The 72089-nt window shown below is 35.6% G+C and overlaps 4 protein-coding genes and 1 pseudogene across 4 annotated transcripts in view; 3 read left to right on the forward strand and 2 right to left on the reverse strand.

The window, feature by feature from the left end:
• Positions 1-301, reverse strand: part of LOC132171347 (sulfiredoxin, chloroplastic/mitochondrial) — a 3615-nt gene extending 3314 nt beyond the window's left edge. Inside the window, exon 1 of the mRNA XM_059582642.1 lies at positions 110-301. Coding sequence (XP_059438625.1) covers positions 110-176 — 67 coding nt within the window. The 5' untranslated portion in view covers positions 177-301. The remainder of the gene's footprint in view (positions 1-109) is intronic.
• A 16439-nt stretch (positions 302-16740) lies between these two features.
• LOC132172692 (probable arabinosyltransferase ARAD1) lies at positions 16741-19763 on the reverse strand. Its single transcript, XM_059584242.1, has 3 exons — positions 18755-19763; positions 17803-18168; positions 16741-17305 (listed from the first exon to the last, which is right to left on the reverse strand). The coding sequence occupies exons 1-3, from the start codon at positions 19685-19687 to the stop codon at positions 17117-17119; spliced, it is 1488 nt and encodes a 495-aa protein (XP_059440225.1). The 5' UTR covers positions 19688-19763; the 3' UTR covers positions 16741-17116.
• Positions 19764-30049: 10286 nt separating this feature from the next.
• Positions 30050-36892, forward strand: LOC132172526 (probable arabinosyltransferase ARAD1). The gene is made up of 3 exons (XM_059584041.1): positions 30050-30829; positions 35363-35728; positions 36586-36892. The coding sequence occupies exons 1-3, from the start codon at positions 30050-30052 to the stop codon at positions 36772-36774; spliced, it is 1335 nt and encodes a 444-aa protein (XP_059440024.1). The 3' UTR covers positions 36775-36892.
• A 2444-nt stretch (positions 36893-39336) lies between these two features.
• On the forward strand, positions 39337-48532 carry LOC132169673 (uncharacterized). Its single transcript, XM_059580668.1, has 5 exons — positions 39337-39439; positions 40770-41237; positions 41333-41479; positions 47386-47819; positions 47918-48532. The coding sequence occupies exons 1-5, from the start codon at positions 39337-39339 to the stop codon at positions 48530-48532; spliced, it is 1767 nt and encodes a 588-aa protein (XP_059436651.1).
• A 20079-nt stretch (positions 48533-68611) lies between these two features.
• On the forward strand, positions 68612-70200 carry LOC132172983 (glucan endo-1,3-beta-glucosidase 11-like; annotated as a pseudogene).
• The last annotated feature ends 1889 nt before the right edge of the window (positions 70201-72089 follow it).

A 72089-nucleotide genomic window follows, 5' to 3' on the forward strand; every position in this document is an offset into this window, starting at 1 on the left:
ACATTTCAGAAATATACAACAAAAACACAGAAAAACAGAGAATTTATACTACACCCACAAAATAAAAAGATTACCCAGAAAGCAAAAACGAATCATAATAGTAGTATACCGTTAGATGTCGCAGAAAGAGAGAAGCTTCTCAGGGTCTTTGGGACTTGCAGTACAAAATTCGCCATTTTCTTTTCCTTTTTCTTTCTGGGGTTCGATTGTGTTGGTGCTCTGTTCGAGAAATGTGAAGAGGTAGTAGAAATAGTATAGGGAAGAAGAGTGAATGAGGACAAACCAGGTGATATGATTAGCATATCGTGATTCATGCGTTAACATTAGGGATGATCGTAGCCACACCCAACGTTAAACGGTCCAGATGATAAGGTTACTGCTTCATCTTCATATGTGACTTTTTTTTTAAAAAAAAAAAAATTTATTAACCACGAAAATTATATTTATATTATGTGATACCTATTACCCAATGATAATTTATGTAGTTTTTAATTAATCCCATGATAATTTTAAAAATATGTGAGTTTATATATTTTTTGAAAATTAACTAGAATAATAAAGAAAAAAATCCAATATCAATTTTCTTTTATTAATAAAAGACACGTGTTCATCGTGTGCAATATATATATATTTTTTTAGAAATGATAAACTTTATTTTTTTTAACCATCTTTTAATTATGTCCATAGTGAATAAATGAATTTACTATTAAATTTATGCAAGGTTCACATGAGTCCACAAATTTAATAATTAATCTATTGAATTTATAAAAAAATATAGTTGAAACATAGTTTTTTTTTTTTTTTTTTTTTTTTTAGGGTTAATTACTTAATTACTTTTTTAGTGCCTAAGTTTTCACGTTTTTATTTTTTCTCATCTAAATTTTAATTCATATCACAGATGCTTCTTAACTTATGAGTAAATACTAGTTTAGCATCTCCCACCATTTCGTCAACCAAACTAATAGACTGCAATGTTGGTGGTTCCAGCCACCCCCTACAATTGGTCTAGGGGTGGTTCGACCACTCCCATGGCCTCTGGGGGTGGCCAGCCTTTGGGAGTGGTTTTGGCCACCTCTTTTTGGCCATTGGGAGTGGTTCGGCCACTCCCATGGGCCTTAGAAGTGGTTCGACCACCTTAAAATGGGCCATAGGGGATGGCCGAAACCACCCTATGGCAGTTTGTTAATTTAGCTGACGGAATGGTGACGAAGGTACTAAATTTGTATTTACCCATAAATCATGTATTATATTGTGATACGAATTGAAACCCAAGTGATAAAAAAATAAAAACATGAAAACTTAAGTACTAAAAAAGTAATTAACCTTTTTTTTTATTGAAAAACGCAAAAACAGAAATTATGTTTTTGGGCATATGTTAATATCGAAACTCAAATTTCTAATGTAATAAAATTAAGACACATGTTTCGAATATAAATAAAAGAGTAATACTATTTAGGGTGGCTTTTAATAGTATTCATCATCCTCTTTATTCTCCTTCATCCCTTTAAGTTGATGTGGTGTGGCTTGTAATAGTATTTTATGCATAAAAATTAATATTTTAATTGAGAAGACAAGGTTACACAGACTTTGAGGGATGAAAAGAGAATATAAAGTCATAAATTGAAGACCCCATTAAGTGGAATACAGATAGAAATCTCGCTCTCTGAGCTCCTCTAGAAACTTTGTTTCTTCTTCTTTCCTTTAACTTTTCAGTCTGATCCCAACCCTGCTCCCTCCTCCATTGATCTCCCACAAACAGAAATGGAATCTCTCATTGCCCAAATAGAAGCTTTATCTTGGGAGGACCTTTCCCCCCAGTTAGAAACTCTACCCTTTAAGCAAGTTACAGATGAATATCTTCCCCTTGTAGGGCATATCATTTCTCAGAAAACTCAACAATCAATCTGTCAATGCTTCTCTCATCAAAGCCTGGCCCTTTGCCGTTCCCTTCTCCTTTGCTGTGCTAGGACCAAACCTATTCCTTTTCAAATTTTCAAAACAGGAGCACATCACCAGGATATTCGACCAGACTACCTGGAATGTCAATGGTTTACTTCTTGCTCTTCAAATATAGTCTCCAACTGCTACCATAGGAGAACTTTCCCCGAAAGATGTCCCTTTCTGCATACAAGTGCATGGGCTGCCTCTGTGCAATATGACTTCCAAAAATGCTGTAGCCATTGGGAAAGGCTTGGGTCATCTCTTGAAAGTAGATGAGGTCAATGGTGCTTCCTCCACCTTTCATAGCTACCTCAGAATCCTGGTAGAGATTGATTCTTCGAAGCCTTTGAAGCCTGGCTTCTCTTTTGCTAGACCTGATAGTGAAGTTACATGGGTGAGCCTTAAGTATGAAAGGCTCGATGTTTATTGCACTGATTGTGGTTTGATTGGGCACAAACAATTCTTCTACCTAACTCCTCAAGCTGCTAAATTTCCTGCCAGGCACAAATCCTCCCTCAAAGTCAATATACTCTCCAATCTTCTACCCACTCAACCCTTTGATTATCGTACTGTAAACACACCCCAACCTGGTTCTTCTCACGAGTTAGACCGAGGCCATGAGTCCACCCAGCTCCAAATATCTAGCACCCCTCCCAATGCTAGCAAACCTAAACATTCCCTCAAACCTATCTCTAACCTGACATCCCAATACCCCAAGCCCTCCCCAAACACGCCAAAGTCAGCTCACCACCCCTCACAAACTGCTTATCCTACCAAACATGTCAGCAATCCCACCTCCCCTACCACCAAAAACATGGACACACCCCTCCACATTCCATTAAATGCTCTTTCACTTTTTCAGAAACCCATTCCCCTCCTTGCCAACAGCTTGTTGGATTCCAACCAACCACCTGATCCCTCCATAATGGATCTAACTCCTCTTAGGCCCATAATAGCCCACTTAGACTTCTCAGCCCAAAATCTTCAGCCCAAGCCTACTCAAAACTCCTCTCCTATCCCAATAGTTTTAACAGCCACAACACCTTTGGTCACTCCCGCCAAAAACTCATCTCTTCCTCCAGAAAAGCTTCCCGTTCCCTTAAAATACCCTCTCTCACCATCACTGATGAAACCCAGCTCTCTAACCCCAGTTTCCCCACTTCCTCCCCCAGCTCTCCCTCTTCCTCTCCAAAGAACAAGAAAAGAACGAGAACCTTTGACTTGCTCACCCCCTCAAAAAAAAGGTCCTGGGTTTCCTTCTGAGAAAGAAACTCTCACACCTCAACCAATAGACTTTTCTTTGCCCTTTGCTCCAGGTCTTTTTGGAAAGACCCCAACTAGAGCAATGTTCAAAGCAGCTCGAAAATGTAAAAATAAAATGGTTACAGCAGTGGAGGCTGCTGAAATTGATGTCAAGTTGAAGGGAGGCTATGCCAAGCCTCCCCAGCACCAATGAAGATCCTATCTTGGAACTACAGGGGGCTCTCCAGGCCTGCTGCAGTTCGAAGCTTGAGGGTGTTGATCCGTGATCACTCCCCAGATGTTCTCTTTCTTTCCAAAACCAAACCCAAGTCTCTGCTACTTTGAATAGACATGGATTCTTTCTTATGTCTCAAGTTGCTGCTTGTGGTGCTAGTGGTGGTCTAGTTGTTACCTGGTGGCCAGGTGTGGATCTTGATTGCTTCATCACAAACAAGAACAACATCTCAACATGGTGTTACTCAGATCCCCCACACTCTCCATGGATTCTCTCTTGTGTCTACGGTGCCCCAGACAGAAATGACAAACAGGCCTTTTGGGATTCTTTCACCTCTGTTGGTGAATTTTTTTAGGCCCCCTGGCTGTGTATAGGAGACTTCAACTCTATTTTGAATCAGTCAGAAAAACTTGGTGGTAGGCCTGTTGTTAATTCTGGTAATTGCTATTTCAGAAATTTTATTAATCAGTTTGGTTTGATTGATCTTGGGTTTGCTGGAAACCCCTACACCTGGTGTAACCATAGACAAGGACCTGCTATCATTAAAGAAAGACTAGACAGAGGCCTGGCCTCCCCAAATTGGATTCACTTACACCCTGAATACTCCCTCCTTCATATCCCTGCTTTCAACTCAGATCACAACCCCATTTCCCTAAACACAAACAACCACTCCTTTTTCCTCCCAAGACCTTTCAGGTTTGAGGAGTTTTGGGCCAAAGACCCCTCTTGTGGTAAAGTGATTGACACTGCTTGGAAATCTCCTGTTTACGGTAATCTAGCCAACTATCTTCCCAAAAAGCTCAAACATACCAAAAATGCTCTATTGAAATGGAATGTTTCTCACTTTGGAAACATTCAGAAAAACATAAAGGCATCTCTTCTTCAGCTTGATCTAATTCAGCAATCTCCTCCTTGTAAATTCTCTTTTGACAAGGAAAATCAATTGAAGCTTGAATTAGAGCAGCTTCTCAAGCATGAAGAGACTCTTTGGCGTTCAAAATCCAGGGACTCTTGGTTGACTTGTAAGGGTCTTAACACCAAATACTTCCACACCTCTACTCTCATCAGAAGGAGATCTAATGCTGTTAACTTTCTCAAGTTAGATTCTGGTGCCTGGGTGTCCTCAAGGGCAGATATTGGGAGAAATTTCACCAATCATTTCACCACTCCATTTTCCACCTCTAACCCCATTATTGAAGTAGAAATGCTAGACCTCTTTTCTCATGTTGTCACTGAGGAGGATAATTCTTCCACCTGGTCCATTCCCACTGAATTGGAAGTTATTCAAGCTCTGGCCAGCCTTGGATCCTCCAAAGCTCTAGGTCCTGATGGTTTCCCTGCTCTCTTCTACAAGAAATACTGGAGCTATGTCAAGGAAGATGTGCTGACTTTTATTTGGAACTTCTTCAAGAATAATCACCTTCCTAGGGAGCAAAATCACACTTTCTTAGCCCTCATTCCAAAGGTTAGTGGGTCTCACTCTGCTCATCAATTTAGACCCATTAGTCTTTGTAACATTGTCTACAAAATCATCTCAAAAATCCTGGCCAACAGATTAAAACCTCTTCTCCATAAATTTATATCCCCTACTCAATTGGCCTTTATCCTCAATAGGAATATTCAGGATAACACTATATTGGCTCATGAACTCCTTCATACTTTTAAGAGCAAGAAAGGTAGAGGGGGTTTTTTGTTTCTCAAAATGGACATGCCTTTGATAGAATGGAATGGAGTTTTCTTCTTGCTATCATGGAGAAACTTGGTTTCTGTTCTACCTGGATTAATTGGATAAGAGCCTGCATCTCATCTGCATCCTTCTCCATTCTCTTGAATGGCAGCCCCTTTGGTTTCTTATCCCCTGAGAGAGGTTTGAGACAAGGAAATCCTCTTTCTCCTTTCCTCTTTACCCTTGGCTTAGAGGTTTTCTCAAGACTGATGTTCAGAGAGGAAAGAGCTGGTTCTATAAGAGGCTTGAAGATATCTAGAAACAATGCTGCTATACACCATTTGCTTTTTGCTGACGACCTGCTTATTTTTGGTAGAGCTAACCTCTCTGAAGCCACATGCATAAATTCTTGCCTTGAGAAGTATTGTAGATGGTCTGGTCAGTTGATTAACACAACCAAGTCCTCCATCTGGTTTAGTAAAAATTCTAACCCCTCTACCATCTCCTCCATCTCAACCATCTTTCCATACACTTCCAACCCCACTAAATCTCTTTACCTTGGCCTACCTGTTCTGTTGGGAAACTCAAAAAGAAGTGCTTTCAATTATATCCTTGATAAGGTGTTAAGTAGGATGGAGGGCTGGAGAGCCAAAACCCTTTCCCAAGTAGGCAAATTGGTTCTTATTAAATCAGTTGCTGCTACCATTCCCTCCTATGCAATGAGTACCTTCTTGCTTCCCTCTTCTGCTCTCAGCTGGATAGAAGTTTCAAAATTTTTTGGTGGGGTTTCCCTCCTACAAAGTCCAGAAATCTCTCTCTAAAAGCATGGGATTCCTTATGCCTCCCTAAAGACTTGGGAGGATTGGGAATCAGGAAGATGAGAGAGGTCAATTTAGCCATTGTTTCAAAGCTTGGTTGGAAGCTCCTATGCAATGCAGACACGATGTGGGTGGCCCAGCTCAGAGGTAAGTATCTTCACTCTAACTCTCTCCTCACCACCTCATCCCTTTCTTCTTCCTCTTGGCTGTGGAAAGACATCACAAATTCCATCTCTATCATTTCAAAAGGTGCCTGTCTCAAAATTCACAGACAATCCTCTCTCCCCATCTAGAGCTCCCCTTGGATCCCCACTCTTTCTTCTTATATCTCCATTCCCTCTCCTCATTTGGTTCAGCCTCTCCCTAATCTATTGATCACTGACCTCTTTTCCTACACCCTTAATTCCTCTGAAGCCTCTTGGAACATTCCCTTGTTAAATTACCTTTTTGATTCCTCTAGTGCTAAGGAGATACAGAAAATCAGGATTTCTTATTCTTATTCTTATTCTGAAGATTACATATGGACTCCTTCCCCCTCTGGTTTGTTCACTTCTAAGTCTGCTTACAAGCTCATAACTACCCCTAGGATCTCCACAGCCTCCTCTCCTTTAACCCCCACCAATGGAAAGCCCTATGGAAGCTTAGGCTGATGGATAGACTAAAATTATTCCTCTGAAAAGTGGCTTGGGACATTGTCCCCTCTAAGACTAGGATCAATGTTGTGTTTCCATTCCCCAGGTAGACTTAATCTGCCCCTTATGCAAAGTGAAAGATGACTCCCTTCATCACCTCTTTTTCAGATGTTTTTTTGCTAGAATTTCTTGGAGATCTTCCCATTGGCCTCTTGATTCTATGAAATGGTCAGCTCTTACTTTGCCTAATTGGATCATCGGAATTCTATCTCCTAAAAAATCTTTTGGTATCCCTTTAGTTGACACTCATCTTTTTCAAATTTTTGCTACTGTGTTGTGTGATACTCTTTGGTTTTCCAGGAATCAAGCTATCCACAATGGAGTTTTCCCCAAAGCTTCTAAGTTTGCTGACAATATCATGAGGCTATCCTTAGATCACTATGCAGCTTGGAAAACCACTTCTCAACCTATGAGAGAAAGTTGGTCTCCCCCTCATCTAGGCAGCTTCAAGATCAACTTCGACACTGCTACAAGAGACCAATTTTCTGTCCAAGCTGCTGTATGCAGAGATGCTAATGGTTACATCACCAAGAGTTTGTATCAATTCAGCCCCCCTTGTGAGCCCGCCTATGGTGAAGCACAAGGAGCCCTGCTGACTGCAATTCTGGCTAACTCTTTGAAGCTAGGAAAATTTGTTTTAGAAGGAGTTTCTACCATTGTTATTTCCTCTTTACAGCAACCTTCCACTGTTTTGGATTGGCAAATAGATGGTGTAATTTTTGATGTTTTATCTCTTCTTCCTTCCTCTTCTCAATGGAAGGCTAGAAAAGTTAACAAAAGTGCTAACTTCTGCGCCCATTATGTGGCTTATTAGGCCGCGGCTAGAGTTTTCTCTGACTGCATTCCCACCTTTTTTTCTCCTCTTTCTCCCCCCATTTCCATCCCCATATGTAGTGGAAAAGATCCACCCCCCACCCTCCCCTCTTAGTGAGGGATGTGCTTTGTTATCTGTTCGTTTGTTCTTCTATGAAGCAGTTTGTTACCAAAAAAAAAAAAAGACCCCATTAAGCTTTTCGTCAAATTATTGACCAAAAATTGATCATTATAAACTTCACCATACAAAGGCCAAAAAGTTATAACCAAAAAGAACAACATCTAAGGATCGGTAATTTTTTATACGATTTGCAAATTTGATAAGAACTCAACACAAATTAACAGGTTATAATTAAGAGGTTTGATTGGTTTAATTATAGAGTAATATAAGAAGTAGGACTTTTGTGATTTTTAAAGGTCACATAATGTTTGAGGATTAAAAAGGGACGAAAATCTTACTTATAATATTACTCTTAATTAAATAAATCAAATTATGGTTAACTTATATAGTAATCAATTTTCTTTTTTCTTTGTTTGGATATGTCCGCACAAGAAGAGGGAAATGTAGATTCGAACTAGTGACTTCTGTTTCAGAGGGTATTGCCCTCAGCTGATTGAAGTAATTTGGGGATACAGTAACCAATATAATTTTTTTTTTTGTTGTGACATTCTCGCATGAAGGGAAGAGAGATTCGAATTAGTAACATCCACTTAATGAGCCATGATTTTTAGCCGATTGAACGTAGATATTATGTGATTTACATGAAAAGCTTTCCACCGATAATTACAGAAAACCTTAATAACTGCCCAAAATAAAAATAGGGTTAAATACCTAATACTCTATAGGGTTTAGGAACTTTATTTTTACCCCCCCTGGGGTTTCATTTTTATCATAGGACCCCCCTAGAGTTTCGATAAAGAACCAACTTAGTCCATCTGTTAGTTGACCGTTAAGACTGACACGTGAACCAATCAAATGTTGACATGTGGCACATATTTAATTTTTTTTTTTTAAATTAAAAAAAAAAAGAAAAAAGAAAAGGAAAAAAACTGGGGGTGGTTCAGCCACCCCCTTGGCCATTTGGGGGTGGCTCGGCCACTCCCTTTGGCCATAGGGGTGGCCTGGCCACCCCCATCTGGATTGGTCCACGTGTCAGTCTTAACGGTCAACTAACGGTCAACTAAGTTGGTCCTTTATCAAAACTTCAGGGGGTCCTATGATAAAAATGAAACTCCAGGAGGTAAAAATAAAGTTCCTAAACCCCATGGGTATTATGTATTTAACCCATAAAAATATTGATATTAATTTCATAAAATTGAGAATTTGTATGTTAATATTAAAAAAAAAAAAAAGTATCAAAATTGGAGACATAATAATTTTCCTTTGAAAAAAGAAAAAAGAAAAAAGGGGTTCCGTTTATTTAAGCGGGTAAAGATTTCTCTCGCTCATCAGTCCACATATCTTTTGTCCCTTCTTCAAAATCCATCATCCATGGCTGCGAATGCAATACCATCCTTTTCTCTACTGCGGTACTTTCTCTCTCTCTCTCTCTCTCGCAATTTTATTTCTAATGCAAAAAGCAATGTGATATATATGGGTTTGGTTTGGATGGTTGGAAGCACAGGAACTTTGCAGCAACCACTGCAAGAACTTTTCTGACGGTGAAGCCTCCCTCCACCGTCTCTTCCGCTTGCCTCCTTCCTCTTCGCTCTCGCAGGTATTTTCATTCATGCACTCTTCTCTTCTCATAAACGCATGTAGCATTTTTGTTCGTCTCATTCTCCAACTGGGTCTGCATTCTTTTGCAGTCGTTATTTCTAAATTGTAAATATGCACCCAAAGGAGCTCTCTTTTATATGATTCATACATATTCAACCCAGGTTTCGGCTTTCTTTTGGGGTCTGATTGCTTCAAGGAATTGAAGTTATGGAATAGAATAACTATTGTATCCCAATTCTGATGGGATTAGAGTTAGAGCATAATTATGATTCCCATCGTTTGGATGGGACAAAATCAGATTACGGAAGCGAAAATTTGATTCAATTCACATCCGGATTCTCTGAATGTGTATATTTCTCCTTTTTCTGGCTTGATTAATAAAGGAATTATTTGTACATAGCGATTCCCCAGATGAGAACCTTTCTTCTTCTGAAATATGTGTGCAATAAAAGAGCATATTTAGCTAGCAGTCCTGAAAAACCAACGATTTCTCCCCCTTCCAGGCATAATTGCCGTTTTGGAAGTTTGCATGTTTAAGAAATATCCCATACCCACAACCAAATTGCAATTTGTCCAACATGGGTGCACTTCTCATTTTGAAGTGTCTATGTTAAATAATGACAGTGCAACATGTTGCATTTCTGGACCATGGTTTGAATCAGACAACTTACTTTCTTGGTGTTTAAAGCATCTAACATTTTTCTCTATGAATGTTTAAATAGTTTCGTGAAAAGAGTTGTGTATTTCACATGTATGAAGGATTTGCTGGTTGATGCTGAGCTTATCCTACAGCTGAGCCATTCTAATCTAAAAATTCATTGTTCGCATTGATGTTGTAGTTGATGGTGTTGTGCATCATCTGAAAAGGAAACTATCTTCTCAATCTTTATTCCTGAACAAACCTTAAATGGAACTTGAAACTATTTTATATATATATAAAAAAAAAAAATAAAAAAAAAAATCCCTGACTGTGAGGAAGTTGTTGCACCCTGAAGAGCAGATCCTTCTAATTGTTGCAAAGACCCCTGAGTTGAGGATCTAGTCTGTGGGGGACAATCAAATGCTTCACATGACAGACAATTGCAATCCATCTGACATTTATAATCTTTAGATCAAATACCATGGATAACTCTTTTGGTTGGAGACCATTACTTGAGTTAAAGTACCTGTAATATGGATAGCTTTTTTAATTTTTAGTGCAATTCTGCTGAAATTACAGCAAGTACATCGAAACAGATACTTCTGCATTAGCTGCTCAAAATCCGAGTCTTCTATTGGTTTTATTACAATAAATGATAGTTTATTTCACTGGTCTAAAGCGGTGGAGATGACACCTGAATTGTCTAAGTGGGTAATCTTATCTTGAAGAGATGCTCTGAATTTGTGTTTGTAAATTAAATAGCTATTGCATATACTTCGAATGAGTCTAGAAATTTTATTCTTCCTGTGCTTCTAACAACTATTGTGATTGGTATAAATGTCTGTAAAATGTTGTTTACTTATTATTGGCCTATGTTTTCTAGATTGCAGTTTCATGCTAGTGCTACAAACAATGAAGAGGCTGCTGCCAGAGCAGCTGCAGCCAATGCTGACAGTGGAGCTCCAACCATGTACCATCCCTTGTGACATAGTAACACTGGTTTGATCTCACATTTAAGTCATAGCATGCCATTTCTGTCTTTTTCATGAATTTTGGTAATCAAGATTTGGACTGCGCGCGCATACACACAGATATATGTGTGCGCATGTGTATTTTGGAAATACTCAAAAGATTGAGATAGTTGTAGAATTTGCAGTGGGACTCTGTTCCAATGTACAAATAGATGGACAATTTTTTCCAGATATGTTATATAAATCATTTATGATGAAGAAAGTCTTCGAGGAAATAGTCCATGTACACAAGTATCTGTTAAGTTTGAAATGCCAATTTTTTTTTTTTAAAAATAATATTTAAACTTAGGATAATAATTGAGCATCCAAGAATATTTCACTTTAACTATAGAAAAACCACAGCATCTACTACGATAACATCAAGGACTTGGGAGCACCTACCACGATAAGATCAAAGACTTGGGATCAATACATAGTGTGTCTATTTACTTATGAAGTTCCTGAATTATGTCTTATATCAATTAAACCATGACTACATTGTTATTTTCATAAAAATCTGTTTACATGTCTTAGAAGTTATTAAAACGGTTCAAAGATATTAAATTTGGGTAAATTATCTACACTTGAATGAAGTCAATAAAGTCGGGCCAAAGAGAAAAAAATGAAGTTAATTAAGGCAATTGGCAGAATCTCATTTATACTGTAACTTGTAACACTGCTTATTGGATCATAATTAGTGCAAAATATGCAGGAGTATGACTTTCTTCCTTTCTTTCAGATTTGACAAGATCATAGCTAAGGAAATCCCTTCAAGCATTGTTTATGAGGATGATAAGGTCCTAGCATTTCGGGACATCAATCCAGAGGCTCCTGTTCATGTTTTAGTCATTCCAAAGTTTAGGGATGGATTGACACAGCTTGGAAAGGTCGTTGTTTTGTCTTTTTATTCTATTTCTACATTTGTGAGCATCAGCGACCTTCAGATGGGTGCAGTAAATCTTTCTTTCCTGAGATTTCTGTCTGGTTGTGTGTAATTGTACTCTCTGTGATATCACACTTAGATCTTCTGACATAATTTACCTTTCCAATACAGCCAAGGTTTCCTATTGAAATATCCAGACTACTGGTTTCATTCCATGTTATGCACCACCATCTTCGTTCCGAGTGTATATAACTATATATCTGTGTCTTAGGTATAGCTAATCATTGAAGTTTCAGTATGCTCCATTGCTTAATAGATAATATGACCTATCTATCTTAAGGATTGAATATTTTTGACCTTATATTAGCCAAGTGCCTATTAAGTCCTGCTCTGATGGTTAACCAATTTGACAATCCGAGAAGGGGTATTTATAGATTATTAGCTTATCTATAGGCTTCTGCTGCTGGATATTTATATAAAGACAAATTAGAACTATGATTTCTAAGCTTTTAGATCTGGTTTTATAAAGCAAGATTGTTGAATCCTGTCCTTTTTCTTCTCTTTAAGGAAAGAAAGATTATGACTAGATGCTCTTGCATCTTTTCATGTAAATAGTAAAAGAACTGTCTTTGCGTCTTTGAAACTGTAGTTCAATGTGTCAATACATGGGATTGTCACACCACTCATTGGACAAAATTTCCATGGTATTTGCTGATTATGTTGTAAAGAAATCGCAAATTATACTGAAGTTCAGACTGCATAAACTTGTCTACAGTCCAAAATAACTTGTGTTAAAGAAAATATGCTAATAATTGTAATTCCAAAATTAGTTGAATAAATTCTAGAATAAGTGCATATGCTTTCTTTTTGTGAGTATGCGTTTGAATATTTCTGTCAAAATTCCTTCTTCTATACATGTTTTCTTTGAAATGTTGTAATGGAGGCGGCTGCCCTATTGCCTTGTCCTTCTTTACCTCTATTGCATTTGTTGTCCGTCCATAAAAGGAGTCCATGGAATATCAACTAGGATTCAAATTTAATGTCATGAGGTATAGTGAAGAAGTCACTCCTATTTTCTTCTGAGTGCTATTTTTTTTTTTTTTTTATTTTATTTCTAATATATATTAGTTCATGTTGATTTCTAACTTGTCAGGCCGAAGCGAGGCATGGGGAGATTCTGGGGCAGCTTCTCTATGCTGCAAAAATAGTGGCGGAGAAAGAAGGTATCCTTGATGGGTTTCGCGTTGTCATAAACAGTGGTCCGGATGCCTGTAAGCTATAACCCCATTCTGTATAGTTTCTCTCTGGATCTCCTTTTATGTTGTGCAATGCATGATTATCTTTGTGCTCTCTCTCTCTCTCTCTCCAGGTCAATCTGTTTATCATCTCCACTTGCATGTTCTGGGTGGGAGAAAGATGAAATGGCCGCCTGGTTGAAGATTTTAAAAGCTTGCATGTTAAAACTTCAGATTCGTTCCATGCTTTTTCTGGGTGACCCCACAACCTTGGAAGATCTGAACCTAAGAGCTAGAAGAGTTAATAAATAGAGGGTTCTCATTGAGGACTATGTGTTGCTTATCTATATGCCCCTGATAGAATTGAATAGGAAAAAAAATGGTTGAATTGTTGGGACATGAGGCTTTGTTCAGTTGGATAAATTGTGTTTTAAAGCCTTTCTAAGTTTGTTGCCCAGATAAGTATAAGCGCAATAATAAAGGAATAGAGAGAGGAAGATTCAAACTCAGCAATTTATAGTGGCTCGGTCCTGACCTACGTCCACTCCCCAAGCACACCACTTGAGAGTTCCCACTATTACCCAAACTCCTTATAGGTAGAGTTCAAACCTTTACGGGGCAAGAGAACACAACTCTTCTCAAACTCTTTGTGGGTGGAGTTTAAACCTTTACGGAGCAAGAGTACACTACTCTTCCTTACAAGATGGAAGATCTTCTCACTTTACAAGGTCACACCGACCTTCTTAATAAGATTGATTGTGGATAGGATTTGAGATTCTCTCACAACTCTCGTTTTTTAGAGGGATATACAAATGAAGCTCTCAATTATATCTCTCACTAGAACCCTTGTATGAATTGAACTGGAAATGCTCAGATAAAAGATGAATGCATGAGAACAATGAATACTTCAATTTGGATGTGTGTGACCATATTTATAGTCTTTAGCAAGAATATAGCCGTTTAGGAATATATCCGTTTAACAACAATATAGTTAACATAGCCGTTTATATGAATGGTAGTTATCAGTTTTGAAAGAGTTAAATGGTAACAATAGTTGTTTAAGGGTATTTTGAAAATATTTGAATCTAATTTTGGACTCAAGAATGGTGTCTATCAGTTTTGGAGTTGATAAAGTTGAGCAGGAAATAGTTTCACGCTTGATAGACCAGCTTTCAAATTTCATTTAATTGTCCAGTTCAGCAGCTGTCCAGTTCATTTTCAAATTCAATTCAATGATCCAGTTCAGCAGCAGTCTTATCTCTATTGAAAAACATTTAAGTGTCTTTCAATGCCTTTGATTCTTTTGATCATTTGACAATGTGTGTTTGTAATTATCATACTTAAAATATACACATTTAGGGGTGTAAACGAGCCGAGCTTGAGCGAGCTTCCCTTGTTCAGGCTTGGCTCGTTTAAATTTGACTCGAGCTCGAGCTCGAGTCGAGCTTAAGGGCGAGCCAAAAAAATCGAGCTCGAGCTAATAATAAGTCGAGCCGAGCCAGCTCGCGAGCTGGCTCTTATATTTAATGTTTTTGTTTTCAATTTTTTTTTTTTAACTTCAAGTACTCTTAAACGGCTTAAGAAGTTAGTTTGCATATGAGCATTTGCTTAACCTGACTAGTCGAGTATGGAGCCTGAGTCAATACAGCAAGGCATTTGGTTTCAAAGAGAGAGGATATGCATCCTTTTATAGATAAGCAAACTTAGAGATTGATGTTTTCTTAACAGGTAGTGATAGTGTTTGGGTCTATTTGATTCTTCAATAGTTTATACCTTTCACAATCTCCCTCAATAGTTTCTGCTTGATTCTTCTTCCTTTCGTTTGGATATGTTCTAATTGAATCAAGGTCTTTTTAATGATTGCTCTCTCTCTTTGATCATGAAGGGTCTAGAATTTTCCATTCTCTAACGCTTAAATATAAATGCAATTTTAAGGTTTTAATAATTATGAGATTTATAATTAATTATGTATTACTTAGTTTATATATATATATATATATATAGACACACACACACACACACACTCGAGCTTATACGAGTTGTTCACGAGCTTAGCTGAGTCGAGCCGAGCTTGCTTCGTTTAATATTCGAGCTAGGATTTGTGTTCATGAAGTGTTTCATTTAATATTCGAGTCGAGCACGAGCCGAGCTTATGCGAGCCGAGCTTATGCGAGCCGAGCCCGAGCTTGCTCGCGAGACGCTTCGCTCACTTAACAGCCCTATACACATTAGAACGACATGATGAAATTTATTATCATCAAAACATTGGCAACAAGCTTGGATCGAAGGTATAAGGCTAACAAAGTTTGTTCTCTCGTGTAATTTACAGTCTAGAACTAAATTAATGGCCAACCATTGCCTTGTTGGTTGCTTAGTTTGTAGAGTGACCGTTAGTTGTCTCTTTGCTTCTTAAATTAATGTCCAATAACATTGGCATTCTAGGACAACCAACAATGATATCCTCCAGCTGCCTCACCTTGATGTGGATTATAATGAATTCAAGATGGGGGTGTAAACGAGCCGAGCTTGAGCGAGCTTCCCTTGTTCAGGCTTGGCTCGTTTAAATTTTACTCGAGCTCGAGCTCGAGTCGAGCTTAAGGGCGAGCCAAAATAATCGAGCTCGAGCTAATAATAAGTCGAGCCGAGCCAGCTCGCTAGCTGGCTCTTATATTTAATGTTTTTGGTTTAAATTTTTTTTTTAACTTCAAATACTCTTAAACGGCTTAAAAAGTTAGTTTGCATATGAGTATTTGCTTAACCTAGCTAGTCGAGTATGGAGCCTGAGTCAATACAGCAAGGCATTTGGTTTCAAAGAGAGATGATATATATCCTTTTATAGATAAGCAAACTTGGAGATTGATGTTTTCTTAAAAATGTGGGACAAGTTAACAGGTTGCATTCAGACTGCATTGGGACAACGCCCCCTACAAAAAAATATTTTTTTTAACGTCTCTCTCTCAATCCCCCTCACCAGTCACAACGGATCTTCCACCTGAACTCTCATTTCCCACTCTCTCACTCTCGCTCACCAGACAGGTAGTGATAGTGTTTGAGTCTGTTTGATTCTTCAATAGTTTATGCCTTTCGCAATCTCCCTCAATAGTTTCTGCTTGATTCTTCTTCCTTTCGTTTGGGTCTGCTCTAATTGAATCGAGGTCTTTTTAATGATTGTTCTCTTTTTTGATCTCGAAGGATCTAGAATTTTTCATTCTCTAACACTTAAATATAAATGCAATTTTAAAGTTTTAATAATTATGAGATTTATAATTAATTATGTATTACTTAGTTTATATATATATACACACACGAGCTTATACGAGCTTAGCCGAGTCGAGCCGAGCTTGCTTCGTTTAATATTCGAGGTAGGATTTGTGTTCATGAAGTGCTTCATTTAATATTCGAGTCGAGTACGAGCCGAGCTTATGCGAGCCGAGCCCGAGCTTGCTCGCGAGACGCTTCGTTCACTTAACAGCCCTAATTCAAGATACATGTTCCTCATCTCCGATTAGGGTTACAGAGTCAAAAACTCAATCTTTGTGCTAGAGAGTTGACAGATTCCATTGGTTTTGAGGATGATGAAACCTCCTAGAATGTAGATGCTGTATTGTGCTTTATTATTCTATTCTTTAGTTTGGTGAATTGAACCAAAACTATTAAAATACCCAAATTTGTTTTTTTTTTTTGGTTTTTTTGTTTTTTTTTTTAAAAAGCTATTCACCAAATAATAAAAACAGCTAATCATGAAAAGTCATTCCATTCCAGAAACTTATTCCGTGAACCAAACAGGTCCTACTTCAAGATACAAAATGAATGAAATAACTTGAAAAATAACTTCAGCTTAATCAGAGACGCAATAAAAATCAGTAGAGGTGGTATAAAAGAATAAATGATTACAGAGATCTTTTTATTCTCTACAATGTACAAATGAATTACAAATTCGAGTACTTACTATAATTTACTAGCTGCCGAGCCTCTTATTCAACAACAAAGAAAAAGAATCTACAACATCTGCTACAAAGCCCTAGTACCCCCGAAGGAAAAGGGGGGAAGGAAAGGTAGGGTACTATCACCTTTTCGATTCGAGCTAAACTTATGCTTCAAGTATTCCTCAGTCTTTAGTTTCTTGGAACAGCAGAATCCTCCAGGCTGGTAGGTATCTCAAGACAACTGCACCCATTCGTTTTCTATGTATATGTTCGAAAATCATGGACTAAAGTTGCTTCATAAGGTGGTGTCTGTCCCACTCTGGTTCGAACAAACGCAAGAGCAGTCCGGCTCAGTTAGGCCTCTCCTGACAAGCCGCTTGTCCCGATTAACCATCAATTTGATTAAGGGTAGCTTTTGTGAGACTTGGCGCCAGATTTCGTTCACCGTTCCATTTGGTTGTCCATATTCAAAGTAATGTTTCACCTGAATCACATATTTTAAATAAGAATATCTTGGTGAACTTACATTACCTGTTAATTTTGCTCACTCAACAGATGCAATGCTGCTTTAACACATCAAAACAAATAAAGTGAACCTAAAAATAGAATATCCCTATCCAACAAACATTGCGACAACAGAAGGTTCATGATAATACCATCTCTTTTACACAAACAACAGTAACCAAAAGCTTGTTTCCTTCTAATAAGATTATCAATATTCAGATATTCTGCAGCATAGTAGTCAAGCAAAGAGAGTAGAATGAAACCAAATCTTACTTGACATCCTCTAAACCAAATTATCCCCCCATGCAGGACAAAATCCAAAAACAAAAAAAGTTTAAAACAAAATCAAACACAAAAAAAGCTCAGGTTAAAACCAATGCATGGAGGAAGACTACATGCAATAAATAAAAAGGAAAAATGGAAAAGAAGAAAAAGAAGCAATATTGTACACATGAAAAATATGCAAATGGTACTAACCTCTTTCAGCTCTCTCTGATATTCCAGAATCCTCTCGGTGGTTATTGATCTCAGTGTCGAAATTAAGAATCCTGGTTTAAGAGCAGAGGCAGTATCTACAAATATTGCAATCTTTCTATAATCTATTACATCTTCAAAAGGCAATTCAATACTATCACTGATTATCACTGGAACGCACAAGCTAACTATAGAATCAAAGAGTCGGCAGGCTGATGGAGTATCACCAGCAGGGTTTAAACAGAATTTAGATGTATGCATCCCATGTGTGGCAGCACGCCGATTCTCTCTGGACTGTGTTCCATGTCTTACTACGACATCCTCTTCATTTTCAAGCAGTTGGAAAAGCAAATCACGAATTTTTCCTCCCTGCAAACGCAAAAGAAAAAAAGGCCCCCAAAGAAAACATTGGATCAGAAAGGGAAGTGTACTAAACAATGAGTCCCACCCATTAAAAACTCTTAACAACCTAGCATATTCATATATCTGCATCAAAACATATGCATATATAACATGTCCCAGAAATATAGATGGTTACAAATCAAGCCAATTATCCATATTACAGCCAGAAAACAGAGGTGAAAATAGTCAATACAGGGTTTTCTATACACTTGGCACTTATTGGAGTAGATAGGAGGAAATTTCCTCCAAACCGATTTGGAGGAAATTTCTGTCCCCTACATTTACCCTTTGAAAAATCAACAAAGAGCAAAACAGATTATACATTCAAATGTCTTACACTCCCATTGCTGCATCACTCACCAACTTATTACTTACTAGGCCACATCATCTCGAGCATAAGCTTATCAACTGAATGCAAAGTGCAAAAGAACATTCCAAACATACCCACAGCGAAACTATTTGCAAGCAACATTTCAAGCATACCACAAAATCAACAGCAACAACCATAACAAAGACTCTAACTAAAACAGTAACCTAATCAATTTTGCATTACCTCTTTGCGATATCGAGCGCCCATGAAGAACAACGTCGTCTTCCGTTTGTTGACTCCCAGATCGCCGTTATAAGTACTAATCCGGTGCGAGTACGGCAAGATCACGTCTTTGACCAGCGACGCCTGGTCCATCTTCAACCGCCCGAAATCCGAAACCAGCAAAATGCTGTTCTTAATCCTATCGATCACTCTGTACAAAGCGTTTGGGTCCTGAGCTATGATCACGTGGTCCCGCCCATAGTTGCTCTTCCAATACTCCTGCTCCTCCAGCCACTCCACTAAGGCGTCCTGATTCTCCTCGTCGCTGTACAGTGCCCGGGCCCGGTCCTGAGCTGCCCGGGCCGGGTTCACGATCAGGCTCAAGGACGAGAAGTACGGCACGTAGAACAGGTCCGCTTCGTCAGGATCAAGAACTCTGACGACGGGCGATCCGACACGCTCCGGTTCGGGTCGGATCAGATCCGAGAACAAGTACCACTCCGCCATGTGCTGGTGGCCCGGGTACTTGAGCAGCGTCACGTCGTTAACGGGTCGCCCACCACGGGCCATGGAATGGTGCTCAATGACGCCGTGCGTGAACCTCCTGGGCAGATCGTATAGGTAAACTTTCAAACGCGGAGCCGAATTTCCGGGAAAGCTTTGCATATTATCCCGAGAAAACTCATTGATGGAAGCAGAATTAACGTAGGACAAGGGGAGAGTGTTCTCGAGCCTGGAGGATCCGGAGGAGAAAGAGTTGGCGGGACTGAGGAAGGTGTTGAGCAAGGCGTAGACGACGAGGATGATGAGGATCGTGGCTAGGGTTTGCTTCAGCAGCGACGATTTCCGCCCCATTGCGGAAATTAGGGTTTGCGTTCTGTTCTGGAAGGCATTGGAAGAGAGAGGAGGTGGTGAGGTGGGTTTGGATCGCTTGACATGGGCTCGTCCGCTCATGGTTCCGGGTGCACGATACTAACGTGCGCCTTTAGTGCACCGTACTAACGTGCGCTTGGGGTGGAAGGTTTATGGTTGAAATTAGGAAACTTATATAATAAAGATTATAAAGAATTGAATGAAGAAAGAATGAAAACGTAGGGGGAATTGTCAGATTCAAATGAATTGCCTTTAATTGTTTGATTGATGTTGGTGGGGATAGAGACATTTTGAGAAATAAAGAATGAGATAACGACGATATTAATTGCAATTAATTGCAGAGAAATTAAAGTTTGATGGTAATTTAGTTAATTTTATAGAAAAGGAAGCTTACACACAATTTGAAACTATTGCACAAAATGTGTGCAGGTGCAGGGAGTTTTTATTTTTTATTTTTTTGTTTAAAAAAAAGGTTAAATACCTCTTTAATATATGTGGTTTTTAACTAATATATTTTTGTCCACTTCGGTTGAAATTGGTCTCTGTTTGAGATGTTCTAAGTAACCAGTAATACTATTTAGTAAAATATTATATAGTTGTCATACAATTCGATAATTTATACTGTCATGTCATTCTAATTATATAACAGTTTACTTAATTATATTACTTATAAGTAATAATTAAAAAGATGGGTAATGCTACTTTTTACCCTCATTTTACGATAGCTGACATAACGTGTTTTAAGTAACTTCTCATGTTAGTCACCTTAATCAAAAAAAAAAAAGTTTACTTAAAACATGTCGCGTCAATTGATGTAAAATATGTATAACAAATGAGTATGAAGAATAGCGTTACTTTGAAAAAAATACCTAGCCGATTGCTTCAGGATTAGGACATGTGAATTATATGGCTTGGTTCTATCTTGCTTGACTTCCCAGGCATCGACCCACCTAGACTCTCAAAATTGAATCAATAAGTGATCTTATATCATTGGAACAAAAACATATGACAGTCCCATGGAATATCTCTATGGTATCACCTTGCCTGACATGGTGCCACAAAAATGGCCTATTGGCATCCATAACATTCTACTCATAAATGAAAAAATAACCCTCCTGCAGAAGATGAAAATGTAGCCTTTGCTCACTTCTACAGCTCCTTCCTCAGCTCCCCAATTATTCGACATATTCAAGTCGATCGAAATTGACGTAGAGAAAGCGATAGATGTGGAAGAGAAACTGTGTTCTCAATACACAAATGGAATTCACATGTTCAAATAAATTTTGGATTGTCTAACTACCTATTTGGGCAAGTGGGCTATATGAGTTTTCTAGCAATTTAGGCAGGTAATTGTTGTGGATCAAAATGCATATACTACACCTTCATCCCACTGGATTAATGTAGTAATGCCCATCAACCGTACCATTGACCTTTTTTTTTTTTTTTTTTAAACAAAAAAAATAAAAATAAAAACCTGATTTGGATTTAGTCATTGAATTTCATAATTTCAAGAATAAAGTTCTTACTTCTTAGGTTTTGTCCAAATTTCAAATAGATCCCCTTATCACTTTATTGTCAAAAAGTTAACCATTTATTATAAGTTTTGTAAATCTTATTTGACACTTCAACGTCCATGTTAGCACCCAACACCAGTGCCACATCAGCAAGTACCATGTCATGTATAGTAAAAAAAAAAAGAAGGAGAAAAACAAAAGACCCAACTTTGAATGAGTTAAATGGCAAATGCTTGTGTAGTGATGATGACTGATGATGAGTACATGAGATTTTAAAGGTTGGAAAATTATTATTTTTTCTTCTTTTTCACCTTGAGTTCTATAAGTACCCTATCTTAATCTGCAAGTCCTTGGCTCAATTATTATTTTTTAAAATGTTAACTCCTTATTGTAGATGCAGCCCATATGTTGATAACACAAGACAATAATTTCTACATAGAAAAGCATTAACACACTCATATGATGGGTACTAATTCTTTTTCTCAAGTTTTTGTTTTCCAAAAACTTTCATGCTAAAAGAGGTTCAATTGAGTGGTTTGTGTGTACAAGTTTTATTGTTGTTGTTGTTGTTTTTTTTTTTTTTGGTGTGGATGACATGACACTTATTGACGTGGAATTGACATTATACAACACATCTGACATATGACAAACTGTTAACGTTGTCGGTAAGGTAACATGGGGACTTATTTTAAACTTGGGCAAAACCTAATGACCTTATTCTTGAAATAGAAAACGCAAGGACTAAATCCAAATTACATAAAAACTTAGGGGGTTAACTACGAATTTTTCTGAGAAAAGTAATTCAATATGGGAATTCACAATAATGGTCACACGATGATGGCAATAACATTTACAAGTACTTCACTTCAATGGAGAAGATAATTCTAATGTTTCCTGATTGAGGTCAAATATGTAACTTGTTAGGGTTTAAACTGGAAAATTAACTTGTTAGAATCAATTAAGCTTGTAATTTTGGGTGAATTTTGATAATTGGTAGTGTTGACCCTTTGGAGGGTCGCTTTAGGTTTCCAGGACAAGTGAAATTAATAGGGTTGATTTGTACAATGGACTCTCAAAATTGCATCTAGAAGTAATATCTAGCACGCACATGATCATTGGAACAAAAACATATAATCATGAACCGCCAGTTACACTCCCATTGAATATTTCTACGTGTGAGCTTTTGGTTTAGAATAGAGGAAAGATATGTCATTTAGATTTTCTAATCGTGCGGGCGGATTTTCTGGCAAGATATATTTCTACGGTTAGATTATTGAATGGTAGTTTAATTACCAAAATTGCAACAAAAAATTTCAAATTAAAAAAAAAAAAAAAAATCGCTTACCAGATGAAGATCTTTGGTCAAGTGTTAAATTTCATTCAATGGGAAACATTAGGGATTAAACATTATTGACGCTCATGTAAGTTATTATAACAGATCTTAACAAAGGATCTTGTAGGGATGGCCTTTGTTGCCTCCCTCCTTCCCTTGCCTTCTACGCATGGTGAGCTAGTCTATTTACTTGAAGCATCCTAACTCCTTTGCTTCTCCTTCCTTATCTGCCTCTTCCCCCTCCTTTCCCCGCGTTTTTGCTTTTGGTCCTAGCAGTAGTTGCCCCCCCCTACCTCACCGATCAATTGCCTCATCATCGCCATTTTCCCTTGCTCTGGTCTCCTGTTGGGTTGCAGATCCGGTTTGATTTAAGCTAGATCTATTTCATCTTTGGCCTGCCCCGCAAACGACGCGCCTCGACTCTGCCTCTCACGTTGTGAACTTCACTCTCCTGCGCTTGCTACACACGCGCCTGGTTGCCGCGCCTCCATGGATGTTGCTGTTTGTTGGTTTTGTGTTTTTGTGTTTTTTTTTTAAAAATTTGTTTTTTGTAGTTTTCTTTGTAATTGGTTTGAATAAGGATAGCCTTTATCCCTATATCTGCGCTCATGACGATATGTGGGGTGATTGTTTTTTGGTTCAGACCCTTAGGTTGTGGATGTGAACAGTATTTTGGCTTTCGGGTCAAGGAGGAAGAGTTTTGGCTGTGAATTTTCTGCTCTCATGATCGAGGAATATGAGCTACTTATGTATTAGATTGAATCTGTCTAAAGCAGATATGTTATTACAACTGAAGATTAATCATAAGTTACAAAGGATATCCTTGTAACTTTACATTAAGAAAATTTATCAATCTGCCAATCTAATTAGAGGTGGCAATTCAAGTTCACGTGTCCAATTCAAATTGATTTCAAGGCATGAATATAAGATTATATAGATTAACTTTAACCCGAACTATTTAATTAAATGGGTAAGACCCCTTAACCTTGACCAACTAATTTTGTTTGAATTTGTGTCAACTTTGCAGAACGTGTAAAAAATTATTAGCCTTAATATAGTGTGTTGAGTTCAAGGCTTGTTCGGATCCATGTTATCTTGACCATACACTACAAGAAATTGGATCATTAGCAACCACATTTTTAGTAGCGACTCAAAAATCGTTGCTAATAATTGGTTATCAACAACTCAAAACTATTGCGTTTCAGGTTCGAGTCATGTTGGGATCCATGTTATCTTGACCGTACTATAAGAAATTGGGTCATTAGTAACCACATTTTTAGTAGCGATTCAAAAGTCGTTTACTGATAATTGCTTATCAATGGCGACTTTTGACGGTCCTTTCTAATAAGTGATATTTAGTAATGACATTTGTATTGTCGCTGAATGTCGTTGCTACTATCAAGAAAACCCTTCTCTCTCTAATACCCCAATTCAAAAACACAACAAAAAAAAAAAAAAGAAAGAAGAAAAAAAAATCAATTTAAATATAATGATGGGTCAAGTAAAATAAAAGATAAATAGTGTGAATATATATGGTCCCGTTTGGTTTATGGAATAGACCCTTAGAATGAATTAGCTAATCCTAGGTATAACTATTCTTTTGTTTGGTAACACACTATTCTTGGGAATAGTTTATTCCCATGCGACTACTAATCTCATATATAGGATTAGCTAAGCCATTCAAAAATGAAATGAGTGGCTTCGCTAATCCATAAAGAATGAAATACATTTAAAAAAAAAAATACCCATATACAAAATTTTAAACTTAAAACAAAATTAAAAAAAGAAAGAAAATAAAGTGGGTAGCTTGACCACCCATTGGGGTGGTCGGCTACCCACAAAAGAGGTTGGAGGTCGCATATTTTATTTTAGGTTTTATTTTTTTTTTAATATGAGTTTGAAAAAAATCAATAATATGGAGTTTTTCATAATTTTGATTCAATTCCAATTTTTGCATGTGTGTTGTTACCAAACTAAGGAATGTGAATAACTATTTTATTCCACAGTCTTCTATTCCTATTACTAGCCATTCCTTTCCCAATGGACTAGATATTCCGCGAATCAAACGAGGCTACACCACAAGTGTTTAAGAAAAAAACGAATTATACATGTTAACTAGCCCAATCTTAAACTTTGGGTTCGCAAATATGATATGATTTTGAAAAAAAAAACAAAAAATGTTATGCATAAAAATAATATTAGTCAGAAGAATTAACCATAAAAATGTCGATAAGGAACGGGTCACTAAAAAATATATGAAAATTTAGATGTCATTATTTTTTGTTCAGTTTTGATACATACAATTGCAAAACATCATTTAATCATATCACTTGAAGTATTACAAGTATTCTATTTCTATGTAAATAGGTGTGAACGAAAGAGACAAACTAGCTACTTTAAAATTTAAAAATTTAAAAATGTAAGTAAAACAAAGTTTAAAAGATTAAGTTTGTTTCAAAATGATCTGAAATCTCTCTCTCTCTCTCTCTCTCTCTCTATATATATATATATATATATATATTCCTTTTCATGATGTATTTGATCAATAAATTATCTTTTAAGATAACATATAATTTGGTAGGAGTTGGAGTTAAGTATGATTAATATTCAATGCTTGTAAGTCCTCTTAAGATGACAAATTCAGTAAGAATAAACATAAAAAAAATATATATATATTTTTCTTTAGACAAAAGTTTCCTACAAACAAATCAGCCTCAAAAAATTATGCGTAGGTTAAGGATGTGTGCATGCTATTAAAAAGGCAAGTGGAAAAAACTTCACTTTAACTCTCTTGAATTTTCATCATATTTACAATTACCTTTCTGAGGTTCAAAAACACTTAATTTAGTGTATCGAACTTTTAATTTTTTACGATTTCATTAATCCATTAGGCTTTTCTGGTAAATCCTATCAAAATTTCCAGCATACCAATATTTTTTATTATAAAAAAAATGCAAAAATCTAGACATGAGTGTTTTTGCAAATTTTATTAAATCCGAATCAACGCATGATTCTTTGTATTTGGTATTTTGGTAATTTTGACACCACTCATTTATGAGTAATGAAAAAAATCTAACGGAAATGTGCCATTGCTCGCAAAAAAGATTGAAAGTTCAATACATTAAATTAAGAGTTTTAAAACTTTAGAGAATTAATTGAAAAAATAACGAAAGCTCACAAGAGTTAAATGAAGTTTTTTTTTTTTTTTTTTTTTTTTCGGTTATTAAACAACATTAAATTCTCACGTATGACTAAATTTATTTCTAAAAACCAATTTATTGAAAATTTCTATCAAAGTAAAAAAGGACAGAAATGACATGACATGACACTTGTTGACGTGGAATGGACATTCGAGTGCTAACATATACAACACATCTGGCATATGACAAACTGTTAACTTTGACGGTAAGGTAACATGGGGACTTATTTTAAACTTAGGCAAAACCTAATGACCTTATTCTTGAAATAGAAAACGAAAGGACTTAATCCAAATTACATGAAAACTTAGGGGGTTAACTATGAATTTTTCTGAGAAAAGTAATTCAATATGGCAATTCACAATAATGGTCACACGATGATGGCAATAACATTTGCAAGTACTTCACTTTAATGGAGAAAATAATTCTAATGTTTCCTGATCGAGGCCAAATATGTAACTTGTTAGGGTTTAAACTGGAAAATTAACTTGTTAGAATCAATTAAGCTTGTAATTTTGGGTGAATTTTGATAATTGGTAGTGTTAACCCTTTGGAGGGTCGCTTTAGGTTTCCAGGACATGTGAAATTAATTGGGTTGCTTTGTACAATGGACTCTCAAAATTGCATCTAGAAGTAATTTCTAGCACGCACATAATCATTGGAACAAAAGCATATAATCATGAACAGCCAGTTACACTCCCATTGAATATTTCTATGTGTGAGCTTTTGGTTTAGAATAGAGGAAAGATATGTCATTTAGATTTTCTAATCGTGCGGGCGGATTTTTTGGCAAGATATATTTCTACGGTTAGATTATTGAATGGTAGTTTAATTACCAAAATTGCAACAAAAAATTTCAAATTAAAAAAAAAAAAAAAAAAATCGCTTACCAGATGAAGATCTTTGGTCAGGTGTTAAATTTCATTCAATGGGAAACATTAGTGGTTAGATATTATCGATGCTCATGTAAGTTTTTTTTTTTTTTTTGAAATTGGCTCATGTAAGTTATTATAACAGATCTTAACAAAGGATCCTCGTAGGGATGGCCTTTACTGCCTTCCTCCTCCCCCTTGCCTTCTACGCATGGTGAACTAGTCTATTTACCTTAAACATCCTAACTCCTTCGCTTCTCCTTCCATTTTATACCTCTTTCCCCTCCTTTCCCCGCGTTTTTGCTTATGGTCCCAGCAGCAGTTGCAACCCCCCCCCCTTCCCCCTCTACCTCGCAAATCAGTTGCCTCATCAGGGCGTCACCATTTTCCCTTGCTCCAGTCTCCTGTTGGGTTGCAGATCCGGTTTGATTTAAGCTAGATCTGTTTCTTCTCTGCCATGCCCCGCAAACGACGCACCTCGACTCCATCTCTCACGTTGTGAACTTCACTCTCCTGCGCTTGCTCCACACGCACTGGGTTACCGTGCCTCCATCAATATTGCTGTCAGGTGGTTTTGTGTTTTTTAATTATTATTTTTTTTTTTGCAGTTTTCTTTGTAATTTGTTTGAATAAGGATCGCCTTTATCCCTAGATCTGCGCTCATGACGATTTGTGGGGTGATTGTTTTTTGGTTCAGACCCTTGGGTTGTGGATGCGAACAGTATCCTGACTTTCGGGTCATGGAGGAAGAGTTTCGGCTGGGGTTTTCTGCTCCCATGATCGAGGAATATGAGCTACTTATATATTAGATTGAATCTGTTTAGAGCAAATCTATTGTTAAAACTGAAGATTAGTCATAGGGTTACAAAGGATGTCCTTGTAACTTTACATTAAGAAAATTTATCAATCTGTCAATCTAATTAGAGGTGGCAATTCAAGTTCGCATGTCCAATTCAAATTGATTTCGAGGCATGAATATACGATTATATAGATTAACTTTAACCCGAACCATTTAATTAAATGGGTAAGACCCATCAACCTTAACTCACTAATTTCGTTTGAATTCGTGTCAACTTCGCAGAACGTGTCAAAAATTATTAGCCTTAATATAGCGTGTTGAGTTCAAGGCTTGTTTGGATCCACGTTATCTTGACCATACACTACAAGAAATTGGATCATTAGTAACCGCATTTTTAGCAGCGACTCAAAAATCGTTGCTCATAATTGCTTATCAACAACTCAAAACTATAGCGTTTCGGGTTCGAGTCGTGTTGGGATCCATGTTATCTTGACCATACTATAAGAAATTGGGTCATTAGTAACTACATTTTTAGTAGCGACTCAAAAGTCGTTGCTGATAATTGCTTATCAATGACGACTTTTGACAGTCCTCTCTAATAAGTGATATTTAGCAATGACATTTGTATCGTTGCTGAATTTCGTTGCTACTATCAAGAAAACCCTTCTCTCTCTAATACCCCGATTCAAAAAAAAAAAAAAAAAATCAACTTAAATATAATGATGGGTCAAATAAAATAGAAGATAAATAGTGTGAATATATAAGATCCCGTTTGGTTTATGGAATGGACTAGCTAATCCTAGGTATAGCTATTCTTTTGTTTGGTAATACACTATTCTTGAGAATAGTTTATTCCCATGTGACTACTAATCCTATATACAGGATTAGCTAAGCTACTCAAAAATGAAATGAAATGCTTAACTAATCCATAAAGAATGAAATACATTTTTGAAAAATACCCATATACATAATTTTAAACTTAAAACAAAATAAAAAAAGAAAATAAAGTGGACGGCTTGACCACCCATTGGGGTGGTTGGCTACCCACAGAAGAGGTCGGAGGTCTCGCATATTTTATTTTAGGTTTTATTTTTTTTAATATAAGTTTGAAAAAAATCAATAATATGGGGTTTTTTTTTCTTCGTAATTTTGATTCAATTCCAATTTTTGCATTTGTGTTGTTACCAAACTAAGGAATATGAATAATTATTCTATTCCACAGTCTTCTATTCCTATTAGTAGCCATTTCTTTTCCAATGAACTAGATATTCTGCGAATCAAACGAGGCTACACCACAAGTGTTTTAGAAAAAAAACGAATTATACATGTTAACTAGCCCAATCTTAAACTTTGGGTTCGCAAATATGATATGATTTTGAAAAAAAAAAAAAATGTTATGCATAAAAATAATATTAGTCAGAAGAATTAACCATAAAAATGTCGATAAGGAACGGGTCACTAAAAAATATATGAAAATTTAGATGTCATTATTTTTTGTTCAGTTTTGATACATACAATTGCAAAACATCATTTAATCATATTACTTGAAGTATTACAAGTATTCTATGTAAATAGGTGTGAACGAAAGAGACAAACTAGCTACTTTAAAATTTCAAAATTAAAAAATGTAAGTAAAACAAAGTTTAAAAGATTGAGTTTGTTTCAAAATGATCTGAAATCTCTCTCTCTCTCTCTCTATATATATATATATATATATATATATATATATTCCTTTTCATGATGTATTTGATCAATAAATTATCTTTTAAGATAACATATAATTTGGTAGGAGTTGGAGTTAAGTATGATTAATATTCAATGCTTGTAAGTCCTCTTAAGATGACAAATTCAGTAAGAATAAACATAAAAAAAATATTTCTTTAGACAAAAGTTTCCTACAAACAAATCAGCCTCAAAAAATTATGTGTAGGTTAAGGATGTGCATGCTAATGCTATTAAAAAGGCAAGTGAGAAGCATATATTATTAAGGAAAAACTTCACTTAACTCTTTTGAATTTTCATCACATTTACAATTACCTTTCTGAGGTTCAAAAACACTCAATTTAATGTATCGAACTTTTAATTTTTTACAATTTCACTAATCCGTTAGGCTTTTCTGGTAAATCCTATCAAAATTTCCAGCATTACCAATATTTTTTATTATAAAAAAAATGCAAAAATCCAGACATGAGTGTTTTTGCAAATTTTATTAAATCTGAATCAACGCATGATTCTTTGCATTTGGTATTTTGGTAATTTTGACACCACTCATTTATGAGTAACGGAAAAAAAATCTAACAGAAATGTGCCATTGCTCGCAAAAAAATTGAAAGTTTAATATATTAAATTAAGAATTTTAAAATTTTAGAGAATTAATTGCAAAAATAACGAAAAGCTCACAAGTTTTTTTCGGTTATTAAACAACATTAAATTCTCACGTATGACTAAATTTATTTCTAAAAACCAATTTATTGAAAATTTCTGTCCTTTTTTCTTCTATCAAAGTAATCAAACCATTCTGATTTGTAGGTACGTGGCGTTTTCACATTCAAACTAGCCTTAACGACCCTCCTCCTCAACATGACACGTCACCCCGCCTGCGTCTCTGTCTTTTCCTCTCCACGTTGTGTACGTGCGCGCCATCGACACCACGTCACCACTCTCAGTCAGAACCAGAGCCACCGTGGCCTTCAAAACCAGCAACTGAGGAAGATGTCGCTGCAAGAAGATGAACAAAGGGCGCAAGGCATGGCTGCAGAACCAGACCATCACCGCCGTCCTCTTCTTCCTCCTCCTCTTTATCTATGTCTTTTTCCACGCCATTCCCTCCGGCGGCTCAGCCCCCTGGCACGCCGATTCGCTTCTTACCGTTTCGCCGAACAGTAGCTCGAATAAACCCCGCGTGAAAGTTTACCTCTATACCCTCCCGAGGAAGTTCACGTACGGCGTCGTCGAGGGGTACTGGACGGCGCGGGGGCACGCCGACGTGGCAGACCGTAAGTACCCGAGTCACCAACACTCTGCCGAGTGGCACTTGCTGCTGGACTTGACCCGGGATGAAAGATACCGGGTCGGGTCGCCTGTCGTGCGGGTCTCGGATCCCGAAGAGGCGGATTTGTTTTACGTGCCGTTCTTCTCGTCGTTGAGCTGGGTCGCGAGCAAGACCCGTTCTCTAAACGGGTCGGTTCGGCCGACGAAGCCCTGGGACGCGGAGGCCCAGGAGGAGTTGGTGGCGTGGTTGGAGGAGCAGGAGCAGTGGAGGAGGAGTAAGGGGCGGGACCACGTGATGGTTTGCCAGAACCCGAACGCGCTGCGGCGGGTGAAGGAACGGGTCAAGAATGCGGTGTGGTTGGTGTCGGATTCCCGGCGGGTCAGACCACACCACGCGTCGTTGGCCAAGGACGTGGTCGTGCCGTACTCGCATCGGATTAGCTCGTACCGTGGAGGTATCGGCGTTCAGAATCGGAAAAAGTTGTTGTTCTTCATGGGCAATCGGTTTCGCCCAGGGGTAATTATTTCTGAATATTCTATTTAGTTAATTAATCTTATTGTTTTTTTTTTTAATTGATTGTTGCGGTTTTTTTTTTTTTTTTTTTCAATATGATTCTTGCGTTTTTTTTAATTGATTGTTCATGGAGGAATTCCCAAAGGACATGTGATTTGAAAAGATCATTTAAATTTCAAAATCTCTCAATTTCACTAAAAAACTTTCAATTTGATGTAGTCTACCCAATTCAGTCAGTTTTTAGACGTTAAAAGTGATGAAATGACCTTTATACCCTTGCAACTGTCATAATTCCAAATTCACCTTTAATTTCAAATTGAAAAAATAAAATAAAATAAAATAAATTAAAGGGTAATTTGGACTTTTTAGTGGTTTCCGTTAGGGTTTAACTGTAAAAATTGACTGAGAGCCCCTACCATGCGGTTGGTGCATAAAATGCCAATTTTACAACCTCAATACATTTTTGACACCTAAGCTAAACTCATCTTAAATAATAAGATTGAAAACATAGGATTATTTTGCAGCCCCTTCTTCTTTAGATGTTCTCAAAATAGAAGCCTCTTTCTTCTTCATCCCCGGCCAAACCCAGTCGGAAAACGTAGCCCCTTTCTTCTTCATCGCCAGCCAAACCCATTTGGAAAACGCAGCCCGTTTCTTCTTCATTGCCGGCCAAACCCATCCGGAAAACGCAATCGGAAAACGCAAACCCAATCTCAAAATCAAATTCTAATGCCTAAAAAATCGATTATAATGCCTAAAAAATCAATTCTAATACTTCAAAACTTATTTTTTTGATTCAAAACTAAATCCTAAAGGGGAAGGTTAATTCTTTAGGGATTTTATCACCTTAAAGGGATCCACCATATCTCTCTTTCTCTGTTAAATGACAAGAATAAAGAAGAAGAAGAAATGAGAGAGGAGTTGTCGGAAGGAAGGAAGAAATGAGAGAGAAGAAGAAATGAAAGGAAGAAGAAAGAAATAAGGAAAAATCTAGTGTTTTAGGCTGTAGAATAGTTTTGTGCATTTTTTGTGCTTTAGGTGATGTGTCAATCTCCTATTGGGGCTGCAAAAGACCACTTTTGTGCCATGACTGCATTGAAGTTAAATTCTTTCTCAAAACGCATTGTAATTTTAGGCTCGGCTCAATGTATTTTGGGAGCTTAGGCGAAACTTTGAAATTGGGTCTTATTTTTTTAAAAAAGTAAAAAAATAAAAAAATAATATTAATATTAAATTTTTATTTAAAAATCATTCTTCTCGCTTTCTGAGATGCAAAATTATTGATTAAGTTTTTATATTCAAGATTTTCTAACATCTTTTTTTTTTTATCAATTGATAATATGGCTGATCCATTTAATCTTTCTTGTGACATTGTTGATCTTAAGTAGGATTTTATCAATTTTAATTTTGAAAAACTTCTTTTTGCAGAAGCAACTGTAACAGGTATTGTCAATAAAATTCTATAAGCGATACATGCATTTGGAAAATATAGTCTTTTTATATAATTTAATATGTCAATTGGAGCACTTTCTTCTATTTGTAAAATTTCTTTTAAAACTTTTAGTTCTGAAAATAAATTTAAACCATCAAGATCATGTTTTAGGAAACCTTCTAGAATAAGACATTTATTTTGCAAACCATCATCATCTAGTGATTTTAATTTCTTAAAATTAAATAAAAAACCAAAAATATTTTTGTATATTTGAAATTATTCAAACCTACTTTGAATTGAAGAAATAACTTGATCTACTATATATAAGAAGTAATCAATTCTAAAAGATTCTTCATCAAATTGTGTTGTCTCGTCATTAGCATTCTCATCAATATTTTGATGAATTTCTTATTCATTTATGAGTTTTTCAACTAAATTATCCTAAATATATTTTTTTTTATTGCTAATAACAAATTTATTTAGAGCTCCTCTTTGAGATTCAATCAATTTGTCTACTTTTCTCTCTCTCTCTCTTTGGAAGTTTTTCATATCTAGACATGTTTAATTAAAAATATTAACAAATTAAACAAACACGATTTATCAAAAAAAATTATGACTATAGTAAAATAAATCATAAAAATAGAACAATAAAACTTGATTTAGCAAAGGATTATGAAGCAGTTCTTGGAGACTCGGAGAGGAAGGGAAAATTAGCAGTTTATCACTTAGCAGATAGGCAAAGAGAAGAGAAACTCAAAAAAAGGGTGAGCAAAAACGAGAGGCAGACAGAGAGTTGTATTTAAAATGCCCAAAGTAGCCAACATTATACTCTATAGAGTCTATACTTTTGGCTGTTGCCCATCCCTAGATAATATAATAGGAAATAAATTAATAATATTTTATTTGTAATGATGAGAATTTCTCACCAAATTCTCACCATTTATAATAAATTGGTTTTTTTTTTTTTCCTTTACTTATTTCTAGAATTTATAATGGACTTATTAATTGGGGCCTTATTAAATTGAGGCCTTAAATTTTGATTTTTTTTTTTTTTGGTCTTATTAAAAAAAATTGGGCCTTACATTTTTTTGAACCTTTTTTTTTTGCCTTTTTAAATTGAGGCCTTATTTATATTACTTATTTATCGTGATTAGAGGCTTTAAGTTTTTATGAAAAAAAAAAAAAAAAATTGGGCCTTAAATTTTTTTTTTAGTCCAAAATTTTTTTTTTGTCCTAATTTTTTTTTTTGGGGCCTTATTAAATTGGGAGCCCTAGGCGAGGACCTAACTCACCTAGGGCTTGAGCCGGTCCTGTGTAATTCAAAGGTACTCAGTAAAGTTATTCATTTGTTTTATTTTGTTTTTTAAAAGAGTTTTGTAATTTGCTTTGAAACGTATATTGGCTAGTTCTAAGTATCTATTTGGTTAACTGACAATTGAAAAGAGTTCTCAACATTTAAACGGTGAAAGGGGTTTTACAATATTTTTTTTTGTTGCATAAAAGCGAAATTAAAGTACTTGACAAACAGAAATTAAACAAAATACAAAACAACAATATCTTTGACATTCTATTCTTCTGATCTCAGTTGACCTCCATGTTTAAGCACATTCCTCTGTTTCCATAGCTTATAAACAAGAGTTCCCAAACTAAGCTTGAAACTACAACGGAAAAGCAAATGAATACGGCTTTCCAAACAGCTCCTAATTGTTTACAGTGATGAAGATAACTAAATTGATGTAAAAAATTCTTTGAAGGAATGAATTATTGAACACTAGATGATTTGAATAGGAAATTATTATGTATGAATCTCATCAAAGTGAAGTGGTTTGCACTTATAGCTTCCATTCAGACAGTTTTGTCATCCCGTGCTTAACGATGTACCATTTGGCTGATTCGGCTAGAGTTCGGACATTGCCTTTTGTGGCGTCTTTAGAGGGAAAAAAATGATAGAACTTTTGAGGATCTCGAGAGGATGTCGGTGGAGCTTAAATTCTTTTCCTTCATACTTTTTATATTTGGACAGCTGCGTTTTTAGCTCTTTTTATGCTTAGGTACATAGGTTGTGCTTTTTGTTTTTAATGATATTTTGATTGCATATAAAAAAACAAGTTAGATTTGCAACACCTTAGATAAATCAAATTGGTAGTTGTTTTTGTCCATTGATGCTAGGATTGAAAGAAAATCTAGGAAACACTTGATTCTGGCCACAAACTTGATAGAATTTGAGAAGCACTGGTCTGGTTTGGTTAACTTGACCAAAGTAGTGTATTTCACATGCATGTGATACAAAAAGAAACAAAGTAAAGCAAATACGGAAATGAGAAGACATGAGGCTGCAGCTGTTGTTGCACAAAACATGGAGACTACAGCCGTCAGGCATGAAACATGGACCTTGAATCATGGGATTACTGACTTGTTAGGATCTGCTGTTGTTGAGATTTAACCTACAGTTGAAACTAATATTTTTTCAACATTGCCAATGCCACCTATTTCTGCCACCCACATCTTCACAGCCCCTACCAGAATGTTGTGGATCCTTGTTAGGGGTAGAGTCTGGGTGAGTTAGGCTTAGAAGTTGTGTTAGAGTATAATTTCATCTAATAAGGAATAGTGGATATTTTCCGATTAGTTTTATCATTAGTTAGGTGTCATTTATCTTAGCCCGTGGGACTTGATCCTGAGATCTTTTGTTATGGAGCTCACCAAGGATAGGATCGTAACATATTACTATGCTTCCGGCTTCCGCAACTGCCGTCCATGGCAGCTCACTCTATAGACATTGACTTTGGTAGTCTTTTCTCTTTTGGCCGGGCTTCACTTATCTATCAGTATTTTAATCTAGCCCATAAGTTGCTTCCTTCGTGACTCGAACCTGTAACATCGTGTTTGACTCTGATACTAATTGATATAAACCTTAAGTAGAACTCACTCTTGAAAACCGGCTTGCAAAGGAAAGGTCCCTAAGAACTTATATACACATGGTTAAGATTAGACTTAACCCATGTGGGACACTAAGATCGTAATAATGTTTAGTTGCAAAATCAATCTTGTCTAGACTGAGATTTATACTGTGGGGATCTCAGCAAGTGACTCTGTTTTCGTAGGTAGGCGAAGTCCGTGAGTTGCTTTTTCAAGCACTTGAAAATGAAGAAGATGTGATAATGAAGTATGGAGCACCATCACAACTGACTCAGCCCTTAGCTTCACAAGGGATGCACTCATCAAAGTTCTGCTTACATCCTGCCGGTTCGACGCCGGCATCGTGCCGACTTTTCGATGCTATACATAGCTTGTGTATCCCAGTAATAGTCAGTGACACTATTGAATTGCCCTTTGAAGATGTCATTGACTACAGAAAGATTGCAATTTTTGTGCAATCAACCTACGCTGTAAAGCGGGGATTTTTAGTTACAATGCTGAGAAATGTAACCACACAGAGGATTCTGGAGTACCAGCAGGAGCTGAAGTTGGTAAGTTTCTATTTGCATACTTTTCCCAAAACTTTCTTTAAGATAAAGGATACTTAAATACTTTGGAAAAATATATTTTAGCCCCTCAAACTATCACCTATTTTGCAATTATGTCTCCAAACTTTAAAAAGTGACATCGAGGCCTCATATATTACTATTGCGTATCAAATTAGACACTTTTGCATTTGTTTTTCCCAAAATACCCATGTAGTTATTAATAAATAAAATTGAAAGAAAAATTTGAAAAAAAAAATTAAGGGGGTTAATATGAAAAGGGGCACCCCTTTTTGGTGTTTTTATTTATTTAATTTTTTTTTAATAATTTTAACCTTTTCAAATGGTTACTTTTTAATAAATTTAAGGATATTTTGGAGAGAAAAATGCAAAAGTGTCGAATTTGACATGTGGTAGCAATATGGGAGGCCGTAATGTCACTTTTAAAAGTTTGGAGGTATAAGTGCAAAATGAGTGATACTTCAGAGGACTAAAGTGTATTTTTCCTAAATACTTTAGAATCTGTTTTTCTCCATGAAAATTTATAATATTCAAGAATACAATTTGTGGGGAAACAAATTTAACATGTACTATTGTTCTCTAAGATTTACATTATAAGTAACTTGTTAAGTAATCCTATGAAATAAGCAATGTCTCTAGTGTGTTCATGAATGTTTTTGAAGCTTCTCGTGTCCCCCCCTCCCTGTCCTTCCTCATTTTCTTCTGTGTTAAAACCTCCATAGCCAGAGCTTACATGTTCTTTATGCATTGAAATTTTCCATTTTATGTTTCTTATATTCAAATGGGAGATTTGTTAGTTTATTCACTAAGTTGTTCTTTTCAATTTGGTTGATGTGATTCAGGTGAGAAGATACTTTGACTATAGAGATCGAAATGGGCCAGTGAATGAAATCTGGCGCCAAGTATCACAGAAGCTTCCATTGATTAAACTGATGAAAAATCGTGACAGAAGGCTTGCCATGATGCGCGTGATTGAACCAGATTGCTCTTGTATCTGTTCAAACCACACTGGGGTTATTACCACCTTATGATGCCTCCTTTGACAATCATTCTACCATTGATGTTTTTTATTTTTTTTTATTTTTTCTATTTTATATATTTCTGTAGTTGATGGCTTTACTTTCTTTCTTCTGGAGAAAAATGATGAATTTCCACTGTATAGTATATACTTTTTCCTCTGAAGTTTGAGGTACATATAAATATGAAATTGTGATAGCTTCCATTGATGGGCTTTCCATCTTTGGGTTTCCAAAATTAACTTTTTGTGCTGTTGCAGACCCAGGATGAGAAAATTGGAGATGATTGTGATTTGATGTAGGAAGATAAAGTAAAGCTAGAAGGAAGACTTTTGTTTTTCTTTTGTCCTTCTAAAGATGATGTGGCTTTTAAATTTATCATTGGTTCAAAATATAATAGTGATATATTCTAAATCCAGTAATAATTTAAAAGCCACATGTCATCTTTGGACGGACAAGAGGGGAACAAAAATATTCCTTTTAGCATTGCTTGAAATGTCTGCAATAGTGAATATATCTAGTACTACTCTGTAACTCTTGATAGTAGGAGTGGTAGATAGAAGCTTCTATTATGGGATTGTGAACAAGGAAATTTTTACTTTGTGTGCTAGACAGTTAATAGAAGGTTCTCCAAGAGACAAGGACACAGACAAATGAGCATATTGCTGCTCTCAATTTCAGTTTGAAGAGCATAGCAAAAAGATCCAACAATTTTGCAAGTTTTTGCTCATATATAGGTGTATCCGAATGGCTAGGAATAGTTTTGAACATCCCCATTTGAGTAAAGGGAGTGGCTATGACCATCCCCTATTTATTTATTTATTTTTTCCTTTTTGTTATATATATATATATATATATATATATGCAGCTGATGTGGTATATGAGATACATGGGTGTCACTAGTAGGTTTGACATAGCTTACCGAGATATTTTAGGAGTGGCCTGAGCCACCCCTAAACTTTCGGGTGTGGCCCAACTACCTTATAAAAGTCTTCAATATTTGTAACAACCTAAAAAAAACCCTGACAACATCTAAATTATCATCCCAAAAGCTTCTCCATGAGACAAGGACAGAGAGAAACGAGCATATTGCTGCTCTTAATTTCACTTAATTTGAAGAGTGTAGCAAAAAGATCCAACCATTTTGCAAGTGGTTTCCCATATATTTGGAAAAAAGTTAAAAACCTAGCAAAACTAAAAGAACAACTAAAGGGGTTTATTTGTTAGTGATAAGTTGGTTGCATGGCCTAGATAAATACACCCATATGGCCATATAGCACATAAATTATGAACTGATAAGCCTGAGAATTGCTTGTAGAATTTAGATCCTTATGGTCCCTAATAATAATATGTAATTATTTAGCTACATCCTTGTCATACATTGCCTAAATATGTGGCATTGAAGTGCTTCAACATAAAGACTTTGTATGATTGATTTGTTTCATGATCTAAGGTTGATTATATTTCCATGTATATGTTGATTTTATTTTGTAATATTGTCCATTAATTCCTTTATTTGTATTTCCTATTTTAATTGGCCTATTCAACTATAAATAGGTCCTTCTTGTACATAGTTTAGAAATTCAATTCAAACCTCTAGTTATTTTAACTTGGTATCAGAGCTACATTCATGTGGCCTTGTCTACATTATTGGGAAGCCATCACTACACATTTTTTTCTCAAAATTTTCAAATCCTATAAGACATTATACCCTTAGTTAAAACTCTTAAGGAAACTACATTTACTCCCCTCTAACTATCATATGTTTGCAATATCCTTTCTAATGTTTTAATTTTTGCAATGTCTCATGTCCCCTCCCACAAAATCTACTATTAGGGCGATTCAAAATGACAAAAATGCCTTCCATATGATCAACAATAAAGTTCATCTTCACATGTACATAGCTCGGCCATGTTTCTTTATTCCCTCCCATCATGTGATAAGAATAAAATTATTCACATGTACTTGGGAAAGACTTCTCTTTATTCCTTCCCTTCAGTTTGGGAGCAGGCATCACTTCAATTCCAAGAAAGCATATATAGAGGAGTTGCCTTGGAGTTTCAGATTCCACGACAAAGACATCCTTAATTAGTCCCAATCATTTTGGACCAAAACACATCCATTAGTCCTAGCAGATTTTGGCATTGCATTTCAACTTATTAAGGATAATTGCATCAACATAATAAGCATATGTATAATGTATTTGAGTTGGCTTGATGATTGAAAATAACATGACAATTGGAATCTGATTTCTGTTTATGGAATGGGATTCAATAAACTGGCGAAATTTGATTCTCCGGCAGGTGGTGTAAAAAGGGTACATAAAACCAGTTTGTAGCTAATTTATGTCGTGTGTGAAGGAAAATCTATCTGTCTTAGGAATATGAAGAGGGATATCTTTCCACTTGCAACAATATAAACACAATACTTTCTCAAGCCCTTTATACTCTCTCCTCTACCTCATAAGCTTAACTCCAATATTGTGGAAAATTTCAGGTGAGTCTAAAACTTAACTTCTCTCACAATGACCCCAGCTGCAATATTTAGCTCACAAAAATTTACCTTTCAAATGCAGCTATGTCTATGGATCAAGTAGTTGATATTGTTGTGGAAGCCTGCAGTTTGGAAAACCCAGATCATTTTCCTGAAGTACTTGAATGTCCAACTTCCAAGACAGATAGTAATTTTTTGTTTTCTCCATCTTTTTCTTGGGCTGAAAATGTAATATGCTTAGTTAGGTTATGCTATGATTTGAGTATGGTTAGCCTTTAACCTTTGTTTAATTTAAAGCCATATCATTAATATTATATGGCTTGAGATGAGTTTTCATATTTGTATCTGTACAGTAATTGTGAAGAGAATAATATATATTATGGTTGAACTGCAATTTCACAATTTGACTGTCCCTTCAATATTAATAAGGAAAATCCTGTTTATTTTTTCATTTTTCCTAAGACTTTTTTTCTAGCAACTATTCTGAACAATGACAAAAATTTCAGACCTTCAAACTTTATCTTATAGGAATAAATCGTTTGTATTGACAAAAGAAGAAAAGGTGACAACAAATTATTTTTTCTGTACACATATAGTTAAATTAGATGGGCTTCATCATGACTTTAATTAACTCTTCATCTTTTATTACTTTTGTAAACATCATTTTAAACTTTAAAAAGTCAATGTTGAATCGTCATCTTTTAAGAGTTTGCAATATTACTATTATGTTAAGATTTTTTTGTTAAATCCTAACGAAAAATGTCAAAATTTTAAAAACTACCCCATATATATATATATATATATATATATATAAAAACAAATTAGTAAAGATTTAGGCGTGGGTCTGCTTCTTTTTTTCTTTTTCCTCAATTGGTTTTGTTTTAATATTTTTTTTTTGTTTTATTTTTTTAATTATGACTAGTTTTGTATTTTTATTAATTTTATAGGGGTATAAAGGACATTTCACATATTTTGTATTTTTATTAATGATGACTTTTTCATAGATGGCTTGATGATTTAGCTTTCTAGAGTTATAATACATGGAGTAATGCTAAAAGTTTTTTTTTCCATGTCCTTCTTTCCAAAACTGAAGTGACTTTAAAATCATATTAAATTAATATTCAATAATGATTTATCGTAAATTCAGTAGTAATTTTAAAGGCATATTAGTTTTGGAGGGACACAAGATAAACATAAGAGAACTTCTATTGTTATTCCTTGTATATGACTATAGCAAACTAAAAAACTTTTGCATTTGAAAGAAATGTTCTTTTTAAGTAAAAGCTTGTAGACATGTAACTTTTGTATGCAATTATAAGTTATGATTTCGTATGAAATTAAGTTTACAACTTGTCTATTTTTATTTTACATAAATGTACGTGCACACATGCATAGTTTAACTATATATATGTATGAATTTCCCATACAAAAATTCCTGATTCTACCTGTCTAAGTATATGACCAAACATAAATTTCCATATATAGTCAAGACTATTCTGATATTCACAACTATGCAGGGAAAGAAAGAGAGAAATGCCGGGCCTTGTATCTGGCTGCACTAAATTGTAAGTGGGAAACTGCTAAGAAAATCCTTAGTGAAGATCGAAAGATGCTTCATGCCAGGTTGACAAAATCAGCAGATACAGTTATTCACATAGCAGTTACTGCAAAATGCACAAATTTTGTGAAAGATTTGCTACATTTTATGACTGTGGAAGAGGCAGCTATATTAAACGACAATAATGACACAGGCCTTTGTATTGCTGTTGTGTCTGGAATGATGGAAATTGCAGAGTTATTTGTAGCAAAGAATAAGGAGCTGACAATGATACGTGGCACTAGGGGACTTGTACCACTTGGCATGGCAGCTGAAGCTGGACAGGACAAAATGGCTCAATATCTTTACCCCAAAACTGATTTTGCCCGTCTAAATCGCAATGAACGGATTAGCCTCTTCTTTATTTCCCTTTCCAACAATCTCTATGGTATGACTACATTCTTTGTTACCACTTGGCATGGCAATGAATAAGAATGTTTTCTGACCACAATATATGAAAAATGTTATGTCCATTAATCATAGATTTAGCATCGAAAATACTGGAACAAGATCCAACAATGGCTTGTGAACGGGATGAGAATCAGAGAACAGCCTTGCATGTGTTGGCTCAGAAGGAAGACATGACTAGCAGAGACGGGCTAAAGATGGTGGAAAGATGCACAAGCTCATGTACGTTTCTCTAAACCCGGATCAGATCTTTCAGTATTATATATGTTTTAGTATTGTATATAGTGTACTAGTACCATAATGTACGTGAGACATTCGCTTGGCGTTTTCATCCTAGCAAACTTTCTAAGTCTATACATGGACGACCTACTAAACCGTAATAATTGCATAAGTCCATTATTGACTTATTATTTAGTAAGCAAATATTACTTTTCCTCAAAAAAAGAAAAAAAAAGAAAAAAATTAATCAAATATTACAGTTGAGAATGCAATGAGCTCATACGTATTGATAGTTTATATCTTGGAATTGTAAACTTGGGTTATCACAAATATTACATGCCTCGTCTCTGTTATTATGCCACGAACATGTAGTTTATTTTAAGGAAGTTTGAGCATAATTTCGGTAATAATCACCAATATTTTGATGCAAAAAAATCATACTATATAGATATATAGTAAATCATAGCTATCCTCTATATCATCTATTCAAGCCCTTAACTCCTTTTTGGTAGGGTTGGCATTATTCCGAAAGACTTATAATACAATATCAATGCCTCGGATATCATACACATACCATCCGCTCACTAGCAGCCAGACCGAATCCGACCTTGGGTGGCTCACGCTACTAATAACATTCATCTATAGTAACCACCACTCAAACATGGTTGCACCAATCACAAAACAATTATTAGATTAAAGACCAAACATAAATAATATACATACTTTGGTCATAGGGTCAAGACCATATAGTAAGCATATAACCATTATACAACACGTATCAATATAACATGTCATACAATGCAAACATTGTTACTTTAGTTAAACATTTATTCATCTTAATAAAAGTAAGAGGCTCAAAACATATTGTTGAAAATGCACACTCAATCCGTTGATATATCACATGTTTTTGTTTATAGCAGTTGTAAGTATTTATTTACCTCATTTGTTCATCCTCAAACTCCAACAGCTCAAACTCCCGCAATTGCGAAACATAGTCCAACATTATACACAATACTTCAAGAACCTACTCTACGCATGCAATGCTAAACCATCATTTAAAATCTTAATTATCAATTTCTGGCCGTTGTTGAATGTTCGGTATATGATGGTCGAACGTTAAACCAGATACCATAGAATGTTCGATGGGAAGTGGCTTGCATGCAAAAATCTAAAATTCCTACCTAACACATATCATCCTTAACCAAAAGTGTAACGACCTCGATGGGCAAATCAATTAACTGGTAATTGACCCCATGGTTCGTCTCGTAGCCCTATCCCTCGCAGGACAAGACTCAGGGATTTCAACCTTTCTCGTCAAAACGAGAAAATCTCAGCGAAAGACTTTCGAAAACTATAGGAAATAGAGAGCAGTAAATTTAACACCCACATAACATGTACCAAAGTAAATATAAATCCTCATAATATAAAGATAACCATCAATGATACCGGTCATCAAACCGTCATCAAAATAGGATTACAAACCATAACATAATGTCATAACATTGTTCCAACGAAAGATCAACAGATCAAATCCAAGATCTAAGCTTAAGTAGGGATAACAAGATTAAAATCTCAATCATATCATTACAGGCAGTTTCTCCATCCTTCCACATAGACTTCAACCAAACCGAGTCTATGTCCTAAAAAATGACCGAATCAAGTCCTAAGCTATCACCCAAGTCGGCTTCGACAGCATCCTCTTCTAGGGTAGCTAAACCACACAGATATTTGTAAAGATAGGGGAAAACATAAATAAAAAGGGGGGTAAGTCTAAGACTTAGTGAATATTAACGCAAATAATGCCCATGCCAGTTTAGTAATGAACTCCATTTTCATAAGGCAAGAAACAGTTCTATATGACAGTTTTTATAAAAAAATGGGGTATAGATATATGATATATGCATATGATATAGAATGACAGTCATAGTTCAACAGTATGGTCTACCTTAGATATTACCCATTCCCAGCAGGGTTGATGTTGTCTCGAGTGACCTGTAATACAATGCCGGTGCCCCAGCCATTGTACGCTACCGTACATAACACTAGCGGCACGACCGAGTCCGACCTCGGGTGGCCCACACCGCTAATGATATCCGTCCTGTAGCAACCTAGCCATTTGGGAGTGGCTGCACCAAGTCACAAAACCATTGGATCCAAAGCCCACATAACACTTATACATTTGACCATAAAGCTAACATGTATAGTAAGCCCATGACCATTATACCGCACGTACCGGTGTACCATGTCATATGATGCAAATTATCTTGTCTGTATTTTACATGCATGCTTTTATAAGTCTCACTTTCTTAACATATTTAGTACAACGTTTTTCTCAAAATGCTAGAGTTCATGTGCAGCAAGTATAAAAGTAAGAGTTGCAAATATGCATGTTTTTTGTACATAAAATAGTCGTGTAGTGTATGAAAAATAACAATGAGCATTATATGAGTTAAAAATCACCTGGGTCGTATAATATCTCCGAGTATTCCAAATGATCTAGGTTTTTCAAATCTGTGGAAAACCTTATATTAGTCCTATTTATATCAAAACGACTCTAAAACAAGAAAATAGGAGCTATTGGATGGCTGATTAAAATAAAGTCCCTTGTCACACTCTGGACCGTACGTCCGGGATTGGGATCGTACGTCCGGTCGCGAGACCGTACGTCCGCTTCGAGGTTTTCAGGAAGAACCTCATTTTGTCCATTTGTCCTTCTATTCTCCAGAACCAAATTTTAAGGCTATCAAAGGGCTTCCTAAGGTCTCCTAACTCAAAACCTCGTCTCCAAGCAAATGAAATCATGCTAAGTCAAGATAACGCATTTCTAACAAGATTTAAAGCATAACTAAAGTTAAAGCTAAACTAACAACTCAAACAACAACTAAGACAATGTTTTAGCAGCACAACAACGTAAAAACAAGCTAGGCTTAAGAGCGTTACCTCCTTGAAGCGAAACTTCAAGAACTTCCCTTCCGTTAGCACCAAACGCTCATAATCTCATAAAACACTCACAAAGGGGTTTCTGGCAGCCTGGGGGCGAGAGAGAGGTGTGAAAAACTGAAGGAGTAGGGGGGTATTTATAGCTAAGGGGCACTACCAACTCTCCAGAAAAGCAGCGGACGTTTGCCAACCCTAGCATACGCCCGATACTATTTCCACAGCAGTCCAAAGGCTAGCTCGTACATCCAGGTATTATCTAAAGAGTATTCCAAAAAGTAGCGTACGTCTGTGTGGTCCTGCGTACGTCCGTGTACTATTTCCAGAGCGTACGTACGGTGGTCCCCCCACATACGTCCACACTACAAACATAAGCGTACATCCGCTAACTCTAGCGTACGTCCGGTCCAAAAGTCCAAATTACCCTTCTAGCGCCCTTAGTGACTTAAAGCCCATATTATCCCCCTAACTAAGCTACTTAAGCTTAGTTAATTATTTGGTTCACTACAAAAAGCTTCTAACAACTTAGTAAAAACATGTTAAACCATATCAACGTGATAAATCTCGAAAAACAAGAGTAAGTTTACTAGTTTTAGAAAAATCACGGTCTTTTTATGAGAAATAAATTATAAATGCATTTTTTCATATTTAAGACTTGTAAAATGTGATGTCCCACATCGCCTGGGTATGGAGATGAGGATGTGCTTAAATGTATATTACACCCTTAATGACAACAACGCATTTTAAAGCCATGATGGTCATGATCCCATTAGAACTCTGCAGTTAAGCGTGCTTTTGCTGGAGTAGTACCAGGATGGATGACCTCTTGGGAAGCCTGGTTTGAGGGAGCCAAAAGTGGACAATATTGTGTGTCATTGAGGTGGGGTGTTACAAATGGTATCAGAGTCATTGCCCAGCCTGAGATGGGGGGAACGTGCACAAGCTCATGAAGGTCGCTAGCGGGCACTCGCTAAGAACGCCAAGAATGAGCTAATTTCATGAGGGTCGCCAGCGGGGACGCTGGGCCCTAAGAAGGGGTGATTGTGACATCTCACATCGCCTAGGTATGGAGATAGGGATGTGCTTAAATGTATACTACACCCTTAATGACAACAACGCATTTTAAAGCCGTGATGATCATGATTCCATTAGAACTCCGCAGTTAAGCATGCTTCTGCTGGAGTAGTACCAGGATGGGTGACCTCTTGGGAAGTTTGGTTTGAGGAAGCCAAAAGTGGACAATATTGTGTGTCATTGAGGTGGGGTGTTACATAAAAATCATGGTAAATCACATGGATAGAGTATAAACAACATGGAAAGCAAGCATGGTTCAAGGTTTACCTTAATGAAGATGGATTAGCACCAAAATACTCCATTTGCTTTCTATAATTTCCTTCTCTCACTAGGTTTGGTGTGGGTCATGAAATGCATGGGGATGATTGTGATCTAAAGGGTCATGATGAGGGGTTTATATAGGAGTTGGTGGGGTGGATAATGCTAAAAGAGGTGCCTAATAGGTTAAATTTACTTTTTAGGTCCATCAAACATTCCATGTACTACCTTCGAAACTGTTATACTAATGGTTCTAGGGTTTCATTGAGCGTTCTAGGAAATCCTTGAACGTTTAGTCATAAATAATTAAAAATTGAGATTGCATTTTAGTAGAAAATGATTTAAACCATTTTAAATAGCAGGTGTTTTATAAATAATATGGATAAATATATTTATTTTCATTATTATTATTATTATTATTATTTATTTGAGGTATTATACTAAAGAAATCAAGAGGTAGAAGAAATAAAGTGACACTAATTACATTGACTTTTTTTTTTAATGGATATTTTATGGAGAGATTAAATGCAATAGTTAGTAGTGAGGAAGCTCTTATATAATTAAATAAATCTTATAATTCTTTTTAAGACCAGAAAATATTAATTGAGATAGATTTTATTGGAATTGATTATTGTACGTGAGTCTCAAACCTAAGCATTTAAGTAAGGAACTATTAAAATAAAATTACTCTATAGAATTTGATGCCAATACTATAAGAATAATCAATAGATCAAATTGGGTGCTAAAGAAATCAAGAGGTAGAAGAAATAAGTGAAACTTTAAATCAACTTTATTTTTTTTTTACGGATATTTTATGGAGAGGTCAAATACAATATGTAGTAGTCAGGAGTTTCTTGTATAATTAAATAAATCTTAGAGTATAATCATATTTTATACTTAAAAAATATAATTAATGACAACCTTAGACGAGTTATTGGATAATAGGAGTTCAAAGTCCGTTGGAGTTAGGATTCATTTTTTCTTCACATCCATCTTCCAACTATTAATTAAAAACTCTATTTATAGGGGTGGTCAGCCATCACTTGGGTGTTCTATCTAGGGGGCATGAGCCAAGGGTTTTGGAGGAAGAAAATATATATATTTTCTTACTCCTTCCATAGGATTACACGTGTACAAAGAAGAAAGCAAATAAAGGATCTCACATTATTAAAAGCATAAACTATTTTTGTTTTGGTGATTAAGCATCCAACAAATGCATTAATTATCTTCATGTTATTTATGTTTTATTGAAGAAAAATTTAATTTTTTAAAAGTTATGACTTGCATGTGCAAAACTAAAAGTTTTAATCATGTGATGCATATGGCTTTCTATCACCCCCAACTTGGGATTTTTGATTTAAGTGGTGGATAGTGGTGTTGGCAGCAGGATGTATGAGTTTCTATTCGGATTTTTGGTTCTTTATTTTTAGCAAAAATATAGCTAAAGATTTTCAATAGAAACCAAATACCCTAAAGTATTTTTAACATCATTTTGTTTTCGTTTTTGTTTTTGTTTTTGTTTTTTTTGTATTGTTTTTTTTGTATTGTTTTTTAATGCTTTCATTATGTGAAGAACTTTGTTTCTCTCCATTTCTCTTTGTTAAATGTAATTTTTCTAATGACTTAAATCCTATTTATAGATTTCAAAAGCTTCAACATTCAAGCTTTGATACCAAGAGTACCTCACAAATTACTTGAAAGCCTCTGGGAAGAAGTTTTGGAGCAACCAAATGATGAGATTTCAAAACTATTAACGAAACCATCACTAGTACTTTTCGATGCTGGAATGTCAGGAAATGTTGAGTTTTTAGTTGTGCTTCTTCGCAAGTATCCTGATCTATTATGGGAAGTTGATGAAAAAGGGAGAAGCATATTTCATGTTGCTGTCGTGCATCGGCAAGAAAATATATTTAATTTGATATATAACATTGGAACCATGAAGGATTACATAGTAGGAAATGCTGATAAGGATGGTAACAACATGTTGCACTTAGCTGGAATGTTACCACATGTCGAAAGACTCGGAGCACCACGTGCAAACCTTCAGATGCAACGAGAGCTATTGTGGTTTAAGGTATTCATTTTAAATATCATTTTTTTATTTATAGTGGCATATAGAATTTATCCTATATCCATTATATAATGTAACTGATCTTATTCCTATCATTATAGGAAGTGGAAAAGATTGTTCGACCTTCGCAGAGGTATATGAAAAACTCAGAGGGGAAAACACCTAGACAAATATTCATTGAGACACATGAACGTTTACTTAAAGGTGGAAAAGAAGACATGAAGGAGACATCCAATTCATGTATGCTTGTAGCAACTCTCATTTCTACAGTGGTGTTTACTGCGGCCCTCGCAGTACCTGGTGCTAGCAGTAATATAACAAATACTCCATTTTTCAGTAAAGACCAGTGGATTATGATTTTTATCCTCTCAAATGCGCTATCACTCTTCACTTCAGCAGCTTCAATAGTCTTGTTATTGTCCCTTCTTACTTCAAGCTATGCAGAAAGTGAGTTTGTCACATCATTGCATGCAAGGTTGATGTTCGGGCTCACAACACTCTTCTTCGCTATAACAGCCATGGTATTGGCCTTTATTGCTGCCATATTTCTAATATTTGACTACAAATTTGTTTGGATTCCATATCTACTTGCCTCACTAGCCAGTGCCCCTGTGATTTTGTTTATTGTATTACATTTTAATCTTTGGGCTGACTTAATCCGCTCCTATTATTGGTCTAAGTTTTTATTCCAGCGGAGCAAGCACACAATTTTCTAGTGAGAAGTTTGAGTTTTATATGAGTGCTTTCAACGCTAATCAATGTGTTAACGATTATGAATTACCATCCTGTTACTTGTGCTCAAACAATATGGCTAGTTCACATACATTTGTTTCCTCTATTTGTAACTAGACATGTGTGAATTACGAAACAAAAATACTAATAAAGCATGAAAATTTTCTTTTAAACCGATTGTTCAAGTGATGTTTATATGGGAGAAAGCTTGATGAGATCGAGATAAATTGATATTAATATACCTAATATCCACGAGCCTTGATGTCAAAAGCTTATGCTCTTAACCTTTGATTTTAAAATCAATAATTTTCATATAGTAAAGTTTTGCTCATCAAATTACCAGTCATATGCCATGTTAGTAATTATCAAGGACGACTATTAAAGTCATCGCTAAGGGTGGTGGCAGTTTTTTTTTTTTTTTTTTTGAGAAATAATAGTATGCTTCATTCTCATTAACAATCAAAAAGATAGAGCAGATTGCTCTGCGACAAGAATGTCAAGAATACATCTCGGTGGTTCCTCTAGCCACACCCTTTCCATAACCTGCTTTGTTGTGATCCTTGCAAGCGCATGAGCAGCCCTATTGACATCCCTTCGAACATAAGTCATTGTCCAAAGAGAGCAGATAAATGTTCAAAGGGAACTAAGCACATAATGTATGAAATGAGAGTCATAGAGATATTAACATATATCTCATTCGGCTGGTATAAGGTGAACTGGGAAAATTTATCAGCAAAATCATATACTACAATAATCATATATATATAGCCAAGTTTCTCCTTAATTAGAAGTGGCCTAAAATTGCTACATGTGTACTTAACCCATATTTTTTAGTGAGTGAACCAGTTTTATTGTGTGATATAACACTTCTCCCTAAGATACTAATTGGAAAAGTTATTTTTGTTACAACGAAGAATGAGAGAGCACTCACTCGTATCAGGTTCTTCTGGGACTGGCTCATAAAAGGAAGTGTGTGCGTCTTCATATTTATCTCTAAAATATTCCTCACAAAAGGAAGTATTTTGTCCCAAGGAAGTGAGTACTTCTTGATGGTTATCTTCTCCACTACTAGAAGCCCTTTGAAGAGTACTCATTTTTTGGAAGTATCTCACTCCTTGCAATTTTCTTTTTTCTTCTTTCGTAAGAAACACAATCTAATAGAAACATATGATCAGTATATAACTAATATTGTATTATGTGTGCGGCTGTGCCTATAGAATATTTAAGTATATAGATGAGCAGATGAAGAGTGACTACAAAAACTGTAATCTCTATTAAGTTATTAACATATACATCGGAAATCATTTACGTTTATGGGTAATGATAATTTATTGTGGTTGTGTTAAAATATCAAAGACCTCTGTTAAATCATCATGTGAAATGATATTTAATTGAAATTGAGTAAATTGACAGAAGTTCGATCTCATGACTTTTTGACTTTGATACTATGTGAAATCACTAATTATCTTAAAAACTTAAGCAGATAGGAAAATGTAAATTTAATTACTTAATCAACACTTTAACAGCCTCCAACATGACGCCTAGGTTCTTGGTGTTCGAGTCATAGAGATATTTATAACAACAGAAAGCTCTCCATGGGCATAATGGGATCTCTTGACTTTTTAAATGGATCTCAAAGGAAAAGCCAAAGGTCTATACTCTATAGTGAGAAAGAAAGGGTACTACACTTTTATTACGTGAATACGTAACGGAAATAGATTATAGGTTCTGAGGGAACTTAGACCTTAGATTCAAAGGGAATCTAGACCTTTTAGATTTTGAGGAAACCTAAAAAACCATTTTCAAACTCAAGGTTTGGAATTAACTTTCTGATTCTTTCATTAATGAGCTTGATGTCTTTATATAGACAATTACAATGCATAATAAAATAAAAGACTAATTAAAATAAACTACGGATAATATTTATCCCTAATATTTAAATTATACTAACTACTCTAATGATAATACTTATCTATAATATTTAAATGCGAATCTCTAATCTAATGTTATCTATAAAGATAACATATTATCCTAAGGTATTTTAATCATAAAATACCTTTATTATTAAACTCCTAACATTCCATTCTCCTTAAGGAGACCTTGTCCTCAAGGTCTAGAAATTCTTTTCTTCCTTCGTTACTCGTTTCAGGCATTCCCTTGGTGGCCGTTCAAGAAGTGGGATCAATTCTTTATCATAAAGTGTCCAAATTTGCACAAGCCCACTCACTTGCTGCTGCACAAGCCCACTCACTTGCCGCTGCCAATGAACATTGGACTGCCTGTTGTTCTGTGATACAGGATAGCGACGAGGCACTTGCAATGGAGCATGGGGTGGACATGGTTGCCTTGTTTTGGCTACGTACAATGATGAACATTCCTTCATTTCATCCTGTTTTACAATTGACCGTGCAATGTAATGACATTGCGATGAGTCTTGCGATTTGACAACGTTGTGGATGGTTTTTGTTGGTTGGGCCTGTATAGGTACGACATCACAAGGTGGAGAGACTTCAACGGGGTGAAATGGATCTTGCAGATTGAAAAGGTTGTTGACGTCTTCGGGCACCATTTGTGACTGTTCTGAAAAATGGAACTCATCATTGTTATCAGCAGAACAATTGTCGCATTTGGCAGTCAATGCATACAATTTGGCATTATTTGCTTTCATCGTCTCAATATTTTCTTCCATCTTCTTCATCCAGCCTTCACACATAGTTACCAAGTTATCTAGCAGCTGCTCAAGCCGGTCCAAGCTTGGATTTGCCATTGAGCAAGATCGCGGTTCTGATACCAAATGTTACATGAATACGTAACGGAGATAGATTATAGGTTCTGAGGGAACCTAAACCTTAGATTCAAAGGGAACCTAGACCTTTTAGATTTTGAGGAAACCTAAAAAACCATTTTTAAACTCAAGGTTTGGAATTAATTTTCTGATTCTTTCATTAATGAGCTTGATGTCTTTATATAGACAATTACAATGCATAATAAAATAAAAGACTAATTAAAATAAACTACGGATAATATTTATCCCTAATATTTAAATTATACTAACTACTCTAATGATAATACTTATCTATAATATTTAAATGCGAATCTCTAATCTAATGTTATCTATAAAGATAACATATTATCCTAAGGTATTTTAATCATAAAATACCTCTATTATTAAACTCCTAACAACTTTTTTTTTTAACAAAAAAAAAATTATCTGCAAGCGTTAACCCTCCGTGTGACATTTTGTGTAAATCACAAAATCCTTACCTATGTCTTTTTTTTTTTTTGGTAAGTAATCCTTACCTATGTTGCAATACCCTACTTAGGATATTGTATGAGTGCAATACCTCTTTTTGGACTGTTTATTTGAAATGAACAAATAATCGATCCAGATTACGACAACAAGGCTTAAAAGAAAAAAAGTTAAAAAAGAAAAAGAAAAAGAAAACAAGTACTAGTTTTAGCGGATAATTGTTGGTGCCCAAACCATCCTAACGTGATTAGGGAGTGGTTCCCACCTCTAGATTGACAGCTTAGGGGTGGCTGAACCAGCACTTAGAGAAAAGAGTGGTTTGCCTACCTTCAAACTAACCACTTGAGGTGATCAAACTATATTTGATTATCAAAAGAAATACGTTGGGTAAATAAAAAACAGTATTTTTTCTTTTTTAACTTTTAAATAGTTGTATATGACTGGAGGGGAATACATGACCATATACCACATAATGAAGTTTCCAACAAATTAATGTTCAGTTGGTATCTTGTAATGGATGGATTTATATAAGAGTATTTTAATGTAGGAAAAGGATAAGAGTCTAGAATTATGACTTTAGATGGCATTTAGTCAATTTTGGCATACTAGATACATATAAAGGGATCTTGGCTCACAATTATAACATACAAACATAAAGGAAACAGTGAGGAAAGGAAGATGAAGGTACCACATGATCAACTCTTAGTAGTGATCAAAGCATTTTTGCTCTCTTACAAGTTTATTTTATTTGCAAGATGCCGCTATATCTATTGGTCTGGTGCAACATCTAACACAGCCACGACCAATCATCACTGACTCTAATGGAGTTCTGACCGTGAATGCAAGGTGTCGCAGCTCTGATAGATGACATGTTGCTGCCACAAACCATTTGACTTAACTCGGCTTAGTTCATTATTGAAAGAATAAATTTATTTAATAGATGATTATACGACTCTAATACAAATAGAATAATATGACAATGAAAATTAATCTTTGTTAAAAAAAAAGTGTTGTTCTAATAACTGATTTTCATTGCTATATTATCAAATTGTATGATACTCGTATAACAATCTGCTAAATATTATTATTCTTATCGAAATCTAGCTTCCAATCCCCATCCCCCATCGAATCAGAAGTCAAAAAGGATGAATTTTGAACGTGTTCAGGTCAATGCCTGCGGCGCCTATGTTTCATAAACTTTTATACTACAAAATTTGCAATATATTAAATCAATGTGAACCGCCATATCAATGAGGAATACCAAAGATATGATTTATGGATTACAAGAAAGGAAAAGAAGGTAGGATCTTGATGCAAACCAACTAATAATAAAACATAAGAAAGGATAAATTGGCTACTTCAAGAGAGCTGTGATCTCTAATGACTACTTAAAGGGAGCTTTGACCTCCAAAGCACAGTAAACTGTATTCTAAAACAATAATCAACTTATACTTTGTTATTGATAATTCCCCTTTAAATAAAGAAATAATATACTATTGATTACATAATAGACCTAATTGAACGACTCTAATAAGGAATGAATATAACTATTTATTAGACTATAAAATATACGGAGATATAATCCTTATTGGACTCTAACATGACACCGGACAATATCAAATAATCATAATCATATCATTCCCTTCCTCTAACAACTTCTTTGTCCCCAAGGAAAAAATCTAAACTAATCTAAATGAAAACCAATTAACAATAATAAATAAATAAAACTACAAATGCCCTTTGAAGTCCATGTGGTGCTCATGGGTCACTTCTTGTTCTTGTTCTTTTCGTTTTGCCTTTCTCTTCCAGAACACACATGAAGCTCTTCTTTCGCACTCCTTTTTTTTTTTTTCTAAGTCCAATACTTGGGTTGTGACAGTTGGAAAGGAAATTTTGATGGGCTGGGATGGGGTTTTTGATGGTGTTGTGGGTTAAAAACTGATAGTTATGGGGGGCTATGGATATCGGGCAGAATTGTTTTGTGGGTTTTGGGCAGCGGCAGCGCGATGGTGGTCATTTTCTATGTTGTGGATGTTTGTGTGGTTGAATTTTGTTTTCTTTTGGCTTTTGAGTGGCAATAATTGCCAGTTGGGGATGGGTTTTTGGGGGTGGTTCTGTGATTGTTTTTCTCTTGATTTTGGCGGGCGGTGGGAATGATGGGTTCTCGATTGGAGATTGGGTTTTCAGGGCAAATTTATGGTATACCTCGTTCATCTGGTCCAAGATAGTGCGTACCTAGTTCAAAATCTGAAAGACCCTCTCATCCCGGTATTTTTGGGTCATCATGGATCGATGCTTGCTATAGAAAACAATCGGCCTTCCTCTAATACCACTTGATGTGAACTACCTAATAATAAAACATAAAAAAGGATAAATCGGCTACTTCGAGAGAGCCGTGATCTCCAATGGCTACTTTGAGGGATCTTTGACCTCCAAAACACAATAAACTATATTCTCAAACAATAATCAACTCATACTTTGTTATTTATAATTCCCCTTTAAATAAAGAAACAATATACTATTGATTACATAATAAACCTAATTGAACGACTCTAATAAAGAATGAATATAACTATTTATTGGACTATAAAATCTACGGAGATATACTCCTTGTTGGACTCTAACATGACTTCGGACAATATCAAATAATATCAAATAATTATCATCATATCAAATCTTTGGCTATTGTTAACAAATAAAAGAATAATGGTAATTACTAAGGGAAAAATGCTAAGTAAGGGCACAAAGACAACGATTATTATGCTGAAGATTTAATAGAGATGATGGAAACACTTACTATCAAAGCTAGTTGAGCAGTCAAAGGAAACGGAGCTTACGAAACCTTTCGGAAGAGTTTCGCAACAAAATGGACCGGATATAGAAGATAATGTCCGCTCACTGTTACATATCTTATCCTTAATCCTTTTTTTCTTTTTTTCTCTAATTGAAAGGGGAGAAAAGGACTACAAGGGAGGGTCATTCCCACTCTTGATCTAGATGGAAGAGAGAATGGAAGAACCTAAGGGAATGCTATCAAACACAAGGTGGATAGTGGCCCATTTAGCTAATGCATGTGTACAAAAATTGGCACATCTAGACACTTTCAAAGCATTCCAGCTTCAAAAGGGGGAAAGATCAACACAAATGTCAAAAATTATAGAAGCAAAATGCCAAGAAGCAAAAAGAGAAGGCTGATTCACTACAAGAATCACCAGAAGTGCATCCCCTTCAAGGGAGAAAACATCCATGCCAAATCTGAGCCAACCGAGTTGCAAGAAGAGTAGCCGTGGCTTCTCCCAAAAGGACATCAGAGGAATGAAGCTTTAAGGTGGTTGCAGCAAAAAGCTCTGCAAAGTTGCCTCTTATGGCAACATCAAAATTCTCCTTGATGCTATCCACACGAGGGGGAAGCCATAAGGAGGGGGAGAGAGGCATTTTTCTAGGCTGAGAGATGGAAGCTCAAAGTAGAATGCAACTTTTGAGTAACCTTAGCCGGATCTGGTTGGGTAGCCTCATGAATCAATTTGTTCCTGAACAGCCAATAATCCAAAGTGGGAACATCAAAAAATTGAAATCTGCGAATATCAGCAATAGGAATAGCCAGCCTTTCAGTTGGATAAACAACAACTAGAATCCACTCGTTAATAGGCTTGAACGAGTAAGAGGAGATCACATTTGGCCAAGAAGAGCTACTCCAAATAGCACGAGCCATATTACACTCCGAAAAAATATGAGTCAAGGTCTCAAGAGGACCTTTACAGAAGGGGCACACCCATGCATTAGAATCCTCATAGACAGCAAACTTCCCAATATTAGCCCTAGAAGGAAGCAAATCCCAAGCAATCTCGCAAAGAAGATGCTTCAATCGAGCTTGAAGCTTGAGACCCCAAAGAGGCTGCGAATTGGCCAAGGAGAGAGGCGAAGATCTACGAGTAGTGAACAAAGAGACTTCACGGGCAGATTTCACAAAGAAGAGCCCAGAAGGAGAAGGCGCCCAAGACCATTTATCTGTAGAGCTAACCTGGGGAATATAAATGCTAAGAATGCTTGTTACCGTGGAGGGAGAGAAGAGGTCTCTCAAAAGATCTGTTAGAAGATAAAATCTGATCAAGTTAAGTATATCCAAGCTAGGCAACAATCCCATGATTTACTCCTCCATGTTTCATAGAATTGTTGCCTTGCTTGGATATGCTTGACTTGATTAGATTTTATCTTATAACGCCAATTATTAGATTCTGGTTTAATTCTTTTGTTTTTATTTGTTGTAATTTTTCAAGTTTCTTTTTTTTGTTTTTATTTCCCTGTAATTTCTTTTATTTCTTTGTAATTTATTTTTCTGTTTTGGATTGTTTTTACAATCACAAAACTTTTATTTTGTAAGTTTATTTTTTGTTGCACATAGGTGGTCAGATATGAAAAAAATAATTTCAGATTTTGTCCATGTCTTCATTGCAGCTTAGAAAAATAAATAAATAAATAAATCCGTGGTTCTTAGTTCTTACCACTGATTCTCTTTTAGACATTTTCACAAACACCTTCACTTTTGTTTTTCACCTACGCAATCACGTCATCTCTGTTTTCTCTCCATGCCAAAGATCCCCACAGTCTCTCACTGCCCTTCATCTGCAGCATTCAATTCAATCCTCTCCCTGTCTACTCATTTTTATTCACCAGAATGCTTAGCATGCTAAAAAAAAAAAAAATCGACGGAGACGATCAGATCATCTTCCTTCGACAGTTTGTCCAACCATCCTTGCCCAAGCTGCCAAATCTGCCGGTGCATCTCTAGTCGTCAACTCCCAGTCACAGATCCAGACTCATCACTGTCGCCGCCACGGCCTTCCATGGCTCTACCCAACCAGATCCAGCCACCGTATACTCATCTCACGATCGGTCCCGCCGCATCTCCATCAGCACCGATCTCTGTTGCCACTGCCACGCCTCCACTGTTTGGCCATCGTCAGTGGCAGTCCACCGCCTGAGCGCCATCGCCTGGCTTGCAGGTCGCAGAAGTTTTTCTCATTTTTCTGTTTTGACAATTTTTCATTTTACTGCACTTCACTCCCTGTATTAGATTTCAAGAAAAGAAAAAGAAAGAAAGAAAGAAAGGAAAAAAAGAAAAGAAAAGAAACAGAAGAAGAAGAGAACACAAATGACTACATTTTTATTCAGTGATTTGAATGTTACAAGAGAGAATGATATATAGGCATATGAAGGGAACATATCCCATATATCATGGCGTGAATCATGGGTTGAGATGGAGAGTAATATGCAATCCCATGAAATATGGAGGAGTAAATTATGAGATTGTTGCCTTGCTTGGATATGCTTAACTTGATCAGATTTTATCTTCTAACACTTTCCAGCAAACTGATGGTAGGAACTTCCTTCAGTTTGATAAACAAAAAAAAAAAAAAATTGGCTGTTTGCTAGTTGAATCTTGCCATAAACCACCGAGGGTGGTCGGATCTCGCCACAAAAACACCAAGGGGCGGTCGGATCTCGCCATAAAATACCAAGGGGCAATTGGATCTCACTGCAAATTTTCAAGGGACAGTCGGATCTCATCGCAAATAACAAGGGGTGGTCGAATCTCCCTGGAAAGCCAACAATGGATGGTTAGATTTAACAGCGATGACGAAAGGTTGATGCCGGTGTGCAGTAACTGTGGAGAAGGAGTGAGCTTGCAACCTGTGACTCAACAAATATATGTGATGTGGCTAAGGTGCTTGATGAAATGACTCAGAGAGATAGCGGAAAAGGAACTAGAACGACGTTAGTCGATTTGTTGCTCTGATACCATGTGAAAATACAAGACTAGAGGAAGAAAGTTTGTAAAGAGAAGAAGTAGAAACGGAAGAAGAAGAAGAGAACACAAAAGACTACATCTTTATTCAGTGATTTGAATGTTACAAGAGAGAACAATATATAAGTATATGAAGGGAACACATCCTTATATCATGGCGTGAATCATGAGTTGAGATGGAGAGTAATATGCAATCCCATGAAACATGGAGGAGTAAGTCATAGGATTGTTGTCTTGCTTGGATATGCTTGACTTGATCAGATTTTATCTTCTCACAAGATCAACATTCCAAGAACGCACACTAGGGAGCAGAAGATCAGCCACAAAAAAATCAGGGAGCTTAGTAAGAAGCACATTCGGCCTGGGCTTAAAATTTGGCGAGAAGGAATCCAAAGAGAATTCCAAATAAGAATATTCTCTTCATTAGAGATAGAAAAGGTAACCATTTAAAAGTGATAATCACATAAAGTAGATGCGATTATTGCCATATCAAATATATATATATTTTTCTAATTGAATGAGGAAAATGATGATTATTGCCATACTTTAAAGTAGTTCACACTATCTTGCTTACCTTTTCTTTTGACACAAAATGCACCTCTTGTTGGAAGAGATCAATATAATTTATGGAAAACACTTGCTTAATGTAATAAAGGAAACAATTTGAGAAAGGCGAGTAATTCTAGAAGTCCTTCATATGTCTTGAAGAACACGTAGTTCACATCGTGTTGAAAACTGTTCTAACAATTTGGCGCCGTCTGTGGGGACTATTATTTGTTTCTCATAAAAATAAAAATTAAAAAATTAAAAAAAAAAAAAAAGAAGGGAGAGAGAAGAAGGAAAAAAAGAAAAGAAAGAAAAGAAAGACAAAAAGAAAAAAAGAAAAAAGAAAAGCAGTAAAGAAAAGAAAGAAAAAGAAGAAAAGAAAAGAAAGAAAAAAAAGAAAAAAAAAGAAAAGAAGACAAAAAATAAGAAGTTATTGAGTCAACTCCGTAAACAGGAAGAATCCCGAGCATTTGGATTCCAGGAATAAAATTCTAAAGAGGAGCAGGAGCTGAATCCCGAGCATTTGGATTCCAAGAATAAAATTCTAAAGAGGAGCAGGAGCTGGCTACGAGAAGAATTGTGAGAAACCAGGATGTAATAGCTAAAATCCGGATGACAGTCGGATCAATTACAACGGCACTGATCACGAAGGAATCATTGAAGCAAACAAAGAAATGAGTAAAAGGCAATCTTTCATCTTTACGTGGAAACAATCCTTTAGAGCTCTAGTAGCAGCTTCCCTTTGATTTTTTTTTAGTTTAAGGCAGAAAACAACTTTTTTCTTTCCTATGAAAATATATTTCACAATAGCTTTCCTTACCTTTCCCTATACACATTGAGAAACACTGTAGCAACCCTTGAGAGCACTAGCAGCAGATGCCTTATATGTCATTCTCCTCTTTATGTTCAGAATTTTTTTTCTTTTTTTTTTTTTTTTCTTTTTTTTTTTTAAAAAAAACCACAAAAACCTATTCACATTAGATTTCCTACATTTAACCAACCATTACGGGTTGCTACAGTGTTTTCCAATGTGTAGGAAACCAAAAGTGGTTCCTTATACATTATTTTAAGGATAGAGTTTTTCTCCAAACTGGGTTGGAGGAACTTTCTTCAACCCAGTCTATAAAAATGACATGTGTCCATTTTTTAATAACATGTGAGATGCATATGAGTTTTTAATATTATTTATTTCAACTTTGTCTCTACTATTAAAAAAAACATGTGCATCTCACATGTTCTAATGACACATGTCATTTTTATAAACTGAGTAGGAAGAAGTTCATCCAACCTAGTTTGGAGGAAAACTCTGTCCTTATTTTAATGTAAACATTTCTCTTTCCTCTTTCCTCTCTCCTCTTTCATCTTTTTTTTGTCTTTAATTAGAGATTATATTGAGATTTTGTGAAAAAAGTGAGGTGATAAGTGCCGAATGTTGCACATTCAAGCCCCTTAACTCGCATATGTTAATACCTTAGCATTGTTATTTTTTTAATTTTGTGTTGTTTTATTGTTTTCAGGTTTTAAAAACAAGAGCAAGAGGATAGGAATACTTGAATGAGCAGATGTGGGGTATATCATTCCCCCAAACGTGTATGCAAAAATGAGGGTAGATAGGGAACTTATATTCTGTAAAGAAATAATATTTTAATGATATATGGAAAGGTAAAGGAAGCTATTATGAAATATATTTTCATAGGAAAGCAAAACGTAGATTTATGCCCTAAACTTCGAAAAAAATCAAAGGGAAGCTGTAGCTAGTGCTCTGAAGGTTGGTTAAATGTAGAGAATCTGATGTGAGTAGGTTTTTGTGGTTTTTCTTGAAATTTTTCCTAAACATAAGGAAGAGAATGGTATATAGGGCATTTGCTGCTAGTGCTCTTACAATACGCCAGTCCACCCTTTTATCCAAATAAGACAAAAGCCAATTATAAGAATCTTTGTGTGTCAATCATAGTTTGAAACTTTAAATGAAAAACAAAACAACATTTGCACATCTGTACCTTAGTTTATCTTTTCTTTACCTTTCAGTACAAGCTCATGCTTTAATGAGTGATCCACCTAGTTGAATCTCTTAAAGCATCTCTTGCTGTCCTTGTAAACTAGTTTTTTTAGCTAAATTTAGTTACTATGTATTATTTTCTTACTCTAGCAGTCCTTCTAAAATAGAACTTTTTTCAACAATTGCTACAGTGAACTTTCATAGCTGAAAGTTTACTGTAGTAACATTTAAGTAATATTTGATTATATTTGCTCTTTCTTTCTATTTTTTGAATCTTTTGTCTCGCATTCTCTCTCTTTTTATTTTTTTGGGGGGGGGGGGATAAAATAATATTTAATTAAAGAAGATAGTTAAAATAGATTTTCTGTTGGAATGTGTAGTGAAAAACTAGTAGGTAAAATGAAAAAAAAGTTGTATTTTGAGTAGTTAAAATGAAAACCCTTGCTAGAGATGCTCTAATAATCGTTTTTCTTTTCTTTTCACTTTCAAAGTCATGACCTACATGTTTTCGTTATAATATCCATTTTATGAAAAAGAAGCATTTCTATAATACTGAAGAAGAATTATTTTGGGAGTTTTTTTTTTTTTTTTTACCTCAACAATATACCACATTTTTAATAGATAGTATTTTTCAAGTGTTTTGATGCTTAAAAATTGTCTAAATTATGTAATTTGATAATTTACAATTTTTTGTAGGGGATCCTAATCATCCTCTACAATTTTAAAGAAATAGTATATTCTCAAATTGCATGATTTTGGCTATTTTTAAGTATTAAAATGCTTGAAAATATCACTTATTAAAAATGTGATATATTCTAGTTGAGAAATGAGTATATTTTCATAAGATTCTTGCTATTTATGTTGTAAAAAAATTTGACCAAAAGATTTTCTTTTAATTTTATGAAAAATAAGTGTTTCTACAAAAGTGAAACGGAACCCTTTTGGCTGGAAAACGTTTTTTGGTTACCTCAATAATATGCCACATCTTTAATAGGTAGCAGTTTTCAAGTGTTTTGATGCTTAAAAATGGCCTAAATTACGTAATTTGAGAATCTATCTCTACAATTTTAAATAAATAGTAGATTCTCAAATTGCGCAATTTTGGTTGTTTTTAAGAATCGAAACGCTTGAAAATATCACTTATTAAAAATGTGATATGTTCCACTTGATAATTGAGTATATTTTCATAAGATTTTTGCTCTCTATGTTGTAAATGAAGAAATTCGTGGGCCTAACTCATCTCATAAAACCGGTTCAATAAGAGAGGGTTGCTCATTCTTTATAAACATGCCCAATATCTTATCCACAGGCAATGTGGGATTATTTTTCAACACTCTCCCTCACATGCAGGCAAGTATTTTTCCTGGCCCTTGTCACAGGATAAGTAGTGTAGGCCCTATTCGTCTTGTGGTAGGCTCTGATACCATATGACGAATGGGGTCCACACTACTTACCCCGTGACAATACTGGCCTGCACGTGAGGGAAGGTGTTGAGCAATAATTCCACATTGCTTGTGGACAAGATTTTGGGCATGTTTATAAGGAATGAGCAACTCTCTCTTATTAAACCAGTTTTATGAGATGAGTTAGGCCTACAAATTTCTTCATGGTATCAAAGCCAACCACAGGACGAATGTGGCATACACTACTTACCCTGTGACAAGGACCAGGAAAAATACTGGCCTGCACGTGATGGAGCGTGCTGAGCAATAATCCCACATCGCCTGTGGACAAGATCTTGGGCATGTTTATAAAGAATGAGCAACCCTCTCTTATTGAACTGGTTCTATGAGATGAGTTAGGCTCATGAATTTCTTCAGTAAAAAAGCTTTGACCAAAAATTTGTCTTTTAATTTTATAAAGAATAAGTGTTTCTACGAAAGTGAAGATTAACCCTTAGGAAGGAAAATTTTTTTTTGTTACTTCAATAACATGCCACATTTTTTTAATAGGTAACATTTTTGAAGCATTGAGATGCTTATAAATGGCCAAAATTACGTAATTTGATAATCTACAATTTTTTTTTTAACAAAAAAAAATTGTAGGGGATCCTAATCATCCTCTACAATTTTAAAGAAATAGTAGATTCTCAAATTACACAATTTTAACTGTTTTTGCAGTAGAAAATTTTCCAACAAAAAAGATAAATTTGCTTGTTCCATGCATGCTTCTTCTTCTCATTCAACATGCACTTCTTCGGTTATTTCTCTCTAATATCAACCTTAAGCTAAAGTCAGTAAAGTACAGTATCATATAATTCATGGAAACGTGCGTGGCAAAAGAGTGGGAGGGCTAAAGGGGATTTTTCTGCCCATGTTCTCCTCTGTTTGGTGAGAGTTAAAAAAAAAAAAAAACCTTGTGTTGCTATATTTGATGAAACTGATACTTTATTTAACCCTTACAATTTTTACAAATTACAGAAAAATTCACTACAAAATGATGGCTATAGATTACTTCCCATGTGGCTTGCTTTAGGTTATATATAGGTTACTTCCCGCGTGATTTTCTCTCAAGTTCAATTAATGGATTGACTCACGTATCATCCATTCTCATAACTCAGAAGCAAGAAATCATAGTGTAATGCCCTAGAAGTTAATTAACTAGTAATTAACTCCCGGTTCGTTTACAAGCCTTATCCCTCACTGGACAAGACTCAGGGCCTCTAGTCCTCAAAAATAGAGGATACTAAGCAGCAGAGAGTATTAAAGCTCTATAAACATTAATCATTACAACCAGAGCATCTACCAATGAACATCAAAGTAGCTAAAATTACACTACACAAGTCATCTTTACAATGAATCTATGCTATACCTTAATATGCAAGCATGGATAAAAGCTCTTAACTCTATAGCATAACGCAACCTACTAATTACCATGAGCATCCGCCTAAGCTCGTAATAAGTCCTCACGCATCTCTCGGGTTGAATCCTCCACAATAATTGAATGCTTCGCGATATAGATCTTCTCCTAAACTATCCTCCCAGAAGGCTCATACGTCCGGTCTTGTGGCTGTACATCCGCCTAGAAGGTTTAGGTAGAACTTCATTTGGTTCAACCGTTCTCTTATCCTCCCAAACTGGTTCTAAAGCTACCAATATGATTCTGAGGACCTCTTATCTCAAAACAACACCTTCATGCAAAATGAATTATGCCCAACAAGAATTAAACGCTAACCCATGCTTAAACCAAGATTAAGGGCAACAACATAACTAGAAGCTACAAACTACCAACTAAGCTAACTATGGAAAGCACTTAAACATCATAACAACTAAGCAACAAGCTAGGCTTTAGAAGAATACCTCTTTGAAGCAAAACCTCCAAGAATCACCTCTCCTTCTCCAAGAACTCATAACTCACAAAATTACTCAAGCAAGGTTTCTAGAGGGCAACAGGGGCAGAATGAGGTTTAAGGGTCGAGTAGGGAGGGGTATTTATAAGGCTAGAAAGCCTGTGGGCGCTGCTAGAACACTCCTAAAAAGTAGAGTACGTCCGGTGCTATAGGGGCGTACATTCAAGTACTATTCACCCAGCGAATCAAAGGCTGCATCATGCGTACCGGTATTAACCAACGGTCAACAAAAAAGTAGAGTACGTTTGGTAATATAGGAGCATACATCCGCATACTATTTGCAGAGTATGGCGCACTATTGGCAGAGTACGTCCGGTGGTCCCCAAGCGTACGTCCACACTAAAGACAGGAGTGTACGTACAGTGGTCTCCCTACATATGTCCAGTTAAAAAGTTTGAAATTTTTAAAATACCCTTTCAGCTGTTCCTAGTGACCCAAAACCCAAATTAACACTCTAACTAAGCTACTTAAGCTTAGTTAATTATTTGGGTCACTACACACAGTCATAGCATCTCTCCTTTCCCTCCTTTCAATAATTATCGTATCAGCTTTAGCACAACCTCCAACAACCACCCCTTATGCACCACCACCATTACTTCCATCTCCATTCATGACAACAACTCCATCAACACCTCCTAGTCTCCTCATGTCTATGGTGATTTTCCCCTAGACATTTGGTGCATATATTATATCGATAGGAGTGGGTACCCCTCCTATCAGCCAGCTTATGATTATAGACACGGGGAGTGACGTTTCGTGGTTTCAGTGTAAACCCTATAATTGTTACCAAATGTCAGGCATATTCGACCCACTCAATTCCACTTCCATTTCAGCGATGCATTGTGACTCCACTGCCTGAAATCAACTATGTCGACACGATCACAGCAAGAGTCAGTGTCAGTACGAGGTGGACTACCTGGACAACTCTTTTACCAATGGCTCGCTTGTGCTCGAAACGCTCACGTTTGGAAGCATTGTTGTTTTGAATGTGTTTATTGGATGCGGACACTCAAACTTCGACTTTGTGCCTGGAGCTAAGGGCAGAACCAGCCCTTGGCATAGGGGGGCCTAGGGTGGTTCCAAATAATAATAATAATAATAATAATAATAATAATAATAATTTAAATATACCTTTAAAAATTAACTTTTTCCACCCCAATAATTTTTATTAAAAATTTTGCCCCTGCCCAAACTAAACATTCTAGTTCAGCCCTTGCCTGGAGCCCACAGCTTCGTAGGCCTTGGAGGAGGTCCACTTTCACTAGCTTCGGGTACATGGACGGGTAGGCATCTTCAGTTATTGCTTGCCCAATCTACATGGAGGGTCACACGGTTGGTTGAATTTCAGCCTTCCAGATGCAGTGTTACCTGTGGGAACCGCATGGATTCCCTTACTCCACACCTCAAAAATGAAGACTTAATACTTTGTTGGGCTCTCGGGCCTTGGGATTGGAGACATGCGGCTACCCATTCCCCAAAACAACATCAAAGGAGGCTTGATCATAGATTCGGGTACAACATACATGTGCTACAACCTATCCGGCTTAGAGTTGGTTCAGGTTCCAAATGTGTCATTCTTCTTCTCCACCGGACCGATTCTAACATTGGAAATGTTGAACATTCTAGTTGAACAAGAATATTATGTTGGTGAGGGCATTTTCTGTTTTGCATTTATCCCTACCAATGATACTACATATGTTATTGGGAACATTCAACTAGCTGGAATCCAGACTTCCTTCTATACAGAGGCGGGATATGTGGGATTTGGTCCGAGCATTTGTGGTCCTCCAAAAATTTCTCCTCATTGTCATGGGCATTGGCCTCTTAGGAGTACTAGTAAGAGTAGTAAGAGTATAGCCTTGGAGAATTATATTCCTCCAAGTTCCTTATTTCTATGTTTATTTACATGCTTTTATATGTTAATTATAAATATCCTTGATTGATCAAATTTGTAATAAGGAGCAAACTTGTAATTGTATAAAAATTATGAAACTGGTCCCCCTAATCTTTCTCGTCTTAATTTGGAGATGTTTTTACTTTTTAGATACACAAGGCTTAAAAGTCCCGGTTAGTGTGTGTAGGCCCATTTAGTTCGGTCTTTGTTAGAATCAAAATGGAGGGAAAATAATATTTAGCTATTAATTTTTATTGTACGTCAGAGAAACCAGCATCTTGAAAGATGGATGGGACTATGGAACTTTCACACAAATAGGTTAAGTGAAACACTGAAACCCACGTCATCACACAAATAATTGTGAAAAAGAAAAAAAAAATGAGCTTGAAAAGGAAAATAAAAAAATGACATATTGTTAGTGGGATCCACTATTGAATGGAAGTGGTTAAAAGTAGGTAGCATTTTTCAAGCGTTTGGCTTAAAAATGGCCTAAATTACTTAATTTGAATCCACAATATTTTGTAAGGGCTTCTGATCATCTTTTACATATTTAAAGAAATAGTATATTCTCAAATTACAAATTTTAATTGTTTTTAGGCATCGAAGCACTTGAAAAATATCAATTATTAAAAATGTGATATATTCCCATTGAGAATTAAGTATATTTTTATAAGATTCTTGCTCTCTACATTGTAAAAAAGCTTTTAATAATTGATATTTTTCAAGCGTTTCGATGCCTAAAAACAACTAAAATTGTATAATTTGAGACTCTAGTATTTCTTTAAAATTGTAGAGGATGATCAAGATCCTTTACAAAAAATTATAGATTATCAAATTGCTCCAAATGTCTAGGGAAAAATCACCACAAACATGAAGATATCAGGTGGTGTTGATGGAGTTGTTGGCAATGGAGGGGGAGCTGGTGAAGGAGATGGCAATGGAGCGTAAGGGGTTGTGGTTAGAGGTTGTGCTAAAGCTGATATGGTGAGTATTGTAAGGAGGGAGAGGAGAGACGCCATGACTGCACGAATTTTTTTGCTTGGATCTTTGTGAGTGTGCATTATATATGATACCGACTTTAGCTTCATTGAGGGAAAATGGGAAAGGAGAAGAGTCTTATATATTCTCTTGGTTTAGCCTTTCAGCCCTTACATGATGTCATCTTTACTTCAAGCAGGATCCTTAGTTCCTTAATTAGTTCCAGTTGTTCACTGCCATGTTTCCATGCATCGTTCATTACGATATCAAAGCATGCTAATTAATTAATGGGAAAAATATAAAAAAGCCCCATAAACTACCAGCCGTTTTCGATTTAGCCCCATAATGTTTCAAAAGTGATAAAGTAGTCCTCCAAACTACCAAACTATTGCATTTTGGTCACTCCGTTAGTCAAAACCGTCAGTTTGGACGGAAACTGCAAAACGACGTCGCTTTGTTGGGGGCTACTTTATTACTTTCTAAACATTAGGGGGCTAAAATGAAAATGACTGGTAGTTTGGAGGGCTTTTTTATATTTTTCCCAATTTTTTATTTTTTTATTTTTTTATTTTTTATTTTTTTATTTATAAAAGGGCATTGTGTAACTTACTCATAACAAAACGATGTCGTTTTGTAGTTTGCGTCCAAATTGACGGTTTTGACTAACGGAGTGGCCAAAATACAATAGTTTGGTAGTTTGGGGGGCTACTTTATCACTTTTGGAACATTAGGGGGCTAAATTGAAAACGGCTGGTAGTTTGGGGGGCTTTTTTATATTTTTCCCTTAATTAATTACATCTAAACAATGTGTTTTTGGGTTGCGTGATCCAGCCGGTTGAATCTACTTGATAAAATTGCAAACCTACAAAGCTAATATCAATTTATCTTTTCTTTTCACTTTCAAAGTGGTGACCTACATGTTTTCTTCATAATATTCATTTTATAAAAAAGAAGTATTTCAACAAAAGCAAAGAATAACCATTTTGGGAGGAAAGTTTTTTTGGTTGCCTCAATAACATGACACGTTTTTAATAGGTAACATTTTTCAAACGTTTTGATGCTTAAAAATGGCCTAAATTAAGTAATTTGAGAATCTACAATTTTTGTAAGGGATCATAATTACCCTCTACAACTTTAAAGAAATAGTAGATTCTCAAATTGCACAATTTTTAGTTGTTTGTAAGAATCGAAACTCTTGAAAAATATCAATTATTAAAAATGTGATAAGTTCAAGTTGATAATTGAGTATATTTTCATAAGATTCTTGCTTTCTACGTTGTAGAAAAACTTTGACCCAAAAATTGTCTTTTAATTTTATGAAGAATGAACTTTTCTACAAAAGTGAAAATGAACCCTTTTGGGAGAAAATTATTTTTGGTTACCTCAATAATAACATGCCACGTTTTTAATAGGTAGCATTTTTCAAGCATTTTGATTCTTAAAAATTGCCTAAATTACGTAATTTGAAAATCTACAATTTTTTGTAAGGGATCCTGATCATCCTCCACAATTTTAAAGAAATAGTAGATTCTCAAATGGACAAATTTCTTCTAACCTATTTCAATAAGTGACCAGTGTCATTCAACATCTTTGGGTTTTTCAAAAATTAATGTTTAGGTTCCTAGGTTAGTAAAATGGTAATAAATGATTCTTAAAAATATTTTTTAAAAAAGTGTAAGAGATGACACTTGTCACCTATTGAAGTAGGTTGAAGTAAATTTCCTCCAAACAAGTTTCGAGGAAATTTGGGTCCAATTATTTCATTGTAAAGTAATTAATGGCCCTTTTTTTATTTGGACGCAATTATGATGCATATAAATCATGCACTCTACACTTGATACTAAACAATACAATGACTTGGTTAAACAAGAAGTTGAAACAACATGACTAGTTTTATGACTTGGAGACCCATTGATAGTTGCCGTGTTAAGCCTTAAGATTATGGTTCAATGAAAAAATAATAATAAAGTATCAATTTGACGCTTCTACATTTCTATATAAACCACTCTCATTGATCATTTTGTCTATACTGTTTGAAATTCAATCATTCTGCAAGCCATCCTCTCAAAGCCCCCTTTTCTCTCTTCCTCACACACTTTGCAATTCAATCACTCTGAAATTCGTGTTTTGCTTCTCTCTTGCTAAGCTTAACTCTTGCTCAGCTTAAGCTTAAAAATCTGTCTTGCTTAAAATTCGTCCATCTCTCTCTCAATGGCAATCTTTAATGGTAGTAGAGTTGCCATGATCCATATGTTCATTATGTTTTCTCTTTATTTCTCATGTACACTTATTGTTTTTACTTTGTGGTTTTGTTTTTGTTTTTGTTTTTATGTTTTATGCGATTATTTCATACCCAATTGGTTGCTCTATATTCATCAATTTTCATTTGGCATTTTCCAATCATTAGTGATGAAGCACTAATTGTTCTCATTGCTTGTGTTTCTACAGAGTTCGGCTTTCTATAAGTCAATTCATTGGGAATAAATTATGTTCGAGTGGGTGATAATTTGCTCACACCCGAGAAGGTACTCAATTTACTTACATATCTTAATATCTCAAAAACAAGGATTTACGACACTGATTCACAAGTTTTGACCACATTCGCCAACTCCAACATTGAATTGGTAGTCACAGTTGAAAACGAGTTGTTTCCTGAGTTAATAAACCCAGTCCAAGCCCTTCAATGGGTAACCACTCACATTAGGCCATATTTTTTCGCTACTAGAATTACTGGGATAGTGGTAGGAAGTGAGATTTTTCACCCTTGAAGATAATACCCTATTGTCATATCTTGTCCCGACCATGGTAAGCATTCGTGGTGCTTTACTCCAATTAGGCTTAGACTTATACATTCAAGTCTCTACTCCTAATTCTTTAGAGATTCTCGAAGAGTCATATCCACCTTCTGCTGGAAGTTTCAAAACCAACATTTATAGCACTATGATAGAACTTTTAAAGTTATTGTTGGACATCAAATCTCCCCTTTGGATCAATGCCTTTCCAATTTTTGTGTATAAGGGTGGTCCAACTAAGATTTCTTTGGATTATGTTTTTTTTCGTCCTACAATAAGAACATAGACCCGTACAACAAGCTACAATATGATAGCATGCTGTATGCTCAAGTTGATGCAGTCATATATGCTATTGCTAGAATGGCTTTGGTGGAATAGAGGTTCAAGTTTTTGAGACTGGTTGGCCATAAAAAAGGGACCTCGATGAAATTGGTGCAACCTTAGAAAATGTTGCCACTTACAATAGGAACTTAGTGAGACGGCAATTGGAAAATGAAGGGACAACTTTGAGGCCTAATATGAGGTTTGAAGTTTATTTGTTTGCTTTGTTCATTGAAGATTTGAAGCGTGGGCCGGAATCAAAAAGGAATTACGGTCTTTATCAACCTAATGGAACCATGTGTTACAATGTAAGGCTCCATGCCCTATCAAGTTACAATACCTTCAACAAATCATAAGCCCCTTGGTCATGCTTCCTCTGCTATAAAGGTAAAGCCATAGGCCTATAGGCTCATTTTCTTAATCCATATTTCATTGGCTTAGAAAAAGAATATATAAGAAACTGTAAAAGTGAAAAGTTTTTTCTTGTGTACTTCCATTTTGATAAAAGTTTAAGCCTATATATTAATATAGGCATGCTTTGTTAGTTGTAAGTGCTATATTTTGTTAAATACTTATCTCTATTAATTCTTTTATTTTTCCTCTTTTTAAATGGCAATTACTGTGAAACAGGCAACAATCGTGGATTGTCAAAGCTTGGTGTACTGGATGTTTGTCCATTCACTAGTGTTCCAAGTTTTAATGAGAAGACCATATTAAGCCAATGAGAGTTCATTTAAATTTGAAGTGTTGTGTAAATATGCATACTGGTGTGCTCGCCTGGTCTAGGGCTTGCTGGATGGATGGATGGCCATGGTTCCGATTCAAAAATGTAATTTCAAATTGTGGAAGTGTTTGATAATGATATCAGTTGTCTTTCCATAATTTCTTAATTAGTTACAGCAGTTCACTGCCACATTTCCATGCATCGTTCATTATGATACCAAAGCATACTAATTAATTAATTACATCTAAACAATGTCTGTTTCAGTTAAGTGATCTAGCCGATTGAATCTACTTCATACAATTGAAAAACTAGAGAGCTAATATCAACTTATATTTTCTTTTCACTTTCAAATTCGTGACATACATGTTTTCTTCGTAATATTCATTTTATAAAAAAGAAACATTTCTACAAAAGTGAAAGAGAACCATTTCAAAAGGAAATTGTTTTTGGTTACCTCAATAACATGCCACATTTTTAACAGGTAGCATTTTTCAAGCATTTTGATTCTTAAAAATAGCTTAAATTACGTAATTTGATAATCTACAATTTTTTGTAAGGGATCCTGATCATCATCTACAATTTTAAAGAAATGGATGATTCTCAAATTTCGTAATTTTGAGTTGTTTTTAGGTATTGAAAGTTTGACACGCATGAAAAATATCAATTATTAAAAATGTAATATATGTTAAAGAAATAATAGATTCTCAAATTTCACAATTTCAAGTTTTTTTAGGCATTGAAACACTAGAAAAATATCAATTATTAAAAATGTAAGATATGTTCTAGTTGAGAATTGAGTATATTTTCATAAGATTCTTACCCTCTATATTGGTCATTGACAATTTTGCACATATATATATATATGAAGACCAACATTTGGTCTTGGAGCGACCTGTATATATATATAATACATTCTTTGCAGCAATTATTTCTTGATAGTTTGGGATTGGCCTAGCTTTGGACCATCTCCACATTGATATGGGATGGACTACATATATACCCTAACAAACTCTTATAACAACATCATTTGTTGTGCATCAAAACCACCTACATGTGGTACAAATCCATTTAAAATAATAAAATATTTTAATTTTTTGTTTTAAATAATATAAAGGGGAAAAAAAAAACACACACACACACACACTTTAGCTCCCTAAACTATTACCCAGTTTGCATTTACACCTCCAAATTTTAAAAAGTGACATTAAGGCCTCTTATACCACCACCATGTATCAAATTAGCCCCCTCTTAATTTCATTCTTTCAAATGGTTCTTTTTTTTTAATAAATTCAATGGAATTTTGGGAAAAAAAAAAAACGTAAAAGTGCCTAATTAGACACACAATAGTAGTATCTGGAGCCTCAATCTATGTCATGTTAAAATTTGGAGGCACAATTGTAAAATAGGTGATAATTCAAGACTAAAGTATATTTTTCCCACAAAAAAAATAAAAATCAGGTGTAGAATTTGAATTGGAAACCAAAAAAATTGAAATGAAATTTAAAAAGGCCAACACTTAGTGGGAGGAGGCTGAGAAGTCTATCAGCAAGGCCCACTGATCAGGTGTTCTCTCTTGGAGGACCACTAATGTTGCACTCTTAGATCCACATGGAAAGGCTTTACTATTCATAAGAACATGTAAATGAGTTAAGAAAGCCATAACTACAAGTGAAGAAAATAAAGAGCAATTTTTTGAATTAGAAATTAGTTGGCTAAAAATACTCATACTCTCTTAATGAATGAGTGATCTTGATAAAGATGAGAAACAATGAAAGACACCAGTTTCATAATTTTTATAGAATTACCAGTTTGCTCTTTATTACAAATTTGATAAATCAAGGATATATATAATTAACACATAAAAGCATGTAAATAAACATAG

Source organism: Corylus avellana, chromosome ca2 (genome assembly GCF_901000735.1).
Source record: "Corylus avellana chromosome ca2, CavTom2PMs-1.0".
NCBI classification, from domain to species: domain Eukaryota; kingdom Viridiplantae; phylum Streptophyta; class Magnoliopsida; order Fagales; family Betulaceae; genus Corylus; species Corylus avellana.

Coding starts and splice junctions, on each gene's coding strand:
- LOC132172692 (XM_059584242.1), bottom strand. CDS start 19,687: ATGAGCGGACGAGCCCATGTCAAGCGATCCAAACCCACCTCACCACCT. Junction 18,169..18,754: donor GCGCTCGATATCGCAAAGAG/GTAATGCAAAAT, acceptor TTGCGTTTGCAG/GGAGGAAAAATTCGTGATTT. Junction 17,306..17,802: donor ATCAGAGAGAGCTGAAAGAG/GTTAGTACCATT, acceptor TATGTGATTCAG/GTGAAACATTACTTTGAATA.
- LOC132172526 (XM_059584041.1), top strand. CDS start 30,050: ATGAACAAAGGGCGCAAGGCATGGCTGCAGAACCAGACCATCACCGCC. Junction 30,830..35,362: donor GCAATCGGTTTCGCCCAGGG/GTAATTATTTCT, acceptor CTGTTTTCGTAG/GTAGGCGAAGTCCGTGAGTT. Junction 35,729..36,585: donor ACCAGCAGGAGCTGAAGTTG/GTAAGTTTCTAT, acceptor GATGTGATTCAG/GTGAGAAGATACTTTGACTA.
- LOC132169673 (XM_059580668.1), top strand. CDS start 39,337: ATGTCTATGGATCAAGTAGTTGATATTGTTGTGGAAGCCTGCAGTTTG. Junction 39,440..40,769: donor TCCAACTTCCAAGACAGATA/GTAATTTTTTGT, acceptor ACAACTATGCAG/GGAAAGAAAGAGAGAAATGC. Junction 41,480..47,385: donor GGAAAGATGCACAAGCTCAT/GTACGTTTCTCT, acceptor TCCTATTTATAG/ATTTCAAAAGCTTCAACATT.